Here is a 72089-nt window from a genome sequence, read left to right as displayed (position 1 = left end):
GGCTTTCCTACCCGTCTGCCCCTTGGCAGTGACTTAACCTCTGGGCCATTTCACCTGCAATCTTCCCCTTAGAAAGACATTTTCTCCTGGTTTGTTATTCTTGTTGGGTGATGGCTACTTAATTTTGCTTTTAGACAACACAATACAATACAACACAACACAACACAAAACTCCCCAAACCCAAATATCCTTATTCGCCTTTTGTGATTGTTTGGATTGCTCGGTCGGATTTTTTATTTTAATCACCTTCCTACTGATTATCTTTATTTGCCTATCTTATTTCCTTTTCTTTTTTCATGTTAAATGGGAAAGAGGAAGTACAAATTCCAGGTCAGCAATATGAGCAGTCTTATGCCAAACCAAGGACACGGTTTTCCGTGATGACCCGTGCCCAGGTGCTTTGTGGTCTAAAGCATATTCCCTGCTCTGGTCACAGCCAAGTTCTTCATAATGGGCTGAAATCAATCTTTGGGACCCCTCCCCATGTTCTTTTATATCTTGGCTTGACTGCTGTTTCCAGACATAACCGGTGTCATTCCCATAATACAGAAGATGAAACCGCCTGGAGGAGGAAGGGGAAACTAGACTTGCAAAGGCTGGGTTGTGAAAATACCAGCCATGTTCTTTGTCCAAACACGTGAACAGAATTTATGTTCTGCCACTGCTCAACACCCTTTGTCAACAGCACATGAAAGAATCCCAGCTCTGGAAAGTACTTCGAGGAGTCTCTGAAGCATGGCGTGCTCTCTGATGTATGGATTTCCCCTGCAAACATGAGCAGTAAATGAGCTGGCCTCCTTGTCTGCCTGTCCAGTGACAAAGAAGTGTAACTCTTCTTTATTTTTTTTTAAAGATTTTATTTATTTATTTGTCAGAGAGACAGAGAGAGAGAGAGAGCACAAGCAGGGGAAGCGGCAGAGGCAGAGGGAGAAGCAGGCTCCCTGCTGAACAAGGAGCCCAATGCAGGGCTCGATCTGGGGACCGGACCCTGAGATCATGACCTGAACCAAAGGCAGACACTGACTGCTGACTGAGCCACCCAGGCGTCCCAAGGACTTCAGAAATATCTTCCTCTTGTGGAGTCTAAATGTTCTTCCCTATAATTCACTTTGGCCCAAGTCTGCCCTCTGGAGCCTCTCCGAATTTGTCTCTTTCCTCTTCCACACTGCAAGTTCTTCAGAAATTCTTCACATAAGTTAAATAGAGGCTACTACCAACTGTTAACTCCACTTCTGAGTCTTTGAAACCCAGCTTGGAAAACAGGAACATCCTGCTCAAATTTCTCCTACTCAACCTACTTCTCCATTGTTCTTAGAACTGACTTAAGTATAAGCTCCACATTACCATTACCAGTAGGTAGACGCAATCAAGATACTCAGCCAGAGCGCCAACATTTCACTTCACCTGACAAACAGGATGTAACATGACAAGTAACCGAGCTGCAGTACAAGATGGGGCACGTAGGGCTGCGTCTTTAACGTCGGCTGGAGTAGCTTTTTGGTAAGTGAATGCTGTGGTAATTGTGAATTCTATATTTAAAACAAGTAGACTTATTTGCACTACTGCACTCAAGAATTTAAAATAATATTAAAGGAAAGGAACAAGACAGCTTTCCACATGTTGATGTGATACTGCTTCTCACAGACTTGATTGGTAACAGTAGGGATACAATATCAATAAAATCCATGAGGACGGGGAAGTGGCTACAAATAGGAATATGTTTTGCTCCGAAACTACATATAATTCCTTTCTTTGAAAAAAAAAATATAGAAAAGGGGCGCCTGGATGGTTCTTCCGCTCAGGTGGTGATCCCAGGGTCCTGGGATCAGCCCGAAGTTGGGCTCCCTGCTCAGGGGGGGAGTCTGCTTCTCCCTCCTCTGTCCCTCCCCCACTTATACTCCCTCTCTCTCTCTCTCTCAAGTAAATAAGTAAAATCTTAAAAAATGTATAGAAGAGTATAAAAATGAAAATTCCATCACCCAGAGGAAACTACTAGTAACATTTTGGTATACATGTCCAGTATTTTCCCCATACATATATGTAAATACACAATATTTACAATATAGTGATCAAAATGCTTTTTTACTTAACATTATATTGTATTTCCAGGTCACTAAATTGTCTTCAAAATGATGTTTCTGTATTTCTCTACATGCTAGATATTCCATTTTTTTCTATATAACACATTCTCTGTTGTTGGGTTTGTTTTTTATAGTCTTTCTTTCCATCTTTCCCATTCCCTCTCCACTCCAAGCCAAAAACAAACAACACATACCAAAAAAAAAAATCATACCTGAGATTCTGTGTCTGAGAGTGCTTCTTGCAAAAGAATTATGTAACAGCACAGTGAGAGAGAGAGAGAGAGAGAGAGAGGGAGAGAGAAACAGACCAGGAGACATGGGTCACTCACTGTTCCAGCTAAAGGCTGACTCCAGAAATGACAAGATCACAAACAGAAGCTTATGAAAGAGCAACAAGGCAGAAATTAGAAGGATGCGGAAGGAGCACCCAAATCACTCCAGAGATGGGGAGGCAGTAGGAAAATGACACCAAGGATAGTGGGGGATGCCACAGGTGCCCCCTGATCCGAGAGACATGATGTTGTTTGACATCCTCAGCAAACAGTATGAGCTACAAGGAAGGACGAGGGGCTTGTGCTGGTGAGAAGAGCGTATTACGAGTGAGAGTAAGAACAGTAAAGAATGTTCTTGATAACACTGCTAGAAGCACAGGAATTAACATGTTGTCATGCCGGCAGAGAAATCGGTGCGTTCGGAGAGAGATGCCCCTCAGATCCGCGGTAATGGAAACAGAAACAAATAGAGTAAGTGGCGGCGTGTTGAGTTCAGCCTCCGAGGAAGCGCCTGCTGGGTATTCTATCCAATACCGTGCAACACAGAAAGCGTCACGCATCAGAAGGAGAGGAATCTGCTCCTTCAACCAAAGCTTATTAAACGCCTCATATGCACGGGTCTGGGCTAGGCTCTGAGGGCACAGGATGAATCCTACTCCTGCATTCCCTTTAGCGAGAGATGGGACACACGTGAGTTCTGATACATTCTGTAATCTTCCTTCCAGGGACTCGTTTCATTTGGGAACTACACATTTTCTTTGTGATGTTTGTAATTATTTCATTAGTGGACGTCATCCCACTAGACCGTAAGCTCCAGGGGGGTAGGTATTTTATCCATTTTGCTCCCCATTGTTTTCCTAGCACAGTACCTGGCTCATAATAAATGTTCAATGAATACTTGTTGAATACATAAATGAATGAATAAGTACTGAGTGATAAGGGTCATAAACAGGATATACATAAAGACTGATAAATGCTCGGGACAGAGAGATTCATTCCAAATATAAGCTAAAAGGTTTTGAGGAAGAGATGGCCTTGAAAGTCAGGAGAGCAGATTAAACAATGACTATAATCATCTAGGTGAGAAGTAATAGGACATAAACATCTAGGGTAGAAACAATAAGAAGGGAGATAAGTAAAAGTATTACAAAGACAACATTGGCAGATGGCGGCTGCCAATGGGATAAGGAGGATGAGGAAAAGCAGAGAGCTTAAGGATGTGTCAGGCATGCCAGGGATCCCCAGAAGAAAGCAGAGTCGCTGGCTTCGGTCAATAGGACATAGGATCTCAGATTCGAATGTACCGAGGTCACCCTGAGAGAGCTGTCAAGCAGAATGCTAGCAATGTGGATCTGGAGGTTTATGAGAAGACCAGCCCCGAGGCACACATTTTTTATTCGTCTACACAGAAATTCTGCTGACAGTTATAAAGGTAGATGAAGCTGTCCAGGGAAAGATTATGGAGAGAGACAAGCAGGAAACCAAGGACAGGTGTTTGAGAAGTATTGCAATTTTCGGCAGGGCTATTTTTTACATAGTTCAGGAAGACAGAAAGCCCATAAAACCCTATCAGTTAAGAAACTGTCCTATGCTCCATGCTGGGAAATCCGTTGTTTACTCCAAAGAAGGCTTGAAGTCTTCAAGGGTCTGGAGAAGACCAGTTCTTTGGATCAAGGCAACAGCCCCAGTTCTGTGAGCACCAGGTAGCCGGAAAAGTGAACGGTTTAGGACTGAGCTGGAGGACATACTGAACCCCAGCCTTCCTCACCCCAAATGCCAAGGACAGCTTTTGGTTAGCGTTCCCATTCCTAGGATGTGCTGATTGATAGTATCAACAGCGGGGAGCTCCTTAATCCCCAGGCCAGTCTGACTGGTTTATAATGGGGAATCCTTTGAAACCAATGAGATCACAAAGGCTTTTTTATCCCTGTAGTCAGACTGTTTTGTTTCCAGTCTCCTACGGTGATCATTCTGGAAAAACCACACAATTTCGTCCTTTAATCTGTAGCTCACCTCACCTCAGTTTACAATTCCACTTGTTGAGACGTCCCATTTTCTTATGCACCAAGATATTATCATGCTAAACTAGTTAAAATCACTCAAAAATACAGACTGACTTTGAAAGGAGGAGAAATGAAGGGAAGAACACAACAATGTTTTTTTAAAGTCTCCATTATAGTAAAAATAGATAAATAATCAGACCAGGGCTTTTCATACAGTAGATAGACAAAGCTGAAATGAATAAAATAGTTACATAAGCATCGTTCAGCATAGTTTGAGGCTTATTGTAACATATGCAAATTAATTAATTCAAATATATGCATTAAGCTCTAACTAAATGCTAAGAACTGTAACAGGCAACGAGAACCAAATAAATAGTCACAAGGTCTAGGAAAATCGCTGACATGAATTTGTACATAAATGCCATAATTTAAGAAACTAGAGGTGTGGAATTGAGGGCTGTATAAGATAGAGAAATCTCCAGAGAGGTAGGTCGGGGCCAGGCTGTGAGGGACACTGTAGCCTGTTCTATGGGATCTGTGGTATTTAGAAAGCAGTGGAGAGCTGGTATTGGATCTCAAGCAGAAGGGACATGAAATAATTTGGTTTTAGTATTTATTGATCACATTTCCCCCATATGTCCATTAAATCAATGGTGAAAAGTAATAACGGCTAAATTCTGGATATAATTTTCATAATGGTGCGGAGAAAACAAATGTTAATTTTTCTGGAAAAAGATTTACTTTACTAAAAAAATTTTCAGTTAAAAAATGTGATTGGATTTGCAGAAATTTGATTTCAAATAACATCTCTTAGAAGGAATCTTCTGTTTTTATTAGGAGGAAAGAAGACCACTAAAAAAACAGGGCCACGAGCAGGATAGTTAAAGCTCTCCCTCCTGTCACAGCAGTGTCAGAGACGGCTAGTATGCTGTCATACAACCGTGCTCATTCAGGTTATAAAGAAGAGAAATGGGTTCTCTACATGGATATTACTTACTTATTATGAAGCTACATGACAAAGTAAGGAAGAACAAGCAGGGGTCTCCACAGCCATAAGCAACTCAGAAGGTCCTGGAAGGTCTACAAGGAAACGCAGCCCCAGGGAGAGCAGGGTGAGTTCCTCAGTTGTCAAGGCATTCATTGCTCCTCCAGTGTAACTCGGGAATGTGTCTGGCTCAGTTTAACTCTGTCTTTGCCTCTCTTGGGGCGATGAACAGAGTGGTTCAGAACACAGACTCTAGAGCCCTCATTGCCTGGGTTCAAATCCAGGCCTTGCCTCTAAGACTCTGAGGAAAAGATCTCATCCGGTCTCATCCTCTTCAGCATGTATCTATCTGGCAGCACGCTCCCAGCCATCACCTTATAGGCCACAGGACAAACTAGACAGCTCCTTTAGACGGACACGCATCCTTTGTTGGGTTAGTCACGTGACGGTAAGTATGGTTCCTATATGTGAGGAACCACTGTCACTGCCCTTCTCTGAAGGCCTCAGGGAAGATACTCAGAGAACCTTGGCCTGCCATCTGCTCCTCAAGAGGCACATGCCAGACCCAGAGCTAATTAACAAAGGAACTGAGTTGACTAAGCTATGTAATAATAATCATATATAATAATACAACATAGTACATACTATATAACAGACAATATTATACATATTTATATATTCATGTTACATTTTTATATAACATTTTCTATATTTATATTTATCATATATAATATATTCACTTCTACTTATATACAATACATATAAGATATAAAATATGATACATAAATATATATAATAATGGAATTTAGTTAACTAAGCAATATAAAATGAAGTTAAGTATAAATTTAGAAAGAAACAGAATACTTGTTAAATGCTCCACAGTGGTCTAACTTCTGCTGAAACCATCACCAACACATTTCATAATTAACTACAAGAGAAGACATATTTTTTCTAAGTAGACTCTACTTATTAATAATACAGTTGTCCCCCTTATCAACAGGGGATACTTTCCAAGACCCCGAGTAGATGCCTAAAACCGGGGATAGTACAGAACCCTATGGATACTATGTTTTTTCTTATATACGCATGCCTCTGGTAAAGTTTAATTTGTAAGTTGGGCACAGTAAGAGATTAACAACAACTATTAAATTGGAACAATGATAACAATATACTGTAATAGAAGCTATGTGAAAGTGGTGTCTGTCTCTTAATATATTTGATTGTTCTGCACTCACCCTTCTGATGATGATGATGTCAGATGATAAAATGGCCTGGGAGAGGAGAGGAAGCTCAAGCGGGCGCGGGGCGGGAGGGAAGACCCCAGCGCCCTGAAGCAGCCTTGGGTGACCACTGACGTTCCGATGCACCAGAAGGAAGAGCATCTGCTTCCAGACTAGTTGATGGCCAGGAAACTGAGACCACAGAAAGTGAAAATGTGGATAAAGTGGGACTACTGAAATCTTATGTTTGGCATGACTGACATACTTGTATTACTTCTTTAAAAAAATTTTTTAATACAAAATTTCTAATTTAGCAAGCCAAATTTAGAAATGTCATAGAATTAGTTATGTCTACTAGAGAGTAAAAATGAATCAAAAATTTTTTCATGAAAAATGTCCAACATCACAAATAAGGAGGTAATACAATACTGGCCCATCCCCCCCGCCATGTACCCACCCAGCATTGGCAATGGCCAATTTTCGTTTATCTTTTTGTTGAGAGATGAAAGTGAAATTCTCAGGTACAAAAAGAATACAAATGCTATGTCCTAGCTTCAAGAGAGGGAGTGCCATACTTCTCTATTGTACAAATTTCCTTTATAGCACACTTTTCTTTCTATTCCCTCAGTTAGTACCCAAATTCTGTTGGTGGCCATGGAAATGTCTCTTATGATGGCCTCAAATAGAATAATTTCTTTATTTTTCTCTCTGCCTCCCAATAAGAAAATTGCAACTCAAGTCCACAGACCTCTAGGGATTCCACAGATCTGCTTTAGCCAGTTTGTGAAATCCCAGAAAATGTATGCAAATCTTTTTACATTTGTTTTTTTATATAGGAACGTTCCGAAGCTTCTCTCAGATTTTAATATGAGCCTATTACTTAGAAAATGTTAAGAACTTTTACCTCTGCCATATCTCAAAAACATAGCAAACAGTCTTTCTTACTTCCATTCCTTAGCCGATTCTTCATATCAAAATCCTGCACCTGTCACCACCTCCAGGATGCCTTCCCTGACCATGTCACCTATAACTGATTTCCCTCATGCTCTCCCGCAGAACTGAAAACAGGCCACTTTTGTATTCATTACATTCTGTTGAGACCCCATTCACCTGACAAATATTTATTAGGCATCTACTATGTGCAAGTCAGTATACTAATTGAGGTGTGCTTTGTTCCCTGCCGCACTGCTAGAAGATGGCAAGGGACATCACAGTATCCAGTGTATATCTTGCACCCAAGGACATACTGCATTTGTAGCCCCATTGAATAGAAACAAAAATGTGCAGTGACACATTAGCAGGCTGGCATCCAGCTCAAGAAGAACATGTAAAATCAGGCTCATGATTTTTGTTTGTTTGTTTGTTTCCCCTTTTAAATGCAAAAGGCAGAGTTCCACAGAAAAAGGATTGATTACCCTGGGCGTGGTGAAGAAGATGCCCAAGCAAAGCTTCCCTTCCCTACCCCAATATACTGTTGCACTGGCAAATTATTTCCGAATCACACACTATGTATGCTGATCTCCACCGCCCTTTTAGTAGCATCTTAAATACACCAGTGTCTATGCAAGCCCTATAGTAGGGTCCCCACAAAAAAACCACGCCTGGAAAACAGCTCAACATGAAGTTCTCTCCCTCCTACTTGGAATCGGGAGCATCAGCTTCATACACAAAAGGGCAAAAGAGCAATTACTAAATATATTAATTTTTCAATATTGGGCACATGCATTTTTTTTTTAAGTACACAGGGCTCTGATGATTACTGAGTTGTTTACAATAGGGGTTGACGATTATCACGCTAAGGACCTGGCAGAACGTAGTTAAACCCTATTGTTACAGAAGCAAGAGGGTGTGCATGGGGGCTGGGGGGCGATGTGTCCTCATTTTAGCACAAACTTCTAAGCTAAATTCCATCCCTCCTTCTGATAGATGCTATTTTGATGGGGGCTGGTTTTGCAAAACTCTTTTAACAGTTAAGCAGCACCCTGTTTCGGTGAAAAGATCTGGGGACTCTAGCATTGGCATCTTGGACTTAATCCGTCTGATTTTCGATTATCTCATAAACCCAATGGGATCATCTCCGTGGAAGTAGGTGTTTGCAAGAATCAAAGCAGAAAAGACGCGCTCAAGCGTCACGTTGTTGTCAGCCCAGGTACTGCGTTGCTGTGCTCCGGGCCGGCCAGGTGCACTCGCCTCGGCGGCGTCCTCTGCCACACAGGACGGGCCACGCCGGGAAAGTCAGAGAAGAGCCTGGGAAGAAGGCAGGAAGGTCACCCCATCCCCAGGCCGGGCGGGAGCCGCAGAGCCTCACTTCCCGAGCACGTTCGGGCGGGGCGTTCCCAGGCCACCGGGCAGGGAGGCGACACTCCCCCGGCTCAGCTCCGCGCCCCCCGCCCCTCCGAGGCCGTCAGCGGTCCCGGCCTGGGGGCGCCGCGGGCCTTGGTCCCTGGACGGCCGGAGCGCAAGCGCCGCCTCCGGAGAGGTGAGGGCGGGTCGGGGAGGCGGGGAGGGCGATGGGGGCGGGGAATCGCGAGCCCGAAGCCGCGGGCGGTCACCCAGCTGCTGTCGTCGCGCCCGCCCGGAGGCCCCCGAGCCCTGGCAACAGCGCTTCCCGCGCGGGCCGCGAGCGGGGGAGGGCGGGCAAAGCCTGGCCCCGGGCCGCGGCGGGAGGACCGGGCGGAGGGGCCAGCCCCGAGCTCCGCTCGCCGAGCCGCGGCCCGGGAGGCCTCCGGGGCCCTCGCTGTAACTTATCTTTGGAAGCCCCGGCACGGCGGGCGCGCGCTCCCACTCGGGCACGCGCGTCCCGGCTCCCCGCTCCCCGGCGCGCGCTCCGTCTGTTTTGCCCGATTGCTTTCGCTCTCACACTCTAAAATAGGTCAAGGGGTGGAAGTTACACCTGGTACGGCCCCCGGCTCTTATGCAAAAGCAGCTCTTCCTCCCGGGCTCCGGGAGAGCATTGGCAACTATTCGGTTCCGTAGAGTCTCCCGCCCCCATACCGTGCAGACAGCCCCGGCGACCGTGGTGCTGACAATGGTCTGCAGAGGGGAGCGGCGGGCCTCATTCCCACCCTAGTTTTGCCGGCCCTGCGCCCGCCCTCCCCCAGCACTCAGGGAGGAGGGGGCGCGACAGGTCGCTTCGCGCTCGGGTCCCCGCGCCCGGGGTCTGACCGCCTAGGTGAGTTCGTGCTCTTCTCTGTCATTCCAGTCGCCGAGAGTGATCTGTTTACCTTGAAAACTTAGACGTGATCAAAACAGGCGAGCCTGCCATGCCTTAGGGGATTGCGGGATGTGTTTCAGATGTTAACACCGGATAAATCAGAACTTAAGAGCTGCAGGGGACATGTTTAGTGTCTTAAAGGTGAAAATGAATTTGTATTTTCATAGAATACACGTGTATCTCTCCCTTTAGAAGCTACCACTTGGGAATTGATTTTTAACTAGCAGGAGGCAGTGAACTAAACTAAGTTAAAACCAGAAAGTTTGTCAGAATATTTTTTAGGTGATCTGAAAGAACTTATTGAAATAGTCAAAAGCTGACGACAAAAAATACAGTTTAAGAAGTAATCTCAAAACGAGATGGTAGGATTTGCATGATATTTGCCATAGGTGTATCTCATGGTATTACCTGGGTTCTTTGTGGTAATATCGTTAAGCATACAAACGCTTTATGCAGAAAGAGGCTAAGGCTGTAAACATCTACGGGCAAAGCTTTCTATCAGTTGGTATGCGTGAATCTTAAATGTATATTGAACATTTCGTGTGGGCAAAGAGCTAGAAAATATCTGTATCGTTTTGAGGTTTAGGTTATTAACAATTTTACATGGAACGATTGACATTCAACTCTTCCTTTCAGCGGTTACATGTAATATCAGTCATGGGACTGATTAGCATATGGAATCCTTGACACTACTGGCTAATGAATGGTTAATTTGGTCTGAAGTTTAGAGAAGGGATAGGACTAGGTTATTCTGTCCTTGATGCCTGAACGAAAATGCAGTGTAAAGGACTCTCCAGTGCTGGTGAAGGATCTTTAGGGGAGCTCAGAAGGGAGGATCATTTGAGAGGAATGAAAGTGACTCCCTGATGGCCACTGATTGCATGTAACTTCTAAAGGAGACCCTTGACAAGTTGGAAAGCATCTCCTCACTAAGGAAGCCGGTTGCTCCAGGGGCTACTGCTTTATTAATGCATTTGGTCAGATTTGAGAAGGGAGCTCTCTATAGGATCTTCTTTTAATTCGAAAGAAAGCCTATCTCTAGAAAGGTTCAATTGCTGTAATGATGTTCTTTGGAAATAATTTGTCCTTTTGTGTGTGTGTTAATATATCCAAATCACCAAGGTAGTTCAAGGTTGTAATAAAGTTTTACATAGCGGCAGGATATGAAATTGACAATACTATGCATGGTTAATTCTGTTTGCAAATGGGAGAGGCAGAGGTGCTTTCCCAATCAAGCTTCAGTCTCTGTTTATGTGGGTTTTCTAAAGCCAAATCTTACTGGGGGTTAAGAGGACACCAAAGAAGGTATTAATGCTTATAGTATTTTTGGCAGGTGGCTATGGGAATACTTATAGGCATGTCACTGTAAATAATTCTTATGCACCTTTAGAGAACTAAGATCCAAAATTTGAAAAACATTATGATGAAAGCTCTATCCCTGCTTTGAAGAAGGCACAAAGGACCAGACCAGCTTGGCGATATACAGGACCTTAATGTGGAGAGAAACATGCAACTAAGTCTTTGTGTTTACTGCACAGTGATGTTCTGATGTGTATTTTAAATAGAAATTGAGTCAAGCTCTCATTGTGATTTAGCTCTTGGTATGATGCATTGTTGAAGCTGTCAGCCCTGGTCTGGGCAATCTTACCTTTCTACTTACAGGTAAATAAGAAAGCACTCTGAGAAAACTGGCATGAAAGTATTAATATGGTGCAGGAATTTATTTAAGAACAGATTGGGGGTGCCTGGGTGGCTCAGTCAGTTAAGCTGCCGACTCTTAAGTTTCTGTTCAGGTCATGATCTCACGGTTATGAGATCGAGCCCTGGGTAGGGCTCCACACTCAGCAAGGAGTCTGCTTGAAGATTCTCTCCCTCTGTCCCTCCCCTTACTCACAGTCTCTCTAAATCAATCAATCAATCAATCTTAAAAAAAAAAAAGGAACAGACTGAAGAAATAAAAATGGAGCCTATTTCTGGTCTTGTTTGGTCCCTGGAAGGTCTGCAAGTTATACATGGCCTACTGTATGTCCTTCAGCTTTTGTGATTTTCTTCTCTTGATGTCATAAGAGAGTACATAGTCTCAAGCCCCTAGCTGAGAGGTATCCAGGAGTTGGCATCATTCACTTTGGGTACTTACTCCCCATCCAGGCAAACTTCTAACCACTCAAGAGAAGGAATTTAGAGTCTGCACTGGGTCACCTGGAGTGAATCCCATCTCTGAGCCATTTCCTCACCAGTGAAGTGGCCATCATGAGACTTCCCTATGTGGCTGTGAGAAGCACATGGAACAATCTGTCTCTAACACCCGGTATGGTGTCAGCCCATTGTGAGCAGTCATACAAGGAGAAATGTGTTGAGTTAAATGTCATCTCCTGGGGGCTATGGAGGGGTTGCTGTGTAGTTGACGGTGGCACTGAATGTTCGGGTAAATGGATCATTCTCCTGTCCTCGTACACTTAGTATGCTCTCAGAGTATACACTAGAGTATACACTAGACTCCTAGGAGTTAGTGTCCCTTGGGAGCTAGAGGCTCACCCCGTCAAACTTGCATATCCTCCACCCGAGGCAGGCCTTTGGCTTATCTAGGGTTAAAGAAGTTACCTGTGGTGGGTTTTTTTTTGGAAATGATGATGAGATGGTAAGGGGAGGGAGAGATGACTGAGTGAAATTCTGAAATAGAATTTAAACATGTAATTGGCTTGTTTCTTTTAATGCCATTAGAAGTATGGCCCTCATAAAATGATAACAATTCCTAGTTTCCCCAGGGGCAGTTATGTATTTTGCAATGGGGTATCTGGACTTTGGGGATGAGGCAGCAATAACATTCCCTCAGCTTCTCAATCATTCAGCATTGCCTAGGCACCTAAGGCACCACGCTAAGCCTTCAGGAAGCAATAGCAAGAAACACAGACCTAGCGCCCGTGGAACACATGTCTGCTGGTCATACAGAGGCGAACCTGTAATTATCCTTGTGCTCAGTGCGAGGCAGGAAAAACATCAAGGGCAGAAACAGGGAATGTGACTGAAGATGGGAGGGATGTCAGGAATGCTTGCTTGCAGTAGTGGTGTTGGGATTGTGAAGGAAGGTCCTTTCTCAGGGGAAGAAAGAGCCTTTAATATGTGAGGAACAGCCCCTGCAGAGACTCTGCACAGGCAGGTGCTGTAGGGGCAGGCCGGGGAGAGGGCGGGTATCTTTGAAGAAGGGGCAATGTTGTGAATGAGGCTGGAACCTTAGGCCTCTGCTGTGAGACACATTTTCTTTTCTAGCAAGGTTTACAGTCTCGGTAGAACTCTTAATTGTTCTGTGTAAACATCTTACCTTAGGCTTTCAGACTACTCTACTGAATTATAAAAAGGAGATTTACAATCATTTTTTTAAGCTGATCAGAACCAAACCTAATTGACTAGTTTGTCAGCTCTTTGCATTACTAAGCATCTGACTTTAAAACCATTGGGATTCATTTCTTTTTTAAAAATCTAATAGATTTCTGTTTAACATACCTATTTTACATATTTCCAGCCATCCTATTTACGTATATACGAATTTATTTGTCCTATATGTGTATACGGGAGAGCTGGAAATATACAAAATATGTGTATCGATCCAGTTTGAATCTGTATATCTGTTCAAGAGCTGTCGCGACTGATTGGCTCGCATTTCGCCCATGGGACGCCCTCCTAGTGTGCATGTGAGAAGCCTGCGCCCGGCTCTGGGAAGCTGCGACGTGGGCCTGCCGGGCGGTAGCAGTGTGCATCTTGGTGGATTGCTCTCCAACACTATCCGGGCAAGCTCAGCGAAGAATTTGGCATCGGATTCTCTTCACCATATGCATGGCTTTATTCACTGTTACTCCCTGTTCCCTTTTTTCCTTCTTTTTCCTTCTTCTCTCCTTCCTTTGTCATTTTTTCCTTCCTATTTCTTTTTCTCTCTCTCTAGGAGCCCCCATCATTATTTCTTAGCCTTTATAATTACGCTCTGGCTTTAACCTCAGGCCCTACAGTGTTGGCTTCATCTGGGTAGTTCTGGATGGTATGGCCCTTGACCTTCTTCCTGTTCTTCATGGATAACCATAGGTGTCAGATGGACACAAACTTTTTCCTTCTTGCACTTCTCCCCAGGCAGCAGACCTGCTGCCTTGTGCCCTGAATGCCCTCATCTCTCCCTTCTTCCCTGGATCAGGGAGGCCGCGGATAACAGAAACTATCGTAGCTCCTGGAAGCAGAAAGGGGTTTCATATGGGAAGAAGGCGCTCACAATAATGTTGGAAGAAAAGGCTGTCACTGAAAGGAGAGAAGAGGATCCAGGCTGAGCTCTAGGTGACACCCAGGCAGCACAGCTGAACTGGGCCCCTTGGGCTGCTGCCATCATTGCCACGGTGTGGAGGCTGGGAATCAGGGCCACCACAGGAGCTGCTGACAATCAAGAGCGCAGTGATCAGAGAAGCTGCTCCAAAGTGCCATCCAGCCAGGGAGCCAGTGACTGAACATAGCTGCCAACAACGAAAACAAACTAGGAGACATCTCTTTTTTATATACCCTCTCCCTCCCTTCTCACCCAGGTCATCTCAATGAGAGCTTGATCTGTGCCCAGAACCCTAGCTGCAAGGAACTCTGGGAAATGTAGTTTACACCTTTCCAGCCGCCGGGATGGAGGAATGCACCCTTGAAGTAGATGGGAAAGAATGCGGACTGACACCCCCATCACGTCCTACATATATCTAAAACATATTTCATCAGAGCCTTAGCTAGCATATTTCATTTAAAGCAGGTAGATGATATATTGTAAGAATCCAGAAAGGATCCAGTTGCTAACCAATTTCCATTTCAAACAGATGGATATTATAGTCATTGCAGTCGAAATTGCTGGAAAAAGCATCAAGCAAATAAATAACTAAAAATTACCAAGCACCTACCTCTGCATGTGGTTGTGTTTGAATGTGAAATAATTTACCTTTGTTTCGATTTAGTAATCCAAGTCAAATACCAGGAGAATTGATTTCTGAAAAAGTCCTCCCCACCAAAGTCCCAGATAGCCGACGTTTAATGCATAGCAATACAAAGGAAGAAGGCAGTGTCTGATAAAAGAGATAGCTCCTGGCAGGCTGGCTCTTTCAGTAGATGTTATCTATGTATCTGTGTTTCTACTGAAATCTTTCTTTAATCTATAACATGAATGGTGCTTTTTTTCTTTTTTTAAGGATTACAAAGATAGAAATGACCTGTTAATTAGAGATTAAAATAGGAGTATGGACTCTAATCACTTACTTCATACCCTGGTGCTTGTCAGATTCTGTTTTTGCAAGCTGCTAAGTAAATATGATTGCATCTCTACTATCGTTACGTAATAAATTATCATTTATCGGCAGTCAGAAATTCCATTAGTGCCTCTAGGAATGCATCTTGATTATTGAATGAAGTCATTTTATATTTGCCTCTGATATTTAGAGCTAGAAAATGAGAGCAGAGTAGCTGGAACAAATGGAGTAACTTAGTGAATTTGTCAGTCTATGATATATATCTATTTTTAATTGAGTTTTCTGTCTCAAAAGGCAACACTCCGTTCAGATATCTTCTGTGGTAGGTGATGAAAGCCTTTAAATGCAGATTTACAAATGCCTGGGGTAAACCACCCTATCATAGGAACGTGTTCTTTCAAGTCCAGTGGTGACACCAAAACTCAGCCACTTCACCCCAAGCTACCAGAATTGAACATAGTGCTTTTGCAGCTTCAAGACAAATCCACTGTCTTCCATCCTGAGCCCCCTCCTAAGCCCCACTTACTGTGTATTCTCAGGAGGGAACTGTTGGAATCTAATATTACACTATTACTTGATTAATTGTAAGGGAAAATAAATAGTATTAATCCATGTTACAGTAACACATGATGATCTCTGATTCCTCCTTCCCACAGTTTTTCTCTTTCATTCATATTTTAGTAACCATTCACGAGAAAAACCTGGATTTCCTTCCCACTGGGTTATAAGGGGGATGAGTTCTTATCTTTGGCTATATGGAGCTTATTTGCAGATTAAGTTGTAGGACACACTCCTTTTATGGATTGAAAATCAAAATCTCTCAATTTTCCAAGTGTGCTATAAGGTAGAAGAACATCCAAATCTGAGCTCACTCCTGGGGAGATTGTTGACGGGCTAAACTGAAGCAGGAGGTGGGTAGAGAAAGCATGGCTTTTTGGCTTATTTTTTAACGCAAAATTTGAGGACAATCAAGCAAGACTAGTATTTGAACATCATTGAATGATTGTTTTAGTCACCTACTCAAGATGTGGATGGTAAGAACCTCTTCTGTACCAGGACTGGTGCTGGGTGCTAAATGGCTCTGCCTCTGAGAGACTGATACTCTGGGGGAGACAGTAATAAAGGCTTATGGTGGGTAAGTCAGATACATTTCTGACTTCAAGGAATATCTACTGATATTTTTAACAACAGCAAAACAACAAAAAGGCAGCCAAGACTGGTAAAAAAAAAAATGTCAACTGTCTTGGACTGGGCTTTTTATCTGCTCCCTTTAACCTACAGAAACTGAAGTGAGCTTGTCACAAGTCAGAGGGTTTTAGCATTTAAAGAAATAATGAGTTTGTAAGAAAAGAGGACTGCTTTTGGATCTTTAGTTAACATTCAGAAACTAGTCTGTTATCTTAATTTTTTTTTAAAGATTTTATTTATTTATTTGACAGAGATAGAGACAGCCAGCGAGAGAGGGAACACAAGCAGGGGGAGTGGGAGAGGAAGAAGCAGGCTCATAGAGGAGGAGCCTGATGTGGGGCTCGATCCCATAACGCCAGGATCATGCCCTGAGCCAAAGGCAGACGTTTAACCGCTGTGCCACCCAGGCGCCCCTGTTATCTTAATTTTTTAAAAAGATTTTATTAATTTAAGAGAGAGAATGCACGAGAAAGCATGAGCAGGGGAGAGGGAGAAGCAGACTCCCCATTGAGCAGGGAGTCTGGATGTGGATACAGGGCTCCATCCCAGGACCCTGGGATCATGACCTGAGCTGAAGGCATCCGCTTAACCAGTTGAGCCACCTACGCTCTCCAGAAGGTAGTCTGTTATCTTTAAAAAATGTTAAGGTGGCAGCAAGGAAAGGGGGACCTCAGTCCTATCCAGTACTTCCATCCTATGACCACAAGAAATGGAATTCAATCCCCAAAATGGGCTTGGAAGTAGATTTTCTCCCAGAGCCTCTGGATGACAGCTCGGCCTGGCCACTATCTTGATTTTAGCTTTGTCATATCCTAAGCAGGAAACTCAGCCATGTTGTTCCACACTTTGGACCTACAGAACTGTGAGCTAATAAATGGGTGTCATTTTAAGTTTAAAACAAAAAACTAGAACCCATAACATTCTATAGGACATCGAATTTATAATTAGAGTAACTTGAGAAAATGGAGGCACATTCTGAATGTTAAGACATCTGCAAATAGAAAATGTCAATGCAATGATTTATGCAATTATGAAACAGATCGAGGGTGACCAGAATGATGCGTTGTTCAATCTGGGATACTTTTAAAAGTGAAAGGGGCACTATTAATGATTGCCCCAGGAAAAGAGGCAGAAATGGGGACTGAGGCCAGCAAACCAGGATTTATGGTCACCCAAGATTAAGGTGCTGATTGTGTAATATTATTGCATTAGCTGCAATATTGATTTCTTGAGAACTGCAGTAAGTATATACATAAAACTTAGATTTAAACCATTTGAAGTATACAGTTCAGTAGCATTAAATATATTCATACTGTTGTGCAGCCATCATCATTCAACTCCAGAATTTTTATCATCTTGCCTTGCTGAAACTGTACCTATTAAACAGTAAGTCCCCGTTCAGCTCTCCCCTTCGCTCCTGGCAACCACCCTTCTACTTCCTGTCTCTGAGTTTGACTACTCTAGGTACGTTACATTAGTGGAGTAATAAACTATCTGTCCTTTTGTGACTGGCTTATTTCACTTAGCATTAATGTCCTCAGGTTTTATCCATGTTGTAGCTTGTATCAGAGTTTCCTTTCTTTTTAATGATGACTCTTTTTCCACCGTGTGTATTTCCACATTTTGTTCATCTACTCATTCGTAGATGGACCTTGAGTTGCCTGCACCTTTGGCTATTGTGAATAACACAGCCTTGAACGTGGGTGTGCAAACATCTCTGTGAGCCCTTTCTTGCCATCCTTTTGGGCATATACCCACAATATTGGTTTTTAAATGAAGAAATTAAAGATAGAGGGAAAAGAACATTCTTTTCCTTTCCAGGATTTTTCTGGTCATACTTCTTCAGTACAGTACACTGTCAGACTGAAGTCTGGCTATGCCTCTACGGAATTCATCAGAAAAATCAGTCGTTGCAGATAATTTAAAGCGACAGCCTGCTGAAAAAAATAGCCTGGGGTTCAAATTCCATCTGCACATAAGAAAAGAAGCTAGTTTTTCGTCTCCGCTACCATGATGCATTGATCACGGATGTTTCTAAGTGAAAAGGGCTGGCATTTAGAACATCAGAATCTGAGACAAGCGAATGACCTTCAGCAGCATAAAGAACCAGGAAATCAACAGCACGGACTGAACAACAGGAGGCTCCAGGTGACCTAGAACATCTTTGTAACACAGGCGACCATGAACTTCCTGGAAACAGGCAACAGAACCAACTGCCATCTGTTGATTTGGAAGCTGAGATGAAAGACAGGCTACAGGGGAATGTGGACCTTTCAAATACTGAGAAAAATGTCTTTCTTTTGGCTGTAGAAGTAGATATGAGAAAGTCCATGTCAAGAGCATTGGTACATCTGATCTCAACTTAGATAATCCCTTCATGGAAATGGGAGCATCAAAGTATAACTCTTCATCTGAAATTTTAAGCACTTTCATTTCCACCAGGGATTTATAGACCTGGAAAGGAATGTTGACAGGTCTGGAACAAACAAGGAATTACCACATTTCCCTCCCTAAGTCTCTGTGGCAGATATCAGCCCTCTCTGGAGTCAATAAAGAAACTAATTCATCTGTAACTGCAGCCTTGAGGGAACTTGATAAACTTCTGGTCATCAGTAAGAGCCAAGCTTCAGCAAATACACCTGCAGAGGTTAATCTGCCAATCAGAAATGGTAGCCGACAGCCCAACAGGTATTAAGGAGCTTTGAGAAAAACAGACCCGAAGTGCGTATCTTACAGCTTTCCGGAATGAACAGTGCCGACAATTCTGTTTTCACCAGGCTGCACCTGTATCCGTGGGGACTGAAATACTAACAGGCAAGTCCACATGAAAACCTGCACATGGATATTTATAATGTAAATGCCCCCCAAATTGCAAATAACCGACATGTCTTTCAGTAGGTGAACAGATAACCTGTGGTATATCCATACAATAGAATCATCTTCAATGATGAAAATATCTATTAAGCCATGAAAAGACATGAAGGAATCTTAAATATTGCTCAGTAAAAGAAACCAGTCTGAAAAGGCTAAATACTGTATATTTCCAAATATAGGACATTCTGGAAAGTGTAGTATGAGTCTGGATTGAGACAGTAAAAAGGCCAGAGACTGCCAGGTATTTGGGGGGGGGGTAGAAGATCAATAATGGGGGGACAGAGGACTTTCAGGGCAATGAAACTATTCTGAATGATACTGTAATTATGGACACGAGACATCTTATATTTGACAAAACCCACAGAACAGTACAAGAGTGAACCCTAATATAAACTACTGACATTTGTTAACAATAACAGTTTTAACCAATGCAAGATGTTGGTTAAAAATTGAATAAACCATGTCTTAAAAAAATGAATACACTACTTCACCTGGTGCTAGGGTAGAAGATGTAGAAAATGTCACCTGCAGGGGTCCGGGTGGTCATATGTCAAGTGCAGGGAACGGGGCTCCAAGTCAATGAAGCGAATATTGAGAGCGGTGCCTGTCTCTATTCCCAGCTGGAGCATCTAACCAGCTACTCTGTACCTTGGGTCCAGACTGTTCACCCAAGCTCTTAGCAGGTGCGGAAGACGCACGCAGTCAGACTTCTGAGCAAACTACTTCCTTATCAGTTCAAGACTTGGATCTGGGTGCACAGAATCCACCCACACACCGGAAATCAGAGAAGATGTGGGTCCTGAAGCGGCCCAGCTGTTCCCCAGGTCCCGCCCACTGCCTGCCCTCAAGTTTTCCCACTGCAGACCCTGCTGGGATTCCCCCTGCTGGCTCTCCTCTGCGGGAAGCTCTGGAGCCTTAGAAATGCAGACCTAGCTCTTTCTGGTTTTTCTCGCAAGGAATGCTGTCCCTCCTACAGAGCTCTGGCCAGGTGGGCTAGGCCATACAGCTCAGGAAAGCTATACAGACACACATGCACACCCAGATGTATGCAGGATATGTAGAAACCTGCAAGCAGAATGTTGAGCTGGATATATTTAGGTTTTTTTGTGTTTTTTTCCCCCACAGTAATTTATGATCTTTTGTCTGATAATCTGTCCTACTCGTGACAATCTGAGCCTTTTGAAACATACTAGCAGTCTGTGCATCCAGAAGCTTTTAATTCCCATTGAGATGATATATTCTGGCATAAAACTGATGGTTTTATGTGCAGCATACCACCTTACAATGGTCGTGAATCTTGAAAACGCAGAAACTACTAGAAATCCCACCGCTTGTGCTGGCTCTCTGTGCTGTAGGCTAGGTAGGCCCTATTGACTCAGCTGTCCGCTTGTAAACTTTCAACCACACGGTTTGGTGTTTTGAATGATTCCTGGTGCTCTGGGTATTAGGATTCATCCGTGAAAACAGGACATCAAAGAATGCTTGGCCAATAAAACAATGGAGGAAAAACTATGTTCTGTTTTGACGCAGGAATTTTTATTGTAGGTGAATAGTCACCATGAAAGCATTTCTACAGGCTGTTGAACACTGTGCAACAGCTGCTTTAGAAAGCTGGGACCGAGTACCTCCGGTTTTCCTGGATCCGTTTATTTAAACTGGACCAAGAGTGGTTTGCTGGGCCTCTGGGCTTGTAGAATCGGTACATGTGGATTCTAGTCCGTAGTCCTCAAGAAGCTTATATCGTTTTCTTTAGTAGTTGGCTCTCAGGTGTTTATGAGTGGCACCAATGGCATTAGTTGGCACCTACTATGACATAGAACTTAAACCTCTTCCCACACAGCTGACGTCGGCCCCACCTGGGCATGCCGCTCTTCCCTCGGCCCTTGGGCCCCGCGCCCACCGCCTCTCTGCCTTGCTCAGCATCGGGGGTCCTGCACTTGGGCAGCGCGTTAGCTGGGCGAGGCTTCCTGCTTGCTGGTTGGCCAACGGCTTCAGGAAGGGTACATTCTGGGCCGTGTTCGTCCCAGAGCTGCCAGGAGAGTGGCCAGCCCGTGCAGTTTAACTGCAGTTTTCCTCAAAACCCTGATGTTGCTGTAAGAGCTAGTGTTCGAAGCCCACGGCAGGAAAACCGGATGGACTGCCGAGACAGAGTGGTGTTCGAGAGCACACGGGCTGCAGCAGGTTGAGAGAGGGATGAAGGACAAGGAAGTAGGCAGGGCCTGCGGACCCTCTTAGAAAGGAGGAAAAGGGGGATCTAAAGCTAGCGGGCGGATGCGGGGGCTGAGAATGGCTTGTACTGGTGTGTGGTTTTCTGTTCCTGTCTCAGGAGAGGAGAGGGGGTCGTTGGGTGAGAGGCTGCAGATGGAGAGAAAGGATTGGCCAAAGGCCAGGAAAGATGAGGTCAACAGAGATGCCAGCCTTTGACAGGCATCTGACAGTCCTGGGGAGGAAAAGGGATGTACGAGACCTGGAGTGGCGAGGAGGGAGACTGAAGGAATTTGCATTTTCTTAGCAAAGTAGGAGCAGAGTTAGCCTGATAAAGCGCTGTTTGGTCAACATCTCAGGCTTTCTGGGGAAATCGAATTAGGTTCCCAATGCAAACAATACAACTTTAAGCTTTGGTTTTATATCTCTTTGCCCATTTTTGGCTCTGGTTTTCCCACACATGAGTGCTGCTGCATCTCATTTTCTAACGGTTTAGGAGGCCATAAAACAGAGATCGGCTGACTGAAGCAGACTATTGGCCTTTCTGAGGAAAAAGCTGTTAAAAAACTTCAGTCGTACTGTCATCTTCATAATTTATGTTCTTTAAAAACTATTTTTCTAAAATACCGTATTTCAACTTTTTTTCTTAACATTTCACGTTTTAACATCACGGGAATTGGGGTACATCTTACAGTTTTATGGCATAGCATCAACTTTCTTGGCACAATAATTGTGCATGTTACAAAATAGACCATGTCTTAGGATGGGCAACCAGAACAGAAGAGCACAGACCGGCTTAGACAGTTGATATTTATTTTCTCTCAGTTCTGGAGGCTGGAAGTTCCAGATGAAGGTGACAGCCAATCGGGTTTCTGGGAAGAGCTCTCTTCCTGGCTTGCAGATGGCCACCTTCTTGCGGGGCCCTCACATGACCTTTCCTCTGTGTGCAGGCGGAGAGAGAGTTCCCCCGTGTCCTTGCTTGGATTTGTTTTTTTAAGTAGGCTCCACACCCAATGCGGGGCTTGAATTCATGACCTCAAGGTTAAGAGGTGCATGCTTTACTGAGCAGGCCAGGTGCCCCTCTGGTGTCTTTTCTTCTAAGGACATTATTAAGGACCCCACCCTTATGACTTCTTTTAACCTTATAAGCCCCAGGTTCAAATACAGCCATATTGGGAGTTAGAACTTCAACATATGGATTTGGGGGGAGACACACACATTCAGGCCATGAAGATGGCATCCTAGATTCCATTAAGTTCTGGAAGGTCATCACCAACAAATACCTTCATCAGCCATAGGAGCTTCAGGTTGAATCTTTGGTCTTATTTATTTTTGATTTTTAATTTAGAATCAGAACTCTTGTATTTGTTTTTTTAAAGGAGATTATGATGAAGCCCTGTGAAGTTTAAAGAATGGTATTTATAATTTGAAATTAGAAATAATAGGCTGTGTATCCTTACAGGCTTATCTCTGAAGAGATAACACAGTTATGAAATGGGGTATGAAAACTGAAAAAAATTAAACTTTCCAAAACAGTCTGGTTTATTCTGGGCACAGACTTAATAACTCCCGCTGCTAGAAGAAGTACAATTTACTGCCACAGCAAAGCTTAAAATGTCAAACATATTCTTACAAAATACAATGCAAGCTCCCTGCAAATTAGACCATTCTTTTAGCTGGCGTATTTCCTACATCCATGCAGCTTTCGTAATTGTGGCACTTAGAATGGAAAGCCTGTGTGTGGGATGCAAGCATTTGAACCCCACCACTGCACCAGTTGTCGTAGGTAGTAAGCAGGTATGGGTTGCTGCGGACCATGGAAGGAACTGCAAGAGCCAAGCTTTTAGGAGCTCAGTATAAAGGAAACAGAATTGGCACCGAAGTGAACACAGCAAGGAGATGGTGTCAGGGAGCTCGGGTTACAAAGCACAAGGCTGCCAATCAGAAGGCCAGGACCCAGGGATTTGGCAGGAGGTCCCAGGGGCTGCCAGCCTTTTCCAGCATCCAGCTCAGGGATGGACTCAGAACCCAGAAGGCATGAGAGCGGGCAGTACAGATGTCACCAAATTGGTTGATCCAAAACTGACCCCTCTGATGACCCAAAAGTCTTTTCTTCCTATTTTAGGTAGGATTTCAAGAGATGTCATTGCCTGATTTCTGTTAGGCTGAGTAAAAGACAGAGTGAAAAGTGCCACCAGCAGGGGAGGACAGAAAAGGTGAAGAAGTACTCAAAACCTCATGGCACTTGGTGTAGACACAGACACTCTATTAAGCCCTGCAGAGCATCACTCTTGTCTAATACTTTGTCAGACTTGGCTCCTATGTTACCAGTTTTAAAATAGGTCATTTACAGGCTATTTAGAAAGACATCAAAAGTATGTGTATTATGTTCGAAAGATTTCCATAAGTCATTAAAATAAATACCTTGATCAACCTCAGCTATTTTTAATTTTAAATTATGTGGCATAGGTTTTTTTATTAAAATTCATCTAAATTGGAGCCCAGCACATATTGATTTGGCATAGGACTTCTCAGACTCATACAGGAGACGGATGGCACATGCTAATCCCATCCACCGCTGTCCCAGAGTAGGAACAAAATGGGGCAGCAGCTCAGAGTGACCCTGGCTTCTGGGACATTCGATCAGGGGAGTCAGGCCCTCGGAGATGAACTGAGCCTGTTTGTTCAGAAGTTGGGCACAGTGGGGAGGTGCACGGTGGAGGGCTCAAAGCTTCATTTCCCCAAATCACAGGAGCAAGAAATAGAGGTCACAATATGTTCATGACCTTGTTTCCATTTTACAGTGTCCCTTTCGATTTTGTTATGAGAATATAATCCTATGATATGAAGGCATTTTAGGATCACGTAACATTCCTCGTCAGTACGAACACCAATGGTTGATACTCCAGATGTATGGGGGGTATAAGTCATAAAATTCTAGGTAGTGTGAACATGAACTTTTTTACAGTACCTGAAAAATTGGATTGAGAAGCAGGAATGTTCTGTGGGTTCCATGTTCAAACACTGGTTCCCTCTAGGATTCTGTGTAAACCCTTTCCTGCATTTGTTTTCTCTCTGAAATGATCATCTAAAGATACGTGCAGTGCCCTGAAGTCTTTGATCAGTTAAATTAAATACTAGTATCTTGGGCCCAAGCATATGTAAAAAACCACCCAAAGTCTCAGAACAAATGTAATCCGTAATGGGATGGGGCAGAGGCAGAGCTCGGTCTTGACCTCAGGGCGTTGGGGCTTCAAAGTCACCTTCTGGACTCCTGCTCTCCCCTACCACTTGCACGGGGACTGAAGCTCATCAGACCACAGTGAGGTCACAGGGACAATGGTAATGATGATGTGCTCACCCCAGAGGCTTTTCCTGTGGTAGAATTGACATTAAAATGACTTTCTCCTATTAGCATTTGACCCATGTAGATTATTTTAAACTTTTCTTCACTAATGCACGATACCCAAGTGTATTCCTTTCTAATGAAAGCTGCCCTTAAACATCGGTAATTTCCAGGGAAGGCAAAGCCTCCCGAGTTTTCCACTTTTCTTGTTAATTAAGTATAGAAGCTGTCACTCTCCTAGGAGAATTACAATCACTAATCCACTTAGAATGCCAGCAGAGCATAACATAGTTTTCAGAACACAGTCTTAATTCCAAAAAGTGATTGTCAATATGAAAGTAGTAACTGGGACGAAGCAATGAACGAGTTTTGAATTTGTTGGAAAGCATTGTCACAAGTCGTTGTATAGGCTGAAGGACCTTATAATACAGCTTCTAAAAAAAGACAGGGGATAACGATGAATTTCTACTTTAAATGAGATGCTCCCCAAATCACAAAAGACATACACACACTAACAGACTATAAAGGTCTGCAGAGATAGGTGACTGTCCTGGGACGCTGCGTGTTTGATGAAGATGAGGGTGGGAAGGGGACCACAATGGGCACTTCCCTGATTTCTGTTCCTTTAATCTAGAAAGCCACAGGCTTGCTCTTTGGAATTTTCCTTTCATAAGCATTAGTTGTTTAGCAATTTCTGATTTATTTGTCATAGAGAGCTACTATAGCTTCTAATTAACTACCAAAATCTCTTCATGTGCTCTACTCCAAGGTGTGAATTTTGATGGAATGCAATCAGATTAAGAGGAATCTCAGACAGTGACATTTCGAGGTGTGAACTGAGGGCCACATGTTGCCTCAATGTTCAGCTGCGCCCTCTGGGAGGGACCAGTCCTCAGGATGGTGAGGACAGGCAGCCCAAAAAGTATGACCCCAGTGCGCACGGGGGACACCAGACGTGCATTTTCCAGTTTAACAATGCCTGTTGATTACTACAAGAGTGGAGGCATGATGGATATACGCCATGCCCTTTATGAACTCCGCTGGCCTCACCTGACCAGTGTCCACATAGTCAGCATGCATGCACGCTCCTACCTAATGAAAACCAAAGTCCCTCCCCTCTGGATTATAGCTGGATTTCCACCTGGGCTCTCTCTATATATAGAAAGAGAGAATTATTTGATATCCTAGGCTCCTTCTTTGATACTAAGACTCCCTTACCTTTAGTTCTTTCCTGGTGATAATTCCAGTACTACTTGGTTTTCTTACCTGTATATGCTCTCTGTGTGTGTGTATACGTATACATATACATATATATACACGCATGCTATATTTTACTTCTGTGAATAAAATTGTATGAAAACACCAAAAAACAAATTTACTGTTAACTTTTGTAGACATCTGTTATTAGTAAGCAGACTAGTCTGTTCTTTCACGGTCCTTGAACTTTGGGTTCTCAGATCTGTTTTTTATGTAATCCTGTTTGTAATCTGTCCTCACTTTTTATTTCTAAAGTAGCATTTGATTGATTTTTCTATTATACTGTACTCTCACTCACCCACAACTGTCAAGAGAGCATGTCGATGGCAGTCCGCTGAGCTGAGCACTGTACCGTTATCCCAAAGTGCACTCGTGGATCTGGCCCCGTGAGCGTGAGCTCCACTCTTCACATCCTGCCTGGTGCCTCCTGAAACCTTTACATGTCATTTAAATAGAAGAGTTGGCTGCCCCAACCTAGTCTTTTTTGAGCTTTGCAATGTATTCCAACGTGTTAGACATTGAATGCAGCTGTCAATATTAATGCTACCCCCCAGACTTGGATCTTTAAAATATCTGGCCAAGTTTAGAAGGTATTTGCTACAGAAAAATGATAACCCCATGTGGAACACAAACTAGAAATTGGCACCAAAGCTTTTTATTAGACTGCTTCCTCTCTGTCACTGCACCCTCATCCCGGCTCAGACCGTGCGGGGTCATGTGTGTGGGGACGGACAGAAGAGGAAGTTCAAGTCTGGCAAGGGCCGTCATGCTTGACACTTGGGGGACGTTACAGCACATTCCTCTGTGAAAATCAGAGTCTTAAAAGAGGAAGGGCACGTCATATCTAAAAGGAACTAACGCAGACCTGGAGAAGCTAAATGATTTGCCCAAGGTCACGTGCCAGTGACAGAGCTGGGCCTGGACGTTGTCCCGATACAGTGTTTTTCATCGCACCGAAATGCTCTGAGTTCTGCTTTTGAAGTTTTATTTGTGAGGTTTCACGCATTCGTGTTTCAGGGGTCAAGCTGTATATTTTAGTGACTGATGAATGGAAAGGAAAGACGCCCCCCTGGGAGGCTTCTCTCCGCTCAGTACACCATACCTCACTCTGCTCACCGGATGTGTGGGGAGTCTCGCACATCACGTGATTCTGGGACAGCAGCCGGGTGCCCCACAATATAACTCAATTCCAGCACCGTCTACCTGGAGATGGCCTCAGATCCCACAGATTAAGGGTTCAGTCCCACAAGACTGCCCCTGTCCCCCACTTCGGATGCCAATTACAGGTCCAGCTTGTCACCTGAGCTTCTGACTGGCCGTCCATCAGGTGTTCCCACAACCCCCTTCTGAGAACAGATTCATCTGCTCTCGAGCAGCTCAGGAAAACACTTTACTAGATTCCCAGTTTATTTATAAAAGATATAACTCAGGAACTGCCAGACGGACGAGATACTTAGGGCAAGGCCCAGATCTCGCTAAGGCTCCAAGCTTCTGTCCCCTTAAGAGTTCGAGGTGCACCACTCTCCTGACACAGGAATGCATTCTTGTCCAACACACGGAAGCTCTCTAAACCTCGTCCTTTGGGCTGTTATGGAGGGACGATTGATTAAATCATTGGCCATTGTTTGAACTCGACCTTCATTCCCTCTCACTTCCTGGAGGTCTGGGGAATGGGCCTATGGGTCCAACCCTCTACTCCGCTGGCAACCAGCCCATCCTGAGGGGTTTTCCAAAGGTCACCTCCTTAATATAAACTCAGGCGTGGGTGAAAGGGGCTTGTTATTTATTAATAACAAAAGATACCCATCTCACATTTATGCTCTGAAGCTACTTCAGGAAGAGCTAGGGGAAATCTAAATATGATAACAAATGACGTCCCTGGGGCTCTTTAGAGTAAAGTTCAAGGGTTTTAGGAACTATGTGCCAGGAACGGTGGTCAAAGACCAAATATATGTTTCTTATTGTAAATCACAAATCATACTAAGTGATTATCTCATGGATAACATGCCCTAACGTACAAGAAAAAAATTGGTGAAACCCCCACTTACAAAATTACTAAACAAGACAATGGGGAGGGGGAAAAAAAAACAGAAAACAGGTATTGTTAAGAAATTCAGAGTTTTATAGAGATCAACTACTTATTTCCCCCTGAATATTGGCATGTGGTTTATAACGTTTATATATTAGAAGCTTATTTTCATGACCAAAATTAGTTTGTGTTTTATGTTTACATGAAATATTTCCTATTCATTTATCCCATGAAGATGATTGGGCATCTGCCATATGCCTGGCGGTGTTCAAAGTGCTGTGTGCACATCAGTGAACCCCAAACACCTGATTGCATAGTGTTTACAAACTAGTTGGGGGAGGTACTAAAAGTTCTGGAATTTTCTTGCTTTCCCTTTCTGCATGAGAGCGCAAAGATAGAGCCGTATCACTCAGTGTCAGGTCAGAAAAATGGAAACCACTCTAGTTAAGAGAGGGAATTTGATAGAAGGAGTTGGTTAAACAGATATTAGAGAGCTTTAAATGCAAAGTGGGGACAATTAAGGTCAGCAAAAGCAACTCAATTGCCACCGTGTGTTGGGGGAACAAAGAGAAGGAGATGGGCTCTTCAGAACCCAGCAGCTTGGAGGAGGGCCCCGGAGCTGGGACCAGACCTGGGGAAGCCAAAGGGGAACCCATGGAGTCGGGACCAAGACTTCTGAGAAGGGGGCCCTTGCCAGCCAGTGCTGATAGCCGGAGAGCTCCGAGAAGACCCCTGAGGTGTTGAGACACAGATCCCTTGGCAGGGGTGCTGATTTGCTGCTGTGGGTATCTCATAGAGGGGCACAAAGGGCGGTTCTGAGAGAGTGGAAAAAATCTGGGACCTAGCCAACTGCCACTACAATCAAATGCTGCTGTCGGGGTAAAGGGCTGTTGCTGGGTAACTCAGGAGGAACGGGAAGCAACCAGAAGGGGCTGGTCACATCTCCCCAGTCCACCTGCCAGCCTCCCTTTGGTGTGCCCTGTTTGCAGAGCCTCTTGACAAAGAAGACATGCTGTTTGCAGAGCTCCCACCTCACCACACAAAGCAGTGCGGAGAAGGGTGTGGAGGGACACTGACTTAACAGCAGGCCCAAAGACGTTCCCAAAGGGGGCAGTTACTCTCATGTTGTGGAACTCCTTCCTAGAATACTCAAGCAGAACTTGCAGAAGTGGTTGAAATCCACTGTTTGTAAAAATTGTCCTAAAATATACATAACATAACATTTACCATTTTAACCCTTTTTGAGTTTACAGTTCAGAGGCATTCAGTACATTCTCATTGTTGTGCAACCAATCTCTGGAATTATTTTCATCTTCCTGAGTTTAAAACTCTGTACCCATTAAACAGTAAGTCCCCTTCCCCCACCCCCACCCCCCCGCCCCTGGCAGGCACCCTTCTGCTGTCTGTCTCTATGGACTTGACTACTCTGGGGACCTCAGATAAATGGGTCATACAAAATTTGTCCTTTCTGTCTGGCTGTTTCACATACCATGTCTTCAAGTTTCATCTGTGTTAGAGCATATGCCCGAATTTCCTTCCTTTTTAAGGCTGAATACTATGAAATCTGGTTTTGTGACCCTTAGGCCAACCCATGTTGAAGAACTGGGACACTGGGGTGAGGTTTTATTTAGAGAGAATTTTTTGGTGTACTGTGGATGCCCCCTTTCTTTGTTCTCCCTCCTCTTCTCTTTCCTTCTCTCTCTCTCTCTCTCTCTCTCTCTCACACACACACACACACACACACACACACACACGACATCTTGGGAGAAGAGAGGGAGATATTTCTCCTATCCTCAAGTCAAGTGGCAGGGCTTCAAGGGGACCACACAGAAAGCTTGATCTGTGGCCCCTGCAGTTTAGACGGCACAGTAGTCTGGGGTCAAGCATACACCTGAGAAATACGAAGGTTGGTAGAAGCAGCCTATGGCAGCCAAGCAGGGGGTATTGTTTGGGAAGTACCAGCCCTCTTACTGAGGATGGAGCGAAGGTGTTTTCCTTGGACCAGACAGATGGCGTCAGCCTGGCTGCTGCCATCTCATCAGAGGGCTGACAAGATGGCAGGTGAAAATATGGGAGGCGTAGAGCAGGTGACCAGCTGCTGAGAACCATCACAAGCTGCCAGCGGGACAATGAACTCCTGTTAGGAAACAACAGGCCAGAGGTCTGCAGCAATGAAGGTCTATAAAGAAGCAATGAAGTGTTCCACGGAGGCCACCAAATGCTCCACGAAATAGAGAAGCAGCCTTCAGGTCCCTCCATGCCCAGAGATCACTGACATCAGCTCACACCAGTTCCCGTCAAAAAGGGACTTTTCTGGCTCCCTGATGTTGCCTTGCCAGCCACCCCCCCAAACACTCCAGCACTGGAAGGTTTGGAGCAAGCTGGACGTGGGACTAAGGGAGGGGGTCTAAAAGCGATACCACCCCGCTCCACCTTTCCTGCCACTGGCTTCTCCATGGCAGCGCGTCTAAGCCGGAGACGAGAAGTTTCAGATTGGAATGCAATATGGACCTTGATCTTACCCTGGACAGGGAATCTTCGCTTCAGAAATAAGGGTGTTTGTGAACAAAGCGAGTTGGAGAACAAGAGCAGCAGGAGTAGGAGTGTCACAGAATAGTTCTCCAGGGACATCACGTCACCTGCACATCACGCCTGTTTCACATGACAGCTCTGCAAAGGCTGTGGGCGACACAACGTAGACTGTTGCAGTCTGCACTCAAAGCAAGGACTTGGGGTTGCTGGAAAGGGAATGGACCTCTGATGTATTATTGGGAAAACAAAAGCATTTTACCTCTTTCTTGCATAAAAGGGAGAGAAAAACCATGAGGGTCTCTTAACTCTAGGAAACAAACCGAGGGGTGCTGGAGGGGAGGGGGTGGAGGGATGGGGTAACCGGGTGACGGGCATGAAGGAGGGCACGTGATGTGATGAGCTCTGGCTGTTATATGCAACTGATGAATTACTGAACTCTACATCTGAAACTAAGGATGTACTATATGTTGCCTAATTGAATTCAGCTTTAAAAAGAAAAAGAAAGAAAAAGATTAAAAAGAGGGGGGGAACAACAGCGGCAAAGCTTTTTCTTTTTTTTTTTTTTTTCCCCTGAAAGTAGCTCCCCTACCTACTCCATTTGCTGGGTCCAGCACTATAGTCAAGGGCTGACAGATGTTTTATGATCAGCATGACGGTGGAAAACTGGGCAATAAGAGGGAAGCCAACAAGTAGACACAGTGTTTTTAAAGAATTTTGCCATAAAAGGAAGCAAGGAAATTAGGGCTTAAACTGGACAGTGATCTGTGGTCATGCCTGGGAGGGTTTTGTTGTTTTTTTAAGTTAAGAGATATTGTAGCATATTTTTATATTAATGGGAAATATTTAATAGCAAAGGGAAAATTGACGGTTGGCAAGAGAGGAGAGAGAGTTGCAGGAAGGAAGCCGTTGAGCTATTGGCATAGGGCCAGTGGGTTTGCTTTATAGGGAAGTATGGACAGTTCGTCTCTTGTCTCTTTTCCAGAAGGAAGGAGTATATGATAACAAATACAAATAGGTTAGCAGATGTACTTCTATGAGCCCATGGAAATCAGAATGTTCCACACCCCACCCCAAACAATTTACTTCGTATGGATATCAAGTATTTCCTTGAATGTGTAACTGTTGAACATATGTAGACGCCAGGATAAAATTTAGAACTTATCTGGGACTATGTCAAACTTAATAAAAGACACAATCTTTTCTGCATCAAAAGACACAACCAACAGAGTGAAAAGGCAACCTACAGAATGGAAGAGAGTATTTAAAATCATATATTTGATAAGAGGTTCATATCCAAAATATATAAAGAGCTCCTTCAACTCAATAACAACAAGAAAGAAAAAAAAAACCTAAATTACCTGACTTTAAAAATGGGCAAAGGGACTTGAATAGCTATTTATCCAGACATGACATAAAAATGGCCAAATGCATATGAAAGATGCTCAGTATCATTAATTATTAGAGAAATGTAAACAAAACCAACAATGAGATATTGCCTCACACCCATTAGGATGAATAAATTTTTTTTTAAAAAGAACATAAAATAACACTTGGGAGGATGTGACACCCTTGCACGCCATCAGTAGGAATGTAAAATGATGCAGCCTCTCTGGAAAACAGTATGGAGGATCCTCAAAAAATTAAAAATAGAACTACCATATGATCCAACAACCCCATTTCTGGGTATTTACCTAAAAGAAAAGAAAGCAGAATCTTGAAGAGCTTTTTGCACACCCACGTTCTAGGAGCATTGTTCACAATAGCCAGAAGGTGGAAGTTATCCAAATGTCCATCAACAGATGAAAAGATAAACACTGGGGTGTGTACATACAATGAAATACTGTTCAGCCTGAAAAAGGAGGGAAATCCGTGGATGAAACTTAAGGACTTTATGCTAAGTGAAATAAGCCAGTCACAAGACAAACACTGTATGTGCCCACTTACGTGAGGTATCTAAAGTCACCAAACCCGTGGAAGGAATGGTGGTTGTTAGGGTTTGGGGAAAGGGGAAATGGGGCGTTATTATTTAATGGGCATAGAGTTTCAGTTCTGGAGGATGAAAAAGTTCTGGAGATCTGTTGCAGAACAATGTGAATGTACTTAACACTACTGAGTAGTTGTATACTTACAAATGGTGAAGATGATAAATTTTATTTTGTGTTTTTATCACAACTAAAAATTAAAAAATTTTGTGACTTATTATTTGTTTCTTTCTTTTTAAAAGTTGTGAATCCAACAAGAGTTTTTATTTTTAAAGATTTTATTTATTTATTTACTTATCAGACAGAGAGAGAGCACACAGCAGGGGGAGCGGCAGGCAGAGGGAGAAGCAGGCTCCCCACTGAGCAAGAAGCCCAATGCGGGACTTGATCCCAGGGCTCCGGGATCATGACCTGAGTCGAAGGCAGATACCTAACCGACTGAGCCACCCAGGTGCCCCCCCAGCAAGAACTTTTTAACTGATGCTTCCAGCTATTTGGGAGCCTTCATTCCTTCATTTGGCAATTGTCTACCACCACCCAATCTGCCAGATACAGGAAGAGGTATTATGGATAAAGACATGAGGCAGGTGTGGTCCTTGTCCATACACAGCTGAAAGTCGAGCTGGAGGAAAGAAACATAAATGAGTCCAGTAATGTTTTTTCAGTTCCGTGTGACCCATGGTTCTTGACAACAGCAACAGAAACTGACACTCGTGATCTCTAAGCTGATCAGGAATTTCTTGAAAGGATGTGGAGGCCCATAGGAAGTCGGAGAACGGGACCTGGAAATAAGTGCACCCCAGGGCAGCTCCAGAACTTAAGACCCTGAGGTCCAGTCGCCCGTCTGACCAGGACCCGCTGCCACTGAGGCAGAGTCCTCTTGCCACACAAGGCTCCACAGCCTCGAGTGTGAGAACCTCTCAACCCGCAAACCCAGAGCCCTAACAACAGAGAGAAAATATTTTAAAAATAATCAGATATAATTATTATTAGTGGCACTGCCCTAAATTCTCACTTCCCTCTGACCTCATGTTTCCCAGACCCAAGACCTATAGGAAAAAAAGAGTGTCACATATCACATAGATCGGAATCGTATATACAAGCCCCATGTCTAGGTCAGAAGATACGGTTTCCCACGTGGACCTTAACTGAGTCTCTCCGAGGCCATTAGAAAAGGCCCGAGATTTCTAGTGATCGGGTCCATGGTAAGATCAGTGATAGGACCTCATTTATTAATTCTTTCACTGTAAGGTAAATTTCTTGGTCCGAAGGAATGTTGTGTTTCATTAACACCATGTGAGGCAGCCAGGAAGACCAGTGGCCCCCGTGGTGCTGGTGCCGACGTGTATCCGTGTAATGCAGGGGAGGCCCAGGGAGCATAAGGCGGTGAATCTAGCTGGGGGATGAGAGATCCTTCATAGAGAATATGGCACAAGCCGACCCTTCCAAGATAATTGTCTCTCTCAGGTAGTCTAGTGGAGCAAGGTAGTTCCAGGAAGAGGGAACAGATGAGCAAAATGCATGAAGACATCAAATGTCTAAAGTGTTCAGAGAAACTCAAGTCGTAAAGATAGAGGGTGAAACGAGCTAAGGAGTTTGTCCCTGACCGCAAATCAGCTAAGTCACTGCACCAATTCCTTTATCCTTCATCACAGCAAGAGTTTCTCGATGAAAGAAGCCACCATTGATTTAAGTTCTGGTGCCCAGTCCTTATCTCATGGTAACAAGAAGTTTGCTGACTGGCTACTTCGAGTGGAACGTCATAGCAGGAATGCTGGAGGGTGGGCTGGGGCTTTATGTGACATGCTGAGGTATCTGGACTTGCTCTTAAACCTGAAGAGGAGTGAGATGTGACAATGACCATGCTGTTGAGGATGAACTTTAGGGCACAGAGCTGTGAAGCCTGGGGGGCTGGTGGGTCTGGAAACCATCGTATTAATCTGGTTCCCAAAACTTAGTTCTTTATTTCAGTGTTGGTTTGTGATCAATCTAATGGATAAGAAAATTAAAGGAGGTTTAGTCAGCTTTTCACAAAGCTAAATATTACTCAATTTTAAAGGACTTCTTTAGTTTGAAATTATGGGCCTCCCAACTTTTGTTGGGGTAAATTATCCATTCATCTATGCAATTATGGTGACAGTAAATAACAGGATTTAAAAATGTGTGTGTGTGTGTGTGTGTGTGTGTGTGTGTGTCCATCCTAGCCTTCGAGTAAAGAACCAGCTGGCCCCTCTGGTTCTCCAGATATCCTTCTGAGATTTTTGGGGAGGTCTGTGAAATCCGTTAAGAGTGGGAACGCCAAGCTGAGGCAGTGGGGAAGGAGTGGGAGGCCCGTGAGAGAGATGCAGGTGGAATCTATAGGATAAGATGTTTGGCCGTCCAGGCACTGGAGGAGATAATGCTAAGTGAAATAAGTCAAGCAGAGAAAGAAAACTATCATATGATTTCTCTCATCTATGGAACATAAGAACTAGGAAGATCGGTAGGGGAAGAAAGGGATAAAGAAAATAGACCGGTGATGGGTAGTAAGGAGGGCACGTATTGCATGGTGCACTGGGTGTTATACACAACTAATGAATCATCGAGCCTTACATCGGAAACCGGGGATGTACTGTATGGTGACTAACATAATATAATAAAAAATCATTAAAAAAAAAAAAAGATGTTTGGCCGTCCAGATCTCACAATGCTTTGTATGTATGTGACTCTTCCTTAAACTCAACTAATCAGATTTTTTTAGTAACAACCCTATGAATACCTCTTTTGGATCAATTGTATTATAAACACATTTTATGAATACATAATATATCTTCACATTTATCCCATTTCATTCTTAGAAAATCATCAGATGATGTCTCATTTTATATTGACACCATAGTCCTCATGTAAAACTCCTTCTTGAACAATCGTTTGGCAGTAAGATGAGTGTGGGGTTCCTCGTCACCTGACCTGCTGAAACCTTTCCTAAGAGGAAAGAAGATGGGTCATGTCCTGCTTCTCCTCTGCTGTTGCCATTCTGTAACAAAGCAATCCTCCTCCAAGCTGCCGTTCTGGAGATCCTATTACCTTTATCTGAACACAGACCAGAGCTGGTTTTGTCAAACTGACACCAGCAGCAAATGCCTGGAGGAGGCAGGGTGCTATAGTTTCATTTTCCTTAAACCTCATATTGAACTTCCCGGCAGTCTCTAAGCTACAAAATCAAAATGAACTGCCAGAGAGTTCAGCGAATCTGGTCTAGTCATTCATTGCCTGTGGAGAAACAGCCTTCGCTAACAGATCGCATCGTCAACACCGTGCGGTGAGTTCTTAGTTCCTACTTTGTATTCTCCTCCTGCAACCACCCTACCCCTCATACGCTCATGCGCCTTACCCAGATGATAGGACCTTCATTTCCTTCACTGAGATTTTGGAGATAGTATCCTGCTCCTACATGGAGTCAATTCAGACATGTAATCTTTGGAAATTTTCAAGGAAAACAAAGTATTCTTGGGAATATTTGGTCTTTCTCCTAAGATATATTTCCCTCCTGCTGTCCACTTTCTTTCAACATACAGGGACTCTGGGGTGACCTTTGGACCCTGCCGGGATTACAGAGACAGTCGTATTCTCCCAGCGCTACATGTTATGTAGTTGGAGGCCCTGAGTTTGTTCTGCTCATGAGATTTTTAATTAGAAATGCCAGTTGTTCCTTTTCCTACCATTTCTTCTGTGATCTCTCTGGGGAATCATTAAGGGCTTCTGTGTAGGGTAGGGAATATTCATTAGAAGAGCCTCCTGTTTCACGTGCTTCATTACATAGAGGGAATAATACCCAGAGTGTCACTCCAAATTATAAAAGCTAATATTGCTCGCTATCTATTTTTATCAACAAATCACGTGCTTGCTTCCGACTCTTGTCATTCGGTGGCTGTTCTGTGTTACTCTTGTATCAGCCTGCAGCTTCCTGAGAGGAGGGACCACCCATTTTCTGCTCCTCTCAGAGCTACCAAAGCGCGTGTTGCCTCGTAGGGGCACGGTTGGTGTGTGTTGCACTAAATTTAATTATGGTAGCACTCTAATGGCAGCACATGGCTAGCCTTTCCTCCAATACTAACATGTCTGAGGGTTAAGTATTAGGGATCCTTGGTGTTCTAACCTCGTTCCTTTTCTTAACTCTGCATAATTTCTTTTGATTTAATTCACTCCCACGATCCTAACTGCCAAGACATAGGATGATGATTTTTAAATGATCTTTAGTCCAGCCTGTGCTCCGGAGTTTCATGTCTATCTTCGTTTGTTGTCTTCCAAACACGATAGAAACGATATGTCCAGCCCTGAACCCTCCCCTGATTATTCCCTCTGATGGTGGACCTTAGCACCATCTAAAGGGCCATCTTTTTTATTCTTCTATTCCTTTCTACACATATTTATACAATAGGCCTTCATTGAGCACTGTGTAAATTGCAACACCCTGCAAAGATGCAGCCCTCATAAGCTACATTGTCCCTACCTGGAAAATGCTGCCATCGGAGAATGTAAGGAATGGGTACAAACAGCCCATGCCAGTCCATGAAATACCACCTGTTACTGATCATGGCAGTTCAAGTCAGTTACCAACATCCAGTCCTTCTTATATCCTGCTTCCTGCAGACGCATAAGTCCTAAGTAACCTTCTTTGATATATTCACATGAATTCCAAAAACGGTTCATCAGTTTATATATGATCATCACCAAAGTTTCATTTTGTTTGCCTTTCATTCTTTCTCTTGCTTTGTTTTTGGATGGTGGTGGTACATCTTACGATGTCAGCATTATTATCATTATCACTTCCTCTTCCACGTGCTCTTCATCGGCCCCCCCCAGTCCTATTAATTTGATCCTTTCTCCTTAATATCTCTTGTATTTGGCCCTACATGCTTAATATCATACCTAAAATATTTAGCCGGGTTCTTGCTCTGTCTTCATTGTGAACCTGGCCAGGCAATACGAGCCTACACTATTGCCAAAGGAGATTTCTTTTTTTTAATTCCAGTATAGTTATCATACGGTGTTACATTAATTTCAGGTGTACAATATAGTGTCAAGATTTCCATACATCACCCGGTGCTCATCACAACATGTGCCCTCCTTAATCCCTGTCACCTATTTAACTCATTCCCCACCCCCCTCACCTCTGGTAACCATCAGTTTGTACTCTATAGTGAAGAGTCTGTTTCTTGGCTTGTCTTTTTCCCCCTTTGCTCATTTGTTTTGTTCCTTAAGTTTCACAAATGAGTGAAATCATATGGCATCTGTCTTTCTCTGACTTATTGCACTTGGCATTATACTGTCTAGCTCCATCCATGTTCTTGCAAATGGTAAGATTTCATTCCTTTTTATGGCTGAATAATATTCCTTTGTATCTATATACCAACTCTTCTTTATCCTTTCATTAATCAGTGGACCCTTGGGCTGCTTCCATATCTTGGCTATTGTAAATAATGCTGCTATAAACACTGGAATGCATGTATCCCTTTGAATTAGTGTTCTGGTGTTTTTTGGGTAAATAGCCAGCAGTGCAATTACTGGATCATAGGGTAGTTCTATTTTTAACTTTTTGAGGAAACGCCATACTGTTTTCCACAGTGGCTTCACCAGTTTGCATTCCCACCAACAGTGCAAGAAGGTTCCTTTTTCTCCACATCATCCTCAACACGTGTTGTTTCCTGTGTTGCTGATTTTAGCCATTCTGACAGGTGTGAGGTGATAGTTCAGTGTAGTTTTGATTTGCATTTCCCTGATAATGAGTGATGTTGAGCATCTTTTCATGTGTCTGTTGGCCATCTGTATGTCTTCTTTGGAGAAGTGTCTGTTCATGTCTTCAGCCCATTTTTAATTGGACTATTTGTTTTTGGGAGTGTTGAGTTGTATAAGTTCTTTATATATTGTGGATACTCTTTATCAGATATGTCATTTGCAAATATCTTCTCCCATTCCATAGGTTGCCTTTTAGTTCTGTTGATTGTTTCCTTTGCTGTACAGAAAATACATTTTTTTTACTACTAACTATTCCAGAGATATATGGCTAATATGGTAAAAGGATTCATCGGAATTCAACATTTTAAAAGATAGATACTATCCTATTTTGTCTTTGCCCAGCAACTTCTTGGAGAAGATAAAATGATTCACACATTTTCAACAGGGGCAAATTTGGATCATAATTTAGTAAACATAAAGAAAGTGAATTATATGTATAGGTGTTGAAGGTATGATTTTGGGATACAGAAAAGCTTCCCTACCCCTGCTCCCACCCAAGTAGCTCACAGATGCCTTCTGCCCTGTCTACAATTCCTTTCTTATGGGCTACTCTTACGGACTCGTCTTCAGGGGCATATCAGAGAAGGTTAATACATTTAGGCACTAATGCCTGAAGGAAAGGTGCACAGCCAAGTTGCCACACCATGGGCTCTAAAATTGCATGAGGAAAGATGAGATCCTATGACAAATAGCTTTTTCAAGACCCTTCTTAAATGTTCTTCCTAAAAAAGTCAATCCTTGGGGTCTCAGTGGTGCAGATCATATACTGAGATAATTGAGAGATGACTGGGGTTTAAATGTATGGGCATATTCCGCAGTCCAGACCAAAATAAGCTTTCCAAAGCACACCCAGGTCAGTGATTCTTAGAGAGGGACCAAGACTGGGATGGGGTGGAGAGCAGGCAGAACCTGGGGGAAGCCGCGTGCACACCACCCACCATCCTGGAACCACTGTAGCTAAGAAGAGGTGCGGTTTGTGGCGCTGAGGTGTACGTCCAAAGCGAACGAAGGCTACGGAACATGGCTGAGAACTGTAAACTAGGTGAAGGTCCATTTGCTTCCTTACAGAGAAGGAATCAAGTCCCGAGGTATTACAGAATTGGCTTTTCCGACCACACCAGGCTTCCCTCCACACCTCATTTTACACCCCAAGACTTCTACATTACAAAGTGCTTTTTGGCATACAAGGTCCGTCTTTTTTTTTTTTCCCCCAAAAGTAGCTAAGAGTTTTCTGATGGGTTTCATGACAGACCCACAGTATGATGAGAAAAGAAAATAAATGGGCACAATGAAGAGTAAGTAGGAGTACTTCTCAAAGTGATGTGCAAGTAGCTGATATTATGAACAACTACTGAGCAATTAAATTGTACTGGAATGTTTTAATGCAGTTTGGTAATATTATTTTAAATAGTATATATTTCCTTAAGCCACGGGATTCAGAGTTGACTCTCAATGCTTGTAATTATTCTAGGAACAAGATGAGATCATGCAATGTAATTTTGGGAGAAAGTACTGTGTATTTTATAGAAAGCTTAGGAATTCAGAAACAGCTCTTAAAGTTCTGGCATTCTATGCATATTCCCAGTTCTTTCTAATCCCTTCTTCTCTGGGTAATTTGTGCATGGGTCAAGAGGTCAACCTGGGCTGTAGATGGTTCAATATTTGCATTATGTAAAATGACATTTAGTATTTGTGTTTTTCCGAATAGGGCCTGTGTTCCCTTCAGAGACTCATGCAAAGTGCTTCACCGCATGAAAGACCTCGCTTTTTGATTTCACTCGGCTACTTTTCATTTACATTCTGCACTGACAAAGTTATGAGCAAAAACCATCACTCTCTGAGGGTAGAAACTGCCATGCTTCACGAAGGCAAGAAGTAATTTTTCCGTACTCACAAGATGACTCAGGTTAGTAGCTTTTAGCTCTTACTGCAATTCAAATAACATGAGGGTGTTGGGGCACTGTGCAAACCTCGTTAGTCCCAATCTCTATAATTCTAAATGTATGATAATGTGACATAAAAAGTAAGTTGGAGTTTATTTTTGTACGAGGCGGTAAAAAGAATTTGTCAGTAGGAGAAGAAACGGAAGAATGAAGAGGGGGGTAAACAGAAGGGGGAATGAAGCATGAGAGACTATGGACTCTGAGAAACAAACTGAGGGCTTCAGAGGGGAGGGGGGTGGGGGAATGGGATAGGCTGGTGATGGGTAGTAAGGAGGGCACGTATTGCATGGTGCACTGGGTGTTATACGCAACTAATGAATCATCGAGCCTTACATCGGAAACCAGGGATGTACTGTATGGTGACTAACATAATAAAAAATTATTATAAAAAAAAGAATTTGAAAAGAGTTGTACAGGGTAAGTTAAAATTACAAGAACGTACTTAGTATTTTTTAGAGCGCAAAATGCTTTTGTAGTAAAGAGCATTGTTAAATGGTGTTATCTTACAAAAGTTTGCAGTATCCTCTGTCCTTGTAAGTACTATGTAGATGTTAAGTTTGAAGGATCATGGATTAAAAGGTAAAAAAAACCAAAAACCTAGACATTTTATAATTCTTTTGAACTATCCTGACCAACTTGTATTGTTGTTAGAATTGCAATTTGAGTACATTTTTAAAATTTAAAGCAGTTTTATGTTCTTTTTTAATATTGTGTCTCCTGTGGCATTTATTAAGGGAGAACAACTTACAATGCTTTTATTTGCTTTTAGTTACAAAAATGTGACTTTTCCATGCCTAGGGGTCCATGTGTAAAACTGCTTCTGCCAGGGCAGGAACTCACGAAATAGAAAACACAACTGGGAAAAAGCTCGGTCCTAGCCCTGTTTCTTCTGAGTGCCTGTTGGTCCCCAGCAGGGCGTTTATGATTTCTGACCAAAGACTTGAGGACCAGTTTGTCTGGAGTAAAGTACTGTTGTCTTGCAGAAGGATCTAAGGAAAAGGCTCGTTGATGCATTGGTTCTACAGTTAATACTGAGTGACTGCTCTGTGTTCAGCACGATCGGAAGGTCTATGAGATCTAAATGAAAGGTCATAGTCCAGTTCCTGCCTTCCAGAAGCTTCTCATCTCATTAGGCACAGATACAAAGTTGAGAATCCAAAATGGAATCAGGAGAAATGTCCTAAGAGTGACAGAGGTAATAAATATGCAGAACACAGAGCGGGAAGGCTGGTTTGCATCTATGGCTCTCCGTCAAGTCTTCATGGAGGAGGAAAAAGCTTGCTAGACTTTGAAGGCCAGGTAAGATTTTGCACAGGGAAGGTGATAGAGCACTTCAGATGACAGAGGACAGTCTGTTGGCTTTAGCAGAGACCTGAATGAGGAGCTGTATGAGACCCACTCAGAGAAGGCTGAGGAGAGGTCTTCGGGTAGAAGCTGAGGATTTGAGATATGTGGCTCTGGGACAGAAGACTGGGAAGACAGACTGCGACCAGGTTGGGGCCGGCTTTGAATGCCACATTGAGGAGTACAAGCTTCTTCCCGCAGAGACGAGAGACCCCTGCAGGGTTTTCAACCCTATTAAATGGTCATTATCCATTATCTGGAAATTTATCCAGAATTGGCATGAAACAGAGATTCTAAATTGCTTTTCTTGGGTTCATGGAGGGAAAATGACAAGCTGCAGCTATCAAGCCAGGAGTAACACATATACTGCGTGGTCCCTGCAGTCACCTTTTACCACAGGAATGTACAGTGTCTCCAGGAAGTGATGATTAATGGAGGAGGGGTGGTGCAAACTCCCACCATTATGGATATATGAGATGTAGGGAGTGGGAGGAAGGCAAGGGGGACAGAGAGACTGGAAGGCTGTAACGGCAGCTCAGACACTAGGTTGTGGCAGTGCAAAAAGAAAGGCAGAGAGACAGCAAAGATGGCAGGGATAGTACCACAACTCTGGGGATCTCTTAGGCTAGCGCTGGTTCCCACGTGACGCCGCCATCCCAGCATGCTCTAGTGCCACTGTGCTCCAACAAGGGCCCTTTCTTCTATTTGTGGCAAGTCCTGTTGGGAACTCTGGCGACCACAGTGCGAGTCTTCCACTGAGGCACCCCCTGAGGTGCGTGCTATGGTTGCAAAGACCCATCCAAGTCTGTAATAGAGTCTGTTAACAGTAAACATCAACACAAACTCTTCCTCAGGCATGAAGGACAGATTTGTTGGGGGTGTACTAAGGAGCTCATAGAAGAAAACCAAACCTCAGGAAAGCCAACACTTGGAAGAAACCTGAGGATCTTTCCTTTAGGGTTGTACCATTAGTGAACGGGTTCCAGCTACCTCTTATCAGTTTCCCAGGGGAGAGAGAATGACCGTCTTAGATTGGATCATGTGTACACCCTTTGGCCTATGGGACGAGCAGGCCCCGGCATCACCTGGAGTCTGAGATGGGGCAGTTCCTCAAAGGAAGAGAGGATAAACAGAAATTTTAAAAAAGTAATCTCTGGGGCAACTGGGTGGCTCAGTCAGTTAAGCATTTAGCTCATGATTTCAGCTCAGGTCATGGTCTCAGGGACCTGGGATCAAGCCCCATGTGGGGCTCCATGCTGAGTGGGGAGTCTGCTTGGGATTCTCTCCTTCCCTCTCCCCCACCCTGCCCCTCCACATGTGCACCCTCTCTCTCAAATAAATAAATATATAGTATTTAATTTCTAAAATATCTGGGAATGCAAATAATGGTCATAAGTGTATGGCCTCGGGCTTGGGGAGAGATCAGATATTTCACAGAATCTCAGATTTCCAAAATAATTTTTTCACAACTAACTTTGGTAGACCCTCTGCTCTTTCAAACTAAAGTCTAACGGTTTAAAACAAACAAACAAACAGACACTGCCCAGAAATTACCCTCAGCAGTACCTTCATGACTTCCTGTTTTAGGGCCCACACATTAGCGTCCTCTCTCCTCCCCTCTCTCCTTCCCTTCCTTTCATAGCAGTCAGATCTTAAAACACTTTGGGGGACCTGAAGTGATTTGATTTCTGTGCCTTAGCTGTGATAGAATTTCCAAGTTTGCTACTCTTCCTGAAAGGCAGGTTGATAGGGCTGAAAAAAAAAAAAGATTTGTTTATTTTAGAGAAAGAGAGCATGAGCACAAGCAGGAGGGGCAGAGAGGGAGAGAATCTCAAGCACTCTGCACTGAGCGCAGAGCCCACACGGGGCTTGATCTCATGACCCTGAGATCACAACCTGAGCCAAAACCGAGAGTTGGGCACTTAACCTACTGAACCACCCAGGCGCCCCAAAGGGCTTTAAGAAACACAGTGGCTTGCACAGCTTTGGTCAGTCTTTGAATAGATACTTCTTATAAATGCAATTTAATTGAGTTCTAAGGTGCCGATCCCAATTTCTCATGAATTCATTTGGAGATGTGTTATTTTACACACAAGCAGGGCTCACAGACAATTTCCTTTTTAACAAATTCCAATTACACTGGAAATGAACATAATATATTAAACTCCAGCATACAATTCTAGACTTCTAGAGCAAGAGTTTTTAAGCTTCTTTGGCATTATTTTGAATTTTAATTTTTTAATACAAAGGTTCAAGCAAATTTCTCTTGTAGTTACAAGTTGTCAGAGTCTGATTTCCATTAATGATTGATTAATGGTAATACATTCTATGAACAATGAATATTAGAATGCAAATATCTAGGTCTGAGCCCTAATTCGAATAGATATAAAATTAATAAAAACATACAATTATATATTTTAGCTCTTCTTTCTTATTTTTATCCCTATAAAATTGGAACTCTTAGATCTTTATCTACTTTTCCCACTTCCCATGTCTTGCTTCTTTTGCATTAACTTAAATGAAGCACATGATAATCATTCTATATTTGTTTTCCTTTTTCTTCTTCTTTTCTCTTCCCCTAGTGCCTTTCCCCTTTACCTTATCATTCCATTTTGCACCTCTGAAAAGAAAAACTTTTTAGGGGCACCTGGATGGCTCAGTCGGTTAAGCATCTGACACTTGATTTTGGCTCAGGTCATGATCACAGGGTCCTGGCACTGAGCCCTGCGTCAGGCTCCATGCTCAGCGTGGAGCCTGCTTCTCCCTCTCCCTCTGCTCCTCCCCCTGCTGTCTCTCTTATTTTTGGCTCCTTCTTTGTTGTTTGGGGGAGCCCTGTTTCTTCTATTACATCTGTATTGTTCAGGTGATTAACCTTCCACCTATCAGTTAGGCTCCAAATTGCTGTTTCCTTGGTTCTAAGGCTTATAAATATTGTGAAATCGTTCCGAAAGATTTTATTCTCCCATAAGCTCAGCAGGTTTTTCCAGTAAGTGCACTTGCAGAGAGCCACGTAAACAGCTGGCTACACATTCCAGCTGATCAACATAGGAGTAATAAATCAGGAAATTTCAGTTTGTCCAAACATTTCTAACAAGGCACTGAAGTATCTGACAATTGTCTTATTGAGTAACAGTAACGATAAAACAACAAGGTAATTAGAGAATGATGGTAAGTAAGAATAGGACCCACACACTGTTGTAAGGCAGCATCTTTCCTGGATTCTTTACATAATTTCTGTTCCCATCCATTTACTGAGATCCATAATCCTCGTATATCATTGTAGTTGTACTACTTAGAGGCTGGAGCTAACATAATTCATCCTTAATTTCACATTGAGTATTTAGGTAAAGCTATTCAGTATCTAGCAAGCACATGAATCTAGGGTTGGTGAAGTGAGTTTCTTTTCTTGAAGCAATTAGTCACTGACCTGCTGCCCTGATATGACATCTTTACTGAGAGCAAATGGACTTTATTCTTCACTGGTTACTGGATAATCTGGCGTGAGACATCATCTTATTTAAATTAGTAAGAAATCCTCAGTTAATTTCCCTAGACCATGTCCTTAAGAGTTATTTGTGAATCTGAATTGTTAAGTGTGTGGTTGTTGAGTCACAGTGCTTGGGTCCACATCCCAAGCACTGGGTTTCTCTCTATTTGTTCAGGTCATTTTTATGTTCTTCAAAAAGTTTTATAATTTTATTCCCCCCCCCAAAAAAAAGAGAGAGAGAGAAAAGGAAATCCTCAGTTAAATTTCATCTGAGCTAAAAACTCTCTCAATAGTTTCTGTATATGTTACTACATAATCTAGTTTCTTGGGAATGCTGCCTCAACATAATACCCTAACTCATCATTAACCCTAGTGATCTCCGGTTTCTAGGTGTCCCCCAGAAGGCACTAACTGAATGTCATTCATTCATCTTGGCAATGGCAGAACACAGCTGAGAAAGGATATTCTGCTCAGTTTTGAGTTTTAGAATGCTTTAAAGTTCATAGTAAGAAAATTGTCTGAAAGTAAAAGGGTTTTCTTACATTGAAATACACAGGAAAGTACATATGAGGGTACACTTAGATGATTTTTCACAAAACAGGCACACTTGTGCAAGCAGAACCCAGATCAAGAAATAGAATATTACCCACACCCCAGGACAGTTCCCCCTGCGCCTTTGCAATAACTACACCCCCAGGTAACCATGATTCCACTTCTAATGGCGCAGATTTGTTTTCCCTGTTTTGGTACTTTACATAAGTGGAATCCTACTCTCTGTAGTCTTCTGTGTCTTTCTCTTTAAACATTATCTTTAGGAGCCTGAGCCGTCTCATTACACACAGTCACAGACTTTTCATTCTTATCACTCTACAGTATTTCACTCTATGAATCCATGGCAATTTATTTGATCCTTCTACTGATGATAGATGTAATGCGTGGTTTTCCAGTTTTGTGCTGTTTTGACGAGTGCTACTGTGGAAATTCTAGACTGTCTTTTGGTGAACATACATGTGCACTTCTTTGGGATACATACACACATACATAAAGAGTAGACTCTCTGGGCCACAGGATATGCAAATGTTTGGCTTTAGTTGTCACTTTCCAAACTGTCTTCCAAACAGGCTGACGCAATTTACACTTCTGCTAGCAGCATATTCTAATTCTGGCAATTTCATGTTCTCACCAACACCCTGTTATCTTCTGTCTTTCTCCTGTTAGCCGTTCTCTCACACAGGTGATGGTATCACACTGTGGTTTGAATCTGCAATTGCCTGATATGAACAAAGATGAGCACCTTTTCGTGTGTTTGCTGTTCATCTCCTGCCCACTGTGAAGTTCTGCGGGGTTTTTTTGCCCATTTTTATATTGGGTTGTTTGTCTCTTGCTTAATGATGTGGAAGAATTCTTTATATTCTAGATACAAATCCTTTGTCAGATGTATGCACCGTGACAATCTTTTTACATCCTCTGGGTTGAATTTTCACTCTCCTACTGATGTCTTCATTTAATTTTATTTATTTATTTTTAAAGATTTTATTTATGTATTTATATGAGAGAATGAGAGAGAGAGGAGTGTGAGCAGTGGGTGGTGGGGGGGAGGGTGGAAGGAGCAGATGGAGAGGGAAAGAGAGAATCTTAGGCAGGCTCAACACCCAGCACAGAGCCTGATGCAAGGTTCGATCTCACAACCCTGAGATCATGACCTGAGCCAAAACCAAGAGTCAGAGGCTTAACCAACTGAGCCACCCAGGTGCCCCATGATGTTTTAATTTTAATATAGTCTAACTTATTTATTTTCCCTTTTATGGTTAGTTCTCTCTAGGACTTGAAGAAATCTTAACCTACCTCAAGGTTATATAGAAGCTCTCTTTTTCCTCTAAAAGCTGTATTGTTTTATCTCATAGCAAGAGGGTTTGATTCAGAAATGTAGTCAGTAGGTACCTGGAGACAGAATTAAATAAGAAAACAAACGAGTATGTTTTCCATTGAGCCAAAACATGGAGGACTGACTGTAGAGAGAATAATGGTGCAGAAAGAAACTCAGGATAAAATATAACAGAATTCCCATCACAAACAAAAGACAAATCCCTTCTGGTGACTGGGCCCTGAACTTAGAGCCTATTATCCCAATCTCTGAGCTGCCTTTCTAGGAGTGGTTACTATAGGAACTGTCCCAAAAATCTGGGGCTATGGTGACTCCTCCCTGGGGACAAGGAGCCACTCCAGGTGACAAAACAAGGCCTCACACAGTTCTCTGTGTTCTATGGGTCGAGTGCAGTGTCTCATCTCCTTCATGAGATACTAGGAAAATCTTTTCTTGAGAAACCTTTTTGGCTCCTCTGAATGTTTTTACTACTTATACATGTGTGTGGTAGGCATTTACAAATATCATTAAAGTAATTCACTTTTTTGTACTCACTTCAAATCTCAAAGTTGCATTTGAAATTGTAGGTGTTGGACATGTCTCAATGGGCACCCATCTCTCCCTCTTTTTTGGCCCAGGAACATGGCATTAAGAAAGACTAAAAGGTGAGAGGGATGGCTTACAGAGGGGCATAAATCCAGGGATATGATACCATGATTGGCCAGGCGTGGGTCACATGCCCATCGAGGGAGGACAAGATACAAATTATCAGAACAAGGGGGATGGTGAACATGGCTGGACAAATAAAAACAACACCTACTCTAGTCTACTTCGAATTAGAGATGCCTAGGGCCATCTTTTAAAATTGTAAATCCAATCATGTTACCCACCCCCTCCCAACCCATCTACCAACTTAAAATTACTTTCTATTTTCCATTACACTTCAAGTAAAATCCAAATTAGTTCATTGAATTTTCAGTGCACTACTTCATCTGACTTCTCCTTACCTTTCAAATTCTTTTGCCTTCTCTCATGACTCACCAACAAGGCATCAGCTACTTGTACAAGGGCCTAGAATCTGACAGCACATAGGTTCAGAAGCCTGGCTAAACCAAACCCTATTCCCCCAGCTTCACCTTGAACCCTGTGCTCTTATTTTTAGTACTCATCTCACTAGCTTAATCCCATTACCTAATTCACAAGGAATTTTCCTGTATGTATAACATTCATATGGAAAATATTGCAGGAAATTGAAATCCAGTGTTAAAAATGTCACATTGGAGAGCCCCAACTCTACAAATCAGGTTCACGGTCAGCACTTTCTTCTGCAGTATATAATCTCAACTATGAAATACGATAAAAACAAAATGGATTTCTGTTGTTCACACACTTTAAAATAGCTCTTTGTTTACGGTAGAGGCCAAGCAATTTGGGAGAGGACTTAGAGGAAGGTCTCCAAGGGGTACTATTTAGATACTACAAATTCTGAGTGTAGTTGGAGCCAGATTGAAGATAATCAAGTTTATGCTGATTGCCACTTAACGTGTGCAAGTACAAGAAAGTAAAATGTATTTGTTCTAGGGTTCCTCAAATTTGCATTGCCTGATTTGATTCCTTGAGGGGAAAAAATGTTAAGGAGACTTAAGTCTATGGAGATTTTGATTAAAAAGAAAAGCACTCGTGTCTGGGTTTTCTGGTGTGTGGGCAGTTATAGCCAGCCATATGTTTACTTTGTAAATTCCAGTTAAGGCTGCAACATAAGCTGTTTCAGTTTGGGTGGAAGTTTTGTCAGACCTCACAAGTGAGATTTGTACTCTGTTAGGAGTTTGCCAGATTTTTTGCAGGGGCTGTGGGCAGGTCCATGGTAATTAAGGAGAGTCTAAGGCTAATTTGTTTTCTTAAGAGTAAGTCCTGAAAAGCTCTTCCTTGCAATAGAAGGAATGATGGAATTAGAATATCATCATTTGGTAATGGTTGTAGTACTAACTGTTTTGGGCAAGAATCACCCATGGATAGGATGCTAAAATTGGCGGATGAGACTCTGAGAAACAGGATACTTATGTAGTCTCAAAGTGTCTCTCCACAAGATATTTCTTAAATGCAAAGGGGAATAAGAAGGGAAGGCACTTGGTAGTTCCTAACGAGACACCATCTTATTCAAGCGCTTCCTACTTTCCAGGGTGGGGGTGCTGAGTGGATGGAGGGTGGGGAGCGGGACACAGGAGTTGTCTAGAGACTGTGCCCTTCTCCTGTTGCTCTCTCATCTGCAAGCTCGTGAGTGTAAGGTCCCTCTCTTTCCACACTCTCCAGGGTCACTCCGTCTTCTCCCAAAGCCAGTTCCACCTTCTGCACTCAGGGTTAGATTCCATTCCGGTTATGTTTGTTTGTTCATTTATTGATGGTCTGCTGTGTGCAAACTCCAGGGGATTCAGCACGAAATAAGACAAGCCCTTGATCTCTAGGATCTTCCAGCTAGCACTAGAGGAAAATACCAAATAAACTAGGATAGCCCTTCGTATCTGTAGAGGGGTGCATGGGGTGCACAGGAGTACGAGGGGCAGCACCAAACCAGCTGATACGCACCAGTGGGGTTCTTACGTGATTGAAAGTACTTTCATATCGACTGGTAAGCCACAAGCTGAACCCCTGGCCACGTCCCTGGGATACTCTTCGCTCACATGCCTCAAGAGAATAATGAAAAGATTAAACCCAACGCAGCAGAGGCTTCTAAGACTGCTCTTACATTTTCCCACTCCTTTCTGACTGCCTAATCCTGCATGAGAGGTCAGACAAGGCTTTCTGGAAGAGGTCATGTGCGTGTCAACAATGAACAGAAGTTAGCCAGGTAAAGCACAGCGTCTGTTCGGTCCCCTGGATCAGGGAGAGAACGTGCTGCATCTGAGAAACCATGGTTCACTGAGTAATACAGCTCATCTGATGCTGAGGAAGAGTGGGGAAAATGGCTTCCAGAGGCAAGTTAAGGCCAGATCAGAAAGAGCCTTGTATACCCCACTAAGACACCTGAACTTGATTGGACAAGCTATAAAATGTCTCTGAAGAAGTCTAAGATGGAAAGCAACCCAATTAGATTCATGTTTTAGAAAAACAGTTGTGGCATAAGTGAAGGAAAGGGGTTGAGGGGCAAAAGACAAACACAGACAAACCACCTGTTCACAGGCTGTGGAAGGAATTCAGACAGGAGATGAGCACCTTTTCTAAAGCAGAATCAGTACGGAAATAGAGAAATGGTTGGAATCCAAAAACATTAAAAAGGTAGAATCACTAGGGCTTTGTGATTGGATTGATAAGCTCCCTGCTATAAAATTTTCAAACATATTTGGCGTTAGATAGAATTATTTTATCCAGAGTGAACCATTTGGTAAGCCTTTTATATACGTTTCCAAAATGAAGGACTGATCCTTGCACCGGAACTTACGGTGACTGGCTCATTTCCAAACCATTCTTTTCCAAAGATATGCAGGTAAGAACTATGCATTTGCTAGTCTTTGGACAATTATGGTGCAGTTACAGTGCAGGTTTTGTCCTTTGCAGTGTAAAAGAGAGTGTAAGGACAGCGCAACCTTGACGGTTGTAGGTTCCCAATTTTAGAAAATCCGCATCCATGAGCTATCTCTGGTGTGTACCCTGACCGGCATTTCTTGGGGTGGCCCCGTTCCCAGGATGGATCAGGAAGCTGTGCAGCTGGAGAAGCGGCACGTGCATGATGTGTATGAGAGCACGGCGCCTTACTTCAATGACCTGCAGAGTAAAGCCTGGCCTCGCGTCCGCCAGTTCCTCCAGGAGCAGAAGCCCGGCAGCCTCATCGCTGACATAGGTAAGCTGGGCTCGTGCCCTGTCGACTGAAATGTATTCTGTTGTGCCTCTCCTTCTCAGATGCATTTCACATTTCCATTCTAACCAGAAGTCTGAAATTGTGTCCGTGGCTTGCCAGTACCTAGAGTATTCAACCTTACAGCAGAAATTCATCAAGTCAGAATGTAGGAAACTTCTTGAAATCTACATTTACACAATGGTGACCTTTTCAAGAGCCTCTGCACACATCCTCCAACAAAATCGACCTGGCACTGAATGAATAAATCATGACTGCAATGACTGCGGGTGAAACTGACCATTTAGAATTTGGAAACACTCACATTTTAAATAATGTTTGGTGGCTCACCTTGAGTGGCTCTCATGCCTCCTACAGAAGAGCCAGAATTGTGGGATTACAGAAGAGGTCCCATAACCCCTTATTAGTCTCATAGATCTTTTCCCTTAACTATTCCGTAGGTCTTTCATTATTAGAGCCTATCTTTAATTAGATCATATCTTCATAACCACTGATTTGCCTGGAGGACTTTGGCTTGCTATCTTTCTGAATCAAGAAGTGGTAGGGACGCCTGGGTGGCACAGCGGTTGGGCGTCTGCCTTCGGCTCAGGGCGTGATCCCGGCGTTATGGGATCGAGCCCCACATCAGGCTCCTCCACTATGAGCCTGCTTCTTCCTCTCCCACTCCCCCTGCTTGTGTTCCCTCTCTCGCTGGCTGTCTCTCTCTCTGTCGAATAAATAAATAAAATCTTTAAAAAAAAAAAAAAAAGAAGTGGTAAACCACAACCCAGTGGATCTAAGACTAAGGTTTAAGACATGGCAGGATTCCCACTTGAGGCATGCCCACCTAAAATTGCTTTCCAGAAACTGCATGCAGACTGTGCCTAGAAGAGTCATAAATCCGTAGTTACCAATTCCATCTGACTGGCATTTACTCTAAATATTTACTGTAAATATTAGTAAGAGAAACAGATGTGTGTCCACAGCTTTTAGCATATTAGAGCTGGTAAGAGCCGGATGGAATCTGGGAAAGGGGTACATGTCATGTAGAAACGGAGAAACTTTGAAAATGATCTCTATCTTTTAAACTTTTAAATTTTAACTGTGGTTTCAGAAGATACAGTGATTTTGGGGCTCTTGCCACCCACAAGGTCAGCAAAGTGCCAGTATCTTAACATCAGTTAGGAGCAAAAGGAACCATTCCATAAGTGGCTTTGGGACCACAGTATAATTATATACTTTCTCTTGGGGCGCCTGGGTGGCACAGTCGTTAAGCGTCTGCTTTCGGCTCAGGGCGTGATCCCAGCATTCTGGGATTGAGCCCCACATCAGGCTCCTCTGCTCGGAGCCTGCTTCTTCCTCTCCCACTCCCCCTGCTTGTGTTCCCTCTCTCGCTGGCTGTCTCTCTGTCAAATAAATAAATAAAATCTTAAAAAAAAATTATATACTTTCTCATATCTTACCCCCAAAATTCCAAATGAAGCAAAGATTTAAGTATGAGAAAATGAAATTGTTAAAGGACTAGATGACAACTAGATTATTTTTAAAAATATCCTCAGAGACAAAAGCCCCTTCTATGTGTAATACCAAGGAAAGTCAGAAATCATAAAAGATAATACAGTTGTCATTATTCACAGTACCTATATTAAGTTGATAAAATTGCCATGAACACTGACTTCATGAATACTGAATTATGCCCGCAGGGGAAATGCAGAATCAGGTTCCTGTGAGCCTCTGGTCACAACATTTTTGTCGACTGGTCAATACCTAATCTTGTTTCATGCTTCTGTCTATTTGAAGACACATTATGCCTATATAGTATGGATTCTTTAACACTGAACTCAAGGTCAACACGCTATAACTCATGCCTGAACATAGTTTACTGAACACATAGATCTCGTCCATAAGGCTCATCGTAGCTATCTTGGGCTTAGGAACTCTTCACAGCTCTTGAACCCTAAGCTCAGGGACCATCTTAAACCATGAAGTCACTAACACAAAGCACAAAAATGCAAAAAATGCGGCACTAAATAGACCACGGAAAGGGCATTTGTTGATAGGATGAGAACCAAAACAAGATACCCGTCCGGCACCTCAGGCAACTCAAATTTTTCCAAATTTTTTTGCTGCTCTATAAGCAGGCTTGCTGGTGAACCACCGTGCAAGTGTTTGAGTATTGACTTGGGGGTCACAAATTTTATCATGTAGGTGAACATGCAATTACGGAACCTGTGAGTAGAGAAAATCGACTATATTGATATCTTTGACCATATAAAAAGTTATAAGTTCTACAGGGCAAAAACCTTGACAAATATCTAAATGAAGTCAAAAAAACAAAAATTAAGTAAAAATATCTGCAACTTATCTGACAGAAAATTGGATAAATTTCTTAATCTACAGAGCATTCTTCAAAGTCAGTACGAAAGAATAGGACCAAACTTTCAAAAAAAAAAAAAAAAGAATTAAGGATAAGAACAAACAATTCAAAAAAGGAGGAATACCGATTGCTCAAAATTGTTTTGACAGGTGATGTGCTTACATGGCTCAGTAACAAAGGCCCAAAGGGTATACAGTGACACCTATGCCACCCCAGTCCCGCAGCACCGAGTAACCCATGCCAGAAGCAATTAGCCTCTTGTATAATCTTGAGATATTTAAGTATAAGCATTTACACATGTGTCCATACGGTGGATTCTCCTTGTTTGATTACACAAATGCTGGTATGTTATACAAACTGTTATACACCTAGCTTTTGTTTCTTTTCATATATTGTGGAACTCATCCCATGTTTGTGCGTATAGAGCTGCCTTCTATGAAAAGCTGCATAGCATTCTCTGATAATAGCACTGTATAACCAGATACATGTTGTCTGCTCTGTCTGGCTACTACAAAGTATGGTGCAAACAATATTCTTTAGATGCCCCTGTGCAACTCCATAATTTTATCTAGTATGTATATTTAAAAAAATTTTTTTTACCCATTTGTGTCTTTCAAATTTTGTGCTTTTACACTTTTTTTTTTTTACTACTCAATAAATGAATGGTACTATTTTGATTACACAATGAGAGGTATGGTTTTTTTTTTCTTAAAATTTAATTTATTTTAAGAAAGAGAGAGTCTAGAGAGAGACACTGAGAGCATGGGGAGGAGCACAGAGAATCCCAAGCAGACTCTAAGCCCAGTGTGCAGCCCCACGGTGGGGGGCGGGGGCTCGATCCCAGAACCCTAAGATCATGACCTGAGCTGAAACCAAGAATCAAATGCTCGACTGACTAAGCCACCCAGGCACCCCAAGGGATAGATTTTAAAACAAAAGCGAAGTTAAAGAAAAAATAAATGAAAAGAAAGAAGCCCAAGGAGATTAGAAGAAAAGAAAGCAGGGTAATACGACTATCTCCAAAAGGAAATGTTTTTTCTTTCCAGGTTTTCCGCTTCACTAAAATCAATTGTTATGCTGGCAACTTGACTGGCTATTAGATTAGCAATTTATAGTTCATTACTAGTCAGACTTTGCAGAAGTAATCAACACCTGGAGGTCATCGGGTTCCAGTCGCCCATACAGTAATTTCCTAGGCTGTCTTCAGTATTGAAGGGGGCAACTCTCAGTTGACTGAAATTTTATTAACCACCTCACCCTACTCCGCAGTCGACCTGATTTGCTGAGGTGTGGGGGAAGGGTTCCTGACGGCAACTAAGTCTTCAGGGCAGGTATCAGGAATTAAGTGAGCAGGAAGTACAGCCTAAGTGAAAAGAACCTGGAGGAGTCTCTCAGGACATGCTAGGATCTGGGCAGTATGGCAGTGCTGTTACCTAAAACGCGCTAGTCACTAAGGACGTTAGGCGGGTCAGGGACCGTGTTCCGGGGTTTGAGAGCTCTATTTAGATTAGAAAGCAGGAAAAAGAGCAGAGCCCAATTCTTTTTGAGCGAAGTTACCTTTTTACCCGACATCAGAGACAACCGTCTGTCCCAGTGGTATTGAAAATTCCATTTTTGTGTACATAATAAACATGAGCTTTTCAATAATTGAGATTCCCTTTGCCTCATCACCGTATGTACCTATTCCCAGTCTCTGTGGTCAGATTTGATTTGCTAAGTCATTCTCTATTTACCATTCTTTAACGGAGTCAATGAAAATGTAGAGCCTCTGCTTTGTGGTGGGCACAGAACATGCCTACAGAATAAAACATATCCCTTCATCTCCGGTTTCAAGAAATGTCTATAAAATGGGAAATAAACAGTCTATAGAGTCTTCTCTTTCAGATAAGGGTCTTACCAAAAACAAACAAAAAAACCTCTTAATTTAAAAAATGTCATTGTTCCTACAAACTTGAGAAGAACATTCAGATTAGTCATTTCTAGCAAACACTTGCTCACCATGTGCCAAAACATTTCGTGGAATTGGGGCAAGTGTCTGTCTTCGTCTCTGAGAATGGTGCAGAGTGGAAAAAGGAGGGAATGGAAGCCCGCAGACACTTTCTGGTAGCTCGCTCCAGTCCTACGAAAGGTTATCCTTTAAAGACATTTTGTAAAGCAGCATGAGTGTTGCGTACTGGAGCTTGCAGCAGTATCAAAAATGTTCTGATATGCTTCCTGCACATTTAAGATACTGGGGTCACCAGGCTTGGCAATATTCCCAATCTCCTCATTAGGATAATATATCTTCCCCTCTCTAGCATCTCAGTGTATGCACCTGGAAAATAAATTATGGCATCCTACTTGGGAGATCCACCACTATCCTTAAAAACTGAACGCCATCAGAAATGAATATGGGATTGGGACGCCTGGGGGGGGGGGGCTCAGTGGGTTAAGCGTCTGCCTTCAGCTTGGGTCAGGATCCCAGGGTCCTGGGATGGAGTCCCTCGTTGGGCTCCCTGCTCAGCGGGGAGCTTGCTTCTCCTTCTGCCAGCCCCTCCCCCTGCTTGTGCGCTCATTCTCTCTCTCTCTCTCTCTGACAAATAAAATCTTAAGAAAAAAAAAAAAAGAAATGAATATGGGATAAATCAAAGGTGCCACGGGCCCTGGAAGCCTTTCAGGAGATGCTGAGATTTGAAAAGGCCCCAGTGGTTTTGGTACTGCCGGATACCCTCTAAACACCTCTCTCTAGTTGAAACAGTCCACAAACCTGTTCTTCTTCTTCTTCTTTTTTTTTTTTTACTTTTTAAATTCCAGCATCATTAATGGACAGTGTTACATTAGTTTCGGGTGCACAACGTTGTGATTCGACTGTTCTCCACATTGCTCAGTGCTCATCACGTTAAGTGTGCTCTTAATCCCCTTCACCTGTTTCACTCCCCCCACCCCACCCCCCATAACGAGCAGTCGATCACAAACCTGTTTTTGGTAGCCTCTCTATGGTAATTTTCCATTTTTCTAAATGTATCCCCTGAGCCAATTAAAATAAAAAAAAATGGATTTGCAAGACTCTTTTTCTTCAACTATGACCATCATCTTTGAAATACTCAGGACTGCCATTTTAAAACACTTTGTGATTCCTATTTCCCCCACAACTCCTCTCTAATATTGGTTGCTCTTTCTCATAAGCATTCTTGGGAACAGTGGCTATGAGATCTAAAACATTTCTAAGACCCCAATCATTTACATTGAAATGATCACACTGGAAATCTTATTTTTTATTCAGAGGCTCACCATGGTCTCAGCTGGCATTGGTGAACTTTAATTATGCTGTTAGTGTCTCATATAATTTTGAATGGCCTATAAAGAGGGAGTTATTAGAGCATTGTGACGTATTTCAGAAGTAGCAAACTAAACATTCTCGAATAGTGGTATTTTTTTCAGGGAGAAAAATCTAGAGCTAATGCCAGTAGACACAAATATAAGCTCTAATGATATCTTTAAGTATTTCTGGAAAAGGAATTAGCTATGTCTTTGCAAATATAATACTAGATAGGTACCAGATGCTAGAAGACTTTGTTTCAAGATGGCTACTCACCCCTATCACTTCCTTCTTCAGTGCAGTATCAGATCTGATTGATCTAGATTTTTGGGTTGTGTAAATATCAAATTCTTTGGGTCTCTGCCACCAGAAAATGAATGTCAAAAATGGTCTATTTAAGAAAAAAGTGGTTCTAAGAGTTGCATACTGAGTCAATAGAGGTGACTTAAAACCCAGAACTGACAATAGATTGGATGAAAAAGATATTGAAATTCCCTTTTCATTCACATTCAACATTTTTGAAAAGCATGTTTTATTGTATACATTCTTTTATTTATATCCAATGAAAACTGGTGGGCAGTTTGTTTCACCCGGCCAGGAAGTGGTAAGAGTGTCTGGAGAGAGAATATGAGAAAAAATGCCATCACATACAGACCTTTGCATAATGAAATATGTATGTGAACGTAGCTTTTGTAAAGGACTGGACCCCATTCCTGGGGTCCTCGGAAACTCTCCTTCCCTGCTGTGAGCCAGCTAACAGTCTTTGGTTGTGCTAGCGGGCTAAGCCCTACGGGCATGACCTCATTAATTGTTCGATAAATATCGTTTCTTTTTCCCCATTCCTCTCCCTCTTCTAGTATAAATGAAAATCTGTAAGGGACCTCTGAAGGTTTTTCCTTGGCTTTTGGGAATACCTTCATGCCATGCTCTCGTCGGTCTCAGTTCATTAATAGGAAGTTATTTCCATCACTTGTTGTAAGAGAACACTTCCCACAAAGGACAGCATGTCACGCAGGTTTTTCTTTTACAGGTTGTGGGACTGGAAAGTATCTTAAAGTGAACAGCCAGGTGTACACCCTGGGCTGTGACTACTGTGGGCCATTGGTAGAGATTGCCCGGAGTAGAGGATGCGAAGTCATGGTATGTGACAACCTTCATCTCCCCTTCAGGGATCAAGGCTTGGATGCCATCATCTCCATAGGAGGTAAGGCAGCCCAGTCACACGTTCCCTCCTCACCGTGAGAAGGACATTACCTGGTGGAGGCCCTTCTCGCAACTCAACATGCATTCTTTGTAGAAGTGTCTGTGTGATTCACGTGATCTAATTTTTAAAAATATTTCAACTGGATTTTTGGACTAATCTCAAAGGTACTTAATGGTGGTACATGGGATTGTATTAACTAGTCAAGCCTTCAAACTGGTATTGTATTCTCTCTGATGACTCATTCTGATTTCTTTTACTGATGAGTAAGAAAGCAGTTGGGGAATTTTGCTCATTGAAATATTTTGTACTTTGTTATATTGAAATGAAGTCAGATTTTTCCAACATGAAGTAGAACTTCAGAAGTCATATTACCTACTTTAGGTCACGAGTATGTCCTTTATTAGAACATTATAAAACTAATGTGCTGAATGTCACCTAGCAGGATGCGTCATGCACCCACCACTCACAAGGCACCAGCGAAGGTGGCCTCCCCTGTCCCGGACTGCATTGTTTTTATAATGCCACTCAGCTCTCTTAATGCCAGAGATTGTTCAGAAGTCTAGGGAGTATGTTCCTATTTTCCTAACAAGTGTGCCCATACAAACACACAGGTCACAAATGAAAAGAAACCACAAAAAATATTTCATGCCTGAAATATACACAGGTAAGTCTCATCTTACTCAAGGCACGTAATACACCTGAAACCTAGTACGTGAGTCATATTTAAGGATGCTAGGGAAACTTGCAGCAATTTCTTTGGCAAAGAGGAAAATCTTTTGCAAAGCAAATCATTTGCTCCAATAGGCCTAAAAATCTATTCGACTCTAATGAGCTTCATCAAAGCAAGGGGATCCTACATAAAACTGGATAAAAAAACTGATTGTCAGATAAAAATACAGAGTAAGACTGGTCTTTCCTTAAAGAAATGAGGACTCGATCTATTTGACCTTAGATGAGGACTCTATCTCTGCTTAGCGAGGAGATGCAGGCCTGGATGTCCCAAGCCTGAAAGTCCTTAGGACTGGCAGGAGACGGTTGCCACGGAAACCTGCTCTACCACGGGCCTATTACTTGCAGTTGAAACTGTTAAGTCCATTTGGAGCCTAACCAGGAAGAGGAGGGATTCCTGTTACACGAAGCAATGCATTACAATGCTTTGAATCCTGAGTGAAAGGAAAGTTTCGGGGTTGGTTATTCCACCTAAAGCATGAGAATTCGTGGAGAGGTCAGAGAAGTGTATTCTTTGCTCTTTTTGTTCGTTGACATTAGTTTTCAGGTCTGCAAGGCTCCCCACGTCCAGGCTGTGCCTCTGAGGCACCGGTGTGGGCAGGGGGATACTGCCTGGCTTTCCTGAGCCTGGGAAATGCTCGCATGTGTACATGGTTAAGTCCTTCTCTGCTTTCGACAGAGGTCTCACGCTTGTCCACAGAAGAAGTGGAACACACTTGGTTGCCATCCTCTGAAGAAAAATGCTTCCTTAGGCAGAAACACACCATGTATTTTTAGGAACTGTAACTATAAGTTAATGTGACGTGGTCATTTTCAGCTAGGCCTCACATTTAGAACCGTATCATGAAAAATTTTTGATTGTCTGGCTCTCTTATGTCCACATATATTTACTTCCCTGTTTAGAATTCTGTATGTTGGCACTTTTTGCTAATCTTCACACGAAGAAATATATATGTTTTGCTTTTCCATGTCTCTTAATAATAATGATTTGAAAGGTAAGCATCACACCTAATGATACATTATGTTTTACTGGCTGATTGGAAAAAGAAACACTCTTTCCACTTACTTTTAGAATAGCTTGACAATTCTATGACAATTTACCAATATATTGAAGCAGTGCCAATCAACTCTTTACGTCAGCAGTTCTCAACATGGGGTTATGTTGCCCCTGCCAGCCTTAGAGGACACTTGTCAATGTCTGGAGACATTTTCGGCTAGTTCAACTGGATGTGTGTATGTACAACCTACTGTCATCTAGTGGGTGTTCCCCTACAACAGAGAATTATCTAGCCCGAAATGTCAGGAGTGCTGAGGTTGGAATGCTCTGCTCTATGCTGAACCTTTGGATTCTGAATGCTTTTAGATAGAGAGATGAGACCTGTACTGGAAAAGTTACATAACAGCATATCATAAAATATCAAGATGTAACAGGACTTTAAAGATAATCTTGCAGAACTACCCATCTAGGTCTAGAATCCAGTAATTGAATTCAACCTCCCTATTTTCTGGGGTCTCAGCAGGAACACATTGCTATAGGATCCCTATATTTTACTATTTTTGCCTTTAAGTTGTGATTATGATTTTTAAACAAAAGGGGATTTTTTTTTTATCCTTTAAAGATTCAATATAGTTTCCTGACATTAATAATTCATGTAACTGTATCTTCACATCCCATTTTTGGCTACATTTATAATGTTTTAAAATAGAACATATATGTATACATATATGTATATATATGTGTGTATATATATGTGTATATAATACATTTTTTATATAATGAAGAAATCTTCACTTGTAAACTTTTCCCAAAAAAATTGGCCTAAAGGTTATTTGTATTACATGTTAAATATAAACATAAAACAGTATAGGGGCACCTGAGTGGCTCAGTTGGTTAGGAGTCTGACTTTGGCTCAGGTCATGACCTTGGGGTCCTGGGATCGAACCCCATGGTGGGCTCCCTCCTCAGTGGGGAGTCCGCCTATCCCTCTTCCTTTCCCCTGCTAGTGTTCTCTCTCTCTCTCTCTCTCAAATAAATAAATAAATAAATCAAACAAACCTGTTTAAAACCCAGTAATATAAAAGAGTCAGATATTTCCTGGGTGATATTATACTATTAAAAATGAATCATCACATAACAAATGTTTAACAAATACATATAAAGACTTTCCACCCAGAATCCTGAAATGTTGAAGACTTATGAATCTGCTAAAAAGAGATGGTTATATTAAAGTAGTCCAATTTTAATGCTTTTTTTCTTTTTGGGCCCCCAAAAGGAACATAGTCAACTCTCATTATTCACAGTAATTATATTCTATTAAGCCTCTGTGAACACTTAATTAGTGAGGACAGAGCCATTGCTCCCAGGGGAACTACAGGACTAGGTTCCTGTGAGCCTCTGGATGCAGCATTTTTGTCAACTGATTAATACACAGCCTTGTTTTACATGGGTCTCTGCTTAAAGACAACTTATTTTTTAAATTTATTTTTTATTTTTTAATTTTTATGTTTTTTGGGGCTTTTTTTCAGAGAGTGAGTTGGGGGGGGTGTGACTAAGCCACCCAGGTGCCCCTAAAGAAAACTTATTTAATATTGAGCTCATGCCAACAGCCCAAATGAAGCTTCTGTAATACATCTATTTTCTCTTGGAGACATATCCAAGAGATATGTCATGCTTAGGAACCCTTGAGCGCTATGCTCGGGGATCATTTTAAACAGTGCAATCACACATGAAAAGCACAAAATGCAGAAAACGTGGCACTGAATGGACCACGAAAGGATACTGGTTGACAGGAGGCAAGCTGAAACAAGGAAGCAGAGGTCACCTGGTTCAGTCTCCGCTGGCAACATGCATGCTGGGAGGTTTTTTGCCACCATGTGCATGTCAACGAACAACCACGAAAACACAGAGTGCTGTTTAGGGGGCTAAAATATATTTTGGCAAGTAGCAAAATTTGCAAATACAGAACTTGCAGATAACAAGGACTGATCATATTTAGAGGTTATACCCACAGAAGTTCTGGCATGAATTAGGTGCAAGGCATGGGAGATATTATTAATATTAGCATCATCTTAAGTGTCTGTCCTCCTGACCTCTGTGCCTCCTTTTAGCTTAGTGCCCAAGACTCTGTCTCTAGAAATATAAGCTTTCCAATGAACTATTATAAAGGGTTCTGTGGGGATGAGAGTGGGCAATGGTCTGAGGCCTAGTAAAGTCAAGTGATTGGTCAAAGATCACAAGGTGAGTTACCGACAGACCTAGGACAAAATACACAGGGGTCCTGTTCTTCAAACCCAGTTTAGCCTCATCATACCCCTGGCTTCTCACACTGCTGCCTGGCGGAATAGGCGAAACCATGGTGTGTGTGCTGATAGAATGAAAACCTGATTGGGAACAAGACCCTGTGTGCCTGTTGAATGATCTTCCTTTGATAGCTTTATCTCCTTAATAATCTCATTTTAGATATTTGCTATTTGTCTGTGGCAGGTGAACTACAGATTTATCTGCTTAAAACCTCCACCACCAGCTGGATTATGGTGAGGGTTATAGGAATGGTCCCAGCCTCCCCTCCATTGCTCCTCTTCTACTCATACCTGAGCAGTAGTGTCCAGACTCCCCTTAGAACCAATTTCCTGCCTGAGGCATGGGGTGGGCCATACCCCTGTCTGTGGAAAACGATCTGATTGTTCCTCTTGACATAGTACTGTGATCAAACTCCTCTCGGAACGAGTAGACTGGTACTTCCCACATATTGATTAAAATATGCCTAATAACAAATACACTTAAGGCTGGATAAAGGCAGTCCTACTTGAATCTCACTTTAACTTTGCAGGGATTGTAAGTAAAACAATGACTTATATGTTGATTTTTTAAAAATACATACACAACCACTTTATATTAATTTTTTAAAATTATAAGCAATTATTTGGACTTGTGCTTGGCTGGCTTATCTTTGCATTATCTAAATAGAAAGCAATCTTTAACATTCTTCTCCACTTCTCTTTGCTTTATTAATTTTATTAACATTGATTAGTGGTGTTAACCTTTTGGTGCTTTAGAAGTACCAATCGTTCTTTAAAGCAAGGAATTATTTCATAGTTCTACTAGGGAATACTTACCTAACACACTGCTCCCATGAAAATTTCATTAATTCACATCGATCGTCCTTCTAGTTAACAAATTTCATAGGATTTGGGAACTAGGAGGATTTGGAATGGACACACTATTTAAGCGTCTTATTATAGGTGAAGAAACCTGAAATCCGTAGAATAATTGCCCCAAATTGTCTAAAAAGTACAGGAGCCAGAGATAAAAATTATGTCCCCCCTAAAGCAAGGCTGTGCTGTTCCCACCATCTGTCCTGCCCTGTAGGAAATAAGGAGGTTTTATTGCATGTTGAAACTGCATCATTATTATACGGAAAATATTAGCATCTGAATGCATCAGTTTACATCTGTGCATATATACTGAGATCTAGTTTCTTTTTCAGTCATACATCATTTTTCTACAAAACAAAGAAGAATCAGAGCAATAAAAGAAATGGCCAGGGTCTTAGTTCCCGGAGGCCAGCTGATGATTTATGTGTGGGCCATGGAACAAAAGAACCGGCACTTTGAGAAGCAAGATGTGCTCGTTCCGTGGAACAGGGCCTTGTGCTCCCGGCTTTTCTCAGACTCCAGCCAGCCTGGGAGAAAGAAGCCATGTGCACATCCAGAAAGAAGCCATCCCTACCCTCCTCCTTGCTCTGTCTGTAGCTGTTCTGTTTGTTTTAAAGAGCAGTGTCATTCAAAACGGTCCCACAGCATGGACTGTGAGCCGCTGATGGCTGGGACATGCTGTGCAGCTATTTCTAAGGATGGGGAGGAAGAAAATGGATTCTATAACACATTAGGAAAATCTTTTCGCTCCTGGTTTTTCTCTAGGTCTTTGGACGAGTCCACTCTGAGGAAGCAAACTGAGAGGGTGAGACCCTTGAAAAATACAGAAGGTTGGGCCAATAATACTATATGCATCCAGCCTTCCAGACACTCCAGCTTAGACTTAGGTCACCATGAACCGTTTTCAACAAGAGAGCAATATTTAGATGAAGACGTGTTTGTGGAGACATCTCAAAAACAACTGGAGTGGCCGAGAGCACCAGCCACAATGAAACATCTACATGAGGACCAACAAGGAGAAGTGAGGAGAAATGGAGATGGGAATTTTCTGGAAGGCGCCAACGCTAGTGAGAATTGCGTGAATGCGGGTGATGTGGAAGGAGGTCACCCTTCTGCTAGTAAAATCCTGAGAAGGATTTCTGCACTTGACTCCACAGATTCCAACCCGGAGGAGACAATCTCTGTCGAAGAACAACAGCCCAACATTTTGGATTCCAGAGCCTTTATGCGCTACTACCATGTGTTTCGAGAAGGTGAGCTCTACGGCCTGCTGAAGGAGCACGTGGCAGAGCTGCACGTTCTGAGCTCTGGGAATGATCACGGCAACTGGTGTATCATTGCCGAGAAAAAGGACAATTGGGACTGACTGGAGCGTTTTAGACAATTCCTCCAAAAGGTGAACCATAGGTTTGGTATGGTTACCTGAATTTGCGTCCCATTTTATTATTTTTAATCCATTTATGCTTTGGTTTGTAGAGATGATGAGTTGGTCATCTTTTAAATCTTTGGGTGAACACAGAGCCTGGCACGTAAAGCATTTGACAAAGGGTATTCATAAATTATTACTAGAAGAGAACTGAAGGAGCAATAGGAAATAAACTTCAGTACGGTTGGGATCTTCTTTTCCCTGCAAGGTGAAATTATTATGAGGATACATGTATATCATTTGTCAGTATTAGATGCTGATTTTAACAGATTCTGGGTGTTGACTTTTTTTTATTACTATTGAAGTAGAGTCAACATACGATGTTATATGAGTTTCAGGTGTACAACATAGTGATTTGACAATTCCATACAAGATTCTGTTTTTATTTTTATAATGAAGGGGGGATGAGTTCTGCTTCTCAGGTTACACTTTAGATCTGTATGCAAACTCACAGGTAAACAGTTCCACTGCACCTATGTAAGCTGAATCACGCAATGCATTAACTTGTTCCCGAGGCCTTGTTCTTACTTCAAGTCTTTTGAAAAATGAGAGATGGTAGAGAGGGACAAGAAGTATTACAAGGACTTTTCTGAATGATAAGCAGAGTTGCTTCCAAATACATGAATAACAAGGTTTTCAAATGTTGCGTGGGGGGGGGGTGTTAAAGGCACCATGAGCACGTAAAGAGTGGTAGGTGTGGGTACTAGACGCAGTAGCCAGTACCCAGGTGATATTTTCATGACCTCATTCAAAGCAGGACCGTCTGGTTAAGATAAGACCAAGACTGACTAATGAGCTTTCATCTAGAATGAGACTTTTCTTATGAACTGAAGGGGTGTTTAAGAAATGAGACTCTGGTTGAAGCACCGTTTTATTTTGGCTTCGTTATAAATACACCAGTAAGCGGCAAGATATTTGTCCTTGATAGAGGATCTGTTGGTGCACTGTTTTTTTTAAAAAAATCTGGGCATTTATCTTATCGAAAGCGACATTTTATTAGTTATATTAGGGATTTAGACAGAATTAAGTCCTGTTATTTCAAGGTTGAATTTCTGCCACTTTGTAGACAAACGAATAGACTGGGTGTTGTATGGTCACTGCATCTGTTCCGAGTACACACGGGTCTGTTTAAATCTATGTCATGGATCAGGAGACAGATATAATTAGGAATCGACATTTGACAGAAGTCTTTCTAATTTAGGGACCACTGTAATCCTGCACAAAAATCCAATTCTTGTTTTGTGTAAGATTTCATTTGTTTTGGGTTCTTTTCCCCTTCAGCGATTGTGCTCTATCTTAAAACAAGGCTACTATTTTCAGAGAAAACTAAAGGATTATTTTTAATACTTAATAATTAATACTTAAATACTTTAATACTAAAACCTAAAGGATAATATTTTAATACTAAATGACTGATGTGTATATCTCTTTTGGCTTCACAATGAGATCCCATCATCACCTTTTTGGTTGGTGAGACTCTCTGGTGGACAATATATGAGACAGAGGATGTGTAGTGTTCAGTGCACAGTTTGCATTAGAGGGACAATGAAAACAGACCTAGAAGTGGAATATAAATTAAAGATTAATTTAGTGTCTTCCATTTCTTTGTTTTATATTTTAGTTAGTTAACATACAGTTAACTAACATACAATATCGGTTTCAGGAGTAGGATCCAGGGATTCATTACTTACATACAACACCCAGTGCTCATCATAACAAGTGCCCTCCTTAATACCCATCACCCATCTAGCCCATCCCCCCACCCACCTCCCTCCATCAACCCTCAGTCTGTTCTCTATCAATTAAGAGTCTTTTAGGTTTGTTTTCCTCTCCTTTCCCCCCCCTTCCCATATGTTCATCTGTTTTCTTTCTTAAATTCCACATGAGTGAGATCCTATGGTATTGGTCTTTGTCTGACTTATTTCACTTAGCATAATACACTCTAGTTCCACCCACGTCATTGCAAATGGCAAGATTTCATTCTTTTTGATGGCTGAGTAATATTCCATTGTGTATATATACTACATGTTCTTTATCCATTCATAGGTCAATGGGCACTTGGGTTCTCTCCATAGTTTGGTTATTGTTGATAATGCTGCTATAAACATCAGGGTGAATGTATCCCTTCGAATCTGTATTTTTGTATCCTTTGGGTAAATACCTAGTTGGGCAATCGTTGGATCATAGGGTTCCATTTCTTAAGTTAGGACATTAAACACGGGTATAAGTGGTTTTCTTGGTAGAAAGAAAATATTCTCTGAATTGGAGAAGTTCTTACAGTTAAGTCTTGATGGTGGGTTTTTCTTCTCCTTGAAGCTTGTTGTCACATGTATGTTTAATGCCAAACTTGCGGCTAGAGATTTGCTTGAAGTCATTTCTTTCTGGTGGGAGGGTACCACTGACGTGGAACTCCATGCACCAAAACAGCTGTGCCCTAACCTGTGTGAGCGGCCTCCTAGGCACACACCCTACTTTACGTATGAGGATTCTCTAGAATGGCTCTTGAGAAAGATTTTCACAAAATTTTGACAGGGCTGTAAATAAGAAGCCACCAAGAAAAGCAATCTTTTGCTCTTCATCTGCTGAGCACAAGAATTCTATGCATCCAGACATTAGTTTGTGTGTGAATACTGAACACTCCGTGGTTGATACCCTCTCTTTGGTATATTCACATGAAAAGCATTCTTAACTCTAACTTCTGCCTTTGGAGATTATATATATATTATATATCTAAAATATATAATGTATATATTATATAATGTAGTTGACATAATTTATATATATATGTAGTTGACATAATTTATATATATATATATGTGTATATATATATATATATATATATATACACATATATATGTTGTTGAAGAGCCAGGCTAATGTAAACATCTTAATCATTTAAAAATCTTGCTCATCTTTAGGATTGTCCTCAAAAGGAAATACAAATCATAAGCGAGTTTAAACATACACAGCTTACTCATTAGTGTTCAGTCTGCCTTAACTTGTTTAGCTCTAGATTTTGCTGATCTATGAAAACTTGGACTCCATTATTAATACTGGATCAAACAGTGTCTTCCCTGTTCCTTGCTGGTATCCCTGCAGAGTCCCACGATCTGAAGTAGCAGGAAGTATTTGGGAGATTACCGGAAGGTTCTTCCTTAAAAGCCTTTCCTGGCTGGGGTGCCTGGGTGGTTCAGTCAGTTAAGTGATTTCAGCTCTTGATTTCAGCTCAGGTCATGATCTCGGGGTCCTGAGATCGAGCCCCTCCTCAGGCTCCACACTCAGTGGGAAGTCTTCTTGAGGATTCTCTTTCCCTCTGCCCCACTCATGCACGCTCTCTCTCTCTCCAAATAAATAAATAAATCTTAAAAAAAAAAAAAAGCCTTTGCTGGCTTACTGATGCCTCACTGGCCAATTTAAGGCTGACACACAGTCCAATGATTTGGGGTAAACTGATTAACACGCGGAAAAGGATGCAATCAAAATAACATCACAGTGGCAACATGCACGTGCTCTAATTATGATTTTTTCAAATTGTCACTAAGGTGATGAAGTGACACCAGCATGTCATGTAACTAACCGTGTGACAACTGTCTCAGGTTATCACGTCGGTCTGGCCCTCCACTCTTACCACACTGCCTGACGCAGGATGGTGTAGGATTCTTGTTGCTAGTTTGCCCTTCTACATGCTTCCAAATTCTAGATGTCAAGAATTCCTCTATGTTGGGGCGCCTGGGTGGCACAGTGGTTAAGCGTCTGCCTTCGGCTCAGGGTGTGATCCTGGCGTTCTGGGATTGAGCCCCACATTGGGCTTCTCCACTAGGAGCCTGCCTCTTCCTCTCCCACTCCCCCTGCTTGTGTTCCCTCTCTCACTGGCCGTCTCTCTCTGTCAAATAAATAAATAAAATCTTAAAAAAAAAAAAAAAAGAATTCCTCTATGTTTTAACTGACCATCAACCAAAGGGGCAAATATGGGAGATAATCCAGAGAGACACTGACCCAAACCCAAATCATCTAGGAACATTAATGTAATTGTATATTAATAGCCACACAAAAAATAAGCACGGCTGAATTTTTTATAAAACTAAACGGGTTTGGAGGAGGACAGAGGGGCTAACTCAAGAGTTGTGGGACTTGGTCGGGGAAGGTACTCCCTAAAATGGAGCTCAGTTTGGGAAGGGTGGAGGAAATGGGTCTAACCACTGGCCAAGTGGCAGCAGCCTAGGGGGGAAGAATCAGGGCAGGACTGAGCTCTTCCCTGCTATTATGTAGAAAATGTGAAGTAATAAGAGCAGCGAACTGTCCTTAATATCTAGCAAGAATTATTCTATGTGTAATCCTCATCACAGCCCTCTGGGATATAAACACACCTACTGCTTTCCAGGAAAACCGAGGCAGAAAGAAATGAACTAAATTGCCGAATATCACACACACAGAAGGTATTCCACATCTGGCAGGTATTCCACAAAGGCAGGCAGGCTGGCTCCCAGCCTCTGCTCTCAACCACAACACCATGTGATACACCCAGTCGCGGTGCTGGGCAGATTGTAAGAGCCTTTCAGCGTGTGATCATCCCCTTTACAGATGAACTTCAGCAAAATTAACCAAGACGTCACAGTTACACAATAAGCAGATAGCAATCCCTTATATCCTTTACACCTTTTTTTTTTACTTGTAACCCTGTTTCAATTTGATTTTAATAAGAAAAATAGTCTTTGTCACAAAATGCTCTGAGAGATCACGTCTCTCCAACTCTTCAACCCTTTAAACATTGTATTACTGTGTTTCCTTTTTATGGGTGAGAAAATTGAGGGATATTCAGAGATTTCATTCATTTTCCTTGCTGACTGAACCCTGGTCTGTACCAGATACATAGGATATGAGGCAATGAACATCAGGTATGTTGAATATACACAGAATATTAAAATTAACTGACCCGAAGGAGCCAACCTGGAAGTTTCATTTTCGTGGTATACCTACCACGGCTTTGTACTTGAAGTAGTACACGAAATGCCCTCCTAGAGAATCGCGGTGCATATCAGCCTACTGAAGGCCTACCCTAAAGCAAGTTTGGACTTAACGTAACTGAGCTCACCCTCGACACATAAACATCCTCTAGCATAAGCATTCTGAAAAGCATATTTAAGAAAATAATGCGTCCGACAGAATAAAATGCAAACCCCCTAGGGTGGCATTCAGGCTCTTCATAAATTGGCAATTATTTTTCAGGCCCATCTCCTGCAATTGCACCCAATTTTTCCCCCTGTTCTGCAATCTGTTGTTTTAAACAACGCTTTTATTAGAAATTACATAGTGACAAGCAATTATCACCTCCCCTAGATATAAACTTGGATTTCCAATGTCATAACTGTAATCCTTCTCCAAAGGAAAGGTTGCAGGTGCAGGCTTCATTCCGCCACTTCAAAGGGCATATGAGGTAAGCGTTATCATACACCCATCCAGCAGATGGAAAAACCATGGGAGTGAAGAGCGCTACAGAGACTTCCCTAGAGCCCCAACCAAGAATGCCCCACTCCTCTTTTCCCGGCTTCGGCCCCAAATTATGATTACTGGCTTAACTACATAACCTCCATATCAATTGTCCACAAAACTGGAGCAGGAATATTTTGAAAGAACTTTCACCAACCAAGAACTGGAATTGTAATGCAAACAGAAAGCATTCCGCGTGGCAAGGAAAACACACAGAAACCTAACAGCGAATCACAGAGAAACTGCTAACTGTGATTTGTCCTCTTTCTGATTCCCCACGGGTCCCACAGGATGGGATGCATTCGTAGGAACCAGAATCCCATCACATTCTGTCACCATCTCGATGCAGGCCTTCCTCAGCTGATGAGGCTCCTGTGATGGCCATCTCCGGGTGGGGGTAGCCTTAGCCTGCCACCCATATGACCCAGCTGCTGGGCCACCTGTGAGAACTGATGGTCAGACTGGATCCCTCCTTTGGCAAATATATATATATATTTTGTCTCTTCATCAACTACAGCTGGGAAAAATAAAGCTTACCTCAACCCAATTCATTACTAATAAATGCATACGGAACAACATATTTTCTCCACATGGAACATTTGGTTTTCTCTGGATATGCTCTCCTCATGGAGAAGACCCTGGGTCACTACCGTTAATCTGTCACCAGGATAACTGAACGCTGAGTTCCCTGTAAATGTTATATTCCTATTTATACTCACTTTGCAGGGAATTTGGCTGAATGACAGGCATTTCTGTAATGAGCGAATCATACCACTTCCATCAGATTTTCTATTAACGTACGCAGAGGGACTTCATTAGGAAGGACTGGCAACTGGGAAGGCTCACTAATGTGGACCCTGCTGGAATTTCTAAGAAACTTTAACTAGGGATGTGAAAACTGTCCCATTTTCTTTAGATGTTCTCTTAAATATGTGTAAGTATATATATATTTCTAGACATCAAGTGTTTGTTGTCATGTGTGACCAAGAAAAAGTAGCCCTCTTAAATGTACTTGTCAAAACATGAAACTATCAATTACCATAGTGCATTTCATTAGATGTTTTTTGTTTCAGGGAAATTGAAAAATAATTGATAAATACGGTTGTGCTTCTTGTGAGGGTGACACGTCTATGGGTATCTTGTGAGGGTGACACGTCTATGGGTATCTTGTGAGGGTGACACGTCTATGGGTATCTTGTGAGGGTGACATGTCTATGGGTATCAAAAGTGCAACGACTTGTTTGCTACAGTATATACAGTTACTTCTGCCTTTCCCAGAAGCAGCTAACAATAGTTTTAAAAGCACAAATGGATGTAAAATATCTTGACTATTGTACTAATCGGAAGATCTTGTATTTGCATTAATCAATGGTGTTGAGGATCTTTTTGTAATCCGTTTTCTTTAAGATAGTGTAATTCGTATGCCTATGATATATGTTAGGTAGTTTATTTAAATTGTAAGTGTACTTTTTAAAAAAATGTTATTAGATGAACAAAATTACATCTTTTATCACCACTCTGAGTGTGACAGGACAGATATCGTTCTTAACCTCCATCGGTTCAGACAGCCACCTCTCCTGATACTTCAAACGAACTAGGCAAATTCGTATTCGAATTGTATTATCTTTGTTTAAAGGAAACCAAACTCAGCATTTAATAATAGGTTGTCTTTACAGGTTAAGTAAAAGAATATTATTGACTAAAATAAAAATCTTTTAAGGTGAATAAAAAGGTATTAGACTATCCAAACGTGTGTGTGGAAATACGGTACTGATATTGAAAGAACGCCAGTTTTCACGTTCTCGGAACGCAAGCACCTTTCCTGACTCTGCATCTGCAGGTTGTCAGCTCCTTAGCAGAGTACAGGGGCTGGGAAGGGAGAGGGGCTGGAAAGGGACAGGGGCTGGGAAAGGAAAGGGGCTGGGAGGGGACAGGAGCAGGGAAGGGGGAGGGGCTGTGCCCGGCACTCCTGTGGCCCTAGTTCAGCTCAGCGGGAGTGCGTTCGCGCAGCAGATGGTGTCCGGGCCTGGCGCCACCCTGACCACCTCCCATTCTCCTGATGGAAGGAGCTAGCACATCTCGGAGCGTCCATCTGCTCCTAGTGGTGGCTGCTCGGGAGGCAAACATGAAAAGTACGGATAACAAAATACTCTCCGCACCAATCATTCGGCCAAAAATCAATGAAGCCTCGGGCGGGTGGGCCTTGTACTCTTCAGCAGAAATCTCTGTTTTAGAACATTGCCAGTTATTCATCCTTAGAAACCATCACTCCTTCCATCTTTGTGCTCATCTGCTAATTTTTGAAATATCTAAGCATAGATTCAGACGAAGAGCTATATCCTTAACCGATCTGCTAGCCGATTTTACAGTTTTCTCCATGGTTGGCTCGGAAGGAAATCGCCAAGTTCATGTACCTGCCTTTTCCTGTGTGCCTCTCTCCCCAGAGACAAGGCCTAGAAAACAGTCCCCACGAAGCTGTAGCGCTGGGCAGCCTCAGCCGGGGGAAACTGCCAGATATTTGCCAGGACCTTCCTTGTCACTGACTCTAGGAAGGAGGGATTTGCCCAAGCCAAGAAGCAGACGGACAGTCCCCCAAGGCGCTGCACTGTTTGCATTCCTGTGTTAGTCTACTTCCTTCCAGATCTTTTCATGCAACAGCTCCCAGCCCGGGTCCCATTTTCAGAATTGCCTGAACTCACTGCTTCTTGTTCACCATCTATAGCTC

The 72089-nt window shown here is 42.5% G+C and overlaps 1 protein-coding gene across 1 annotated transcript; it reads left to right on the top strand.

The window, feature by feature from the left end:
• Window positions 1–39933: 39933 nt before the first annotated feature.
• Window positions 39934–64310, top strand: TRMT9B (tRNA methyltransferase 9B (putative)). Its single transcript, XM_008710878.1, has 4 exons — window positions 39934–40127; window positions 50540–50694; window positions 57394–57567; window positions 62784–64310. Exons 2-4 carry the CDS (start codon window positions 50541–50543, stop codon window positions 63815–63817), a joined length of 1362 nt encoding a protein of 453 aa, XP_008709100.1. The 5' UTR covers window positions 39934–40127; window position 50540; the 3' UTR covers window positions 63818–64310.
• The last annotated feature ends 7779 nt before the right edge of the window (window positions 64311–72089 follow it).

This window comes from Ursus maritimus, unplaced genomic scaffold (genome assembly GCF_017311325.1).
Source record: "Ursus maritimus isolate PB19 unplaced genomic scaffold, ASM1731132v1 scaffold_28, whole genome shotgun sequence".
Taxonomy (NCBI): Eukaryota; Metazoa; Chordata; class Mammalia; order Carnivora; family Ursidae; genus Ursus; species Ursus maritimus.
The sequence above is the reverse complement of the archived record's forward strand: the minus strand, read 5'-3'. Positions and strand labels throughout refer to the sequence as shown.

Coding starts and splice junctions, on each gene's coding strand:
- TRMT9B (XM_008710878.1), top strand. CDS start 50,541: ATGGATCAGGAAGCTGTGCAGCTGGAGAAGCGGCACGTGCATGATGTG. Junction 50,695..57,393: donor CAGCCTCATCGCTGACATAG/GTAAGCTGGGCT, acceptor TTTCTTTTACAG/GTTGTGGGACTGGAAAGTAT. Junction 57,568..62,783: donor TGCCATCATCTCCATAGGAG/GTAAGGCAGCCC, acceptor TTTCTTTTTCAG/TCATACATCATTTTTCTACA.